At 55.1% G+C, this 69,104-nt stretch overlaps 1 protein-coding gene across 5 annotated transcripts; it reads left to right on the plus strand.

Moving 5' to 3' along the window:
* The first annotated feature begins 967 nt into the window (after positions 1 to 967).
* On the plus strand, positions 968 to 51,936 carry SRC (SRC proto-oncogene, non-receptor tyrosine kinase). 5 transcript variants are annotated; one of them, XM_082746305.1, is made up of 16 exons: positions 1,032 to 1,262; positions 18,599 to 18,667; positions 31,009 to 31,176; positions 32,035 to 32,292; positions 33,862 to 33,961; positions 34,941 to 34,958; positions 40,409 to 40,441; positions 41,295 to 41,393; positions 41,567 to 41,670; positions 43,515 to 43,664; positions 45,159 to 45,314; positions 47,124 to 47,303; positions 48,187 to 48,263; positions 48,980 to 49,133; positions 49,276 to 49,407; positions 49,698 to 51,936. In XM_082746305.1, exons 4-16 carry the CDS (start codon positions 32,043 to 32,045, stop codon positions 49,904 to 49,906), a joined length of 1,662 nt encoding a protein of 553 aa, XP_082602431.1. In that variant the 5' UTR covers positions 1,032 to 1,262; positions 18,599 to 18,667; positions 31,009 to 31,176; positions 32,035 to 32,042; the 3' UTR covers positions 49,907 to 51,936. The 5 variants fall into 5 exon arrangements, with proteins under 5 accessions (XP_082602434.1, XP_082602435.1, XP_082602432.1 ...); XM_082746306.1 differs by lacking the exon at positions 31,009 to 31,176 and having other exon boundaries at positions 1,011 to 1,262; XM_082746307.1 differs by lacking the exon at positions 40,409 to 40,441.
* Positions 51,937 to 69,104: the final 17,168 nt, after the last annotated feature.

A 69,104-nucleotide genomic window follows, 5' to 3' on the forward strand; every position in this document is an offset into this window, starting at 1 on the left:
CATTAAAACGAACACATGTCGGGGCACCTGGGTGGTTCAGCTGGCTAAGCATCTGACTCCAGTCATGACCTCAGGGTCCTGGGATTGAGCCCCGAATCTGGCTTCCCACTCAATGGTGAGTCTGCTTGTCCCTCTCCCTCTGCTCCTCCCCCTCTCTCTGCTCATGCTCTCTCCCTCTCTCTCAAATAATAAAATCTAAAAAAAAAAAAAAAAGAAAAAGAAAATAAACACATATCTGTTAAAATAAATGTTCCTCCTCCCCACTCTGTTCTTCCTTCACCAATCCTCAATCCTTACTTTGGGAAACAGGTCAAGGCCAGGGTCCAATGCTTGATTCTCAACTTACTTTTCTGTGCCTCAGTTTCTTCATGTGTAAAATGGGGATAATCATCAGTCTGCCCAGCCTAGGTGTTGTTAGGAATAGATCCTAGAGTCGACCTGAGCCATTAGCCTGGTGCCTGGCAAGGAGTGAGGGCTTCATTAGCGCTGACATTATTATTATTATTATTATTATTTTTTTTTTTTAAGATTTTATTTATTTATTTGACAGAGAGAGATCACAGTAGGAGAGAGGAAGGGAAGAGATCACAGAGAGAGGAAGGGAAGCAGGCACCCTGCTGAGCAGAGAGCCCGATGTGGGACTCGATCCCAGGACCCTGAGATCATGACCTGAGCGGAAGGCAGCGGCCTAACCCACTGAGCCACCCAGGCGCCCCTATTATTATTATTATTATTATTATTATTATCGGTAATTGCGAAAAGTGGATTTGGGGTAAACAGGGTGGGTGGGTTGGGGGCTGTTAGGGAGGGCATTTTGGCTTGAGGGTCTTTTGGGGTCCCACAGGGTGGGGCGCTCTCACGGGGCAGGGTGGGGGCAGGGTTTCTGTGCCTCCGCCCCCGGCCCTGCCCCTCCCGGACCCCCGGCTCCGGTGGGGTAGGGGGTCCCCATGTGGGTCTTTCCTAGGTCACCGGCGGGGAATACGTCCCCGCACGCTTCCTCGTTCCTCCTCCTCCCGGCGGCCTGCCGGGCCCCTCCTCCCTGCTCGCGCGCTCCCTCCCTCCTCTTCCCCTCCCCGGGCCGCCTCCTCCTCCTCCTCCTCCTCCCTTTCTCTCTCGATCTGTCTCTCCCGGCCCGGAATCCATTCCGGCCTGGGAGCCGGAGCGGCCAGGCCGCCGTCTGCCCGACCCCTGGCTGTCCGGCTGTCTGCCCCCGCCACCCCGTGCGTCTGTCTGCCGGTGCGCCCGCCTACCGACCGGCCCAGGTGAGCCCCCCCACCCCCCGCCCCTCCGCGGACCCCCGGTCCCGGCCGGCATGGGGGAGCCCCCGCCAGGGACCACCGTGGTGGCGGATCGCCGGGCCGCGGGGGGCTCCTGTCCACCCCTCCAACCTCCACCCCCGGGTCCGAGCCGCGATCCCGGAGCGCTGGGCTGGCGCACCGGGACCTGCCCGGCGCGGCCTTTTGTTGTGATGCCGCGGGGGGAGGGGGCTGGGGCGGGGGGCTCGGGGGTCCTGTCGGCGCGGGGACCACCTCCAGCTCACCCTGCTCCTGCGAGCCCCCTGAGAGCAGGAGCCAGGCCGAGCCCCCGGGCCAGGTCTAGGCCAAATCTGAAATCTGAGCCTGTCGGCGCCGCCTCTGGCCGCGGCTCCCGGGCCTGGCGCCCCCGGCCGGGGATGGGAGGTGGAGAGGGGGCGGGTAGGGTGGGCCTGGGGGCGCCGAGCCAGGGGCGCGGGGCCGGGGCACCAGGACCTCTCTATCCTACTGGGGCTTAGGGTAGGGCCTGGTGCCGCCGGTCTGCAAGGGACTGGGCCACACTGTTGGTCCCTGCTGCCCCCAGCCCCCCAGCCTCGCCCCTGGCAGGCCCAGCCTCTTGCCTGATCAGAAGTTGGCAAAAGTTTTGGGTTTTCTCCACCAGGTGGGGTCCATCTCTCTGCCTGGGCTTTGGCTGTGGGTGAGTTTGAGTGCCAACGGGGCCAACCACTTGCCCAGCTCTGTGTGGTCAGAGGACTGCCTACCCTCTCTGATCTTGGGGTCTGGATCAGTGGCAGGTCTGGATCAGTCCCCAGGGCTGCGACTCCTGGGGAAGGATGGGTGTGGACAGAAGAGGCTCACCTGTGGGGTATTAGGTCTGCCTCTGGTGCCTTCAGGCTGAGCGGACAGTGGGCAGAACAAGTGAGGCTTGGCCAGGTGGGGTCCCCAAGCTTCGGGACCTCCACAGTGGGGGCAGTGGTCCCTGGGTTACCTGTGGGGAGTCCAGGCCCAGCCACAGTGCCGCTGACATCAGATTTGGTTTCAAGAAGAGGCCAAGCTGGTCCTGTTCCTGACCCTCTTCTCAGCCCCCTGGCCAGGCAGACAAGACACTGAGACTTCTTGTCTCACTGGGTGACCTGGGCCAAGGGATGACCCCTCTGAGCCCCATATGTGGAATGGAGGAATCTACACGTGGGAACCTGGTATGTAGTAGATGCTCAATAAATGAGCACTTCACTGGATGAATTGCTTAAAGTGGGTGAGGCCGAGGGTGCAGGTCCTGTGGGACTCGTGTCCAGTAGAGGATGCATTGGTGTCCGGGAAGCCATCTCATCACCCCTTGAGAAGGAGACAGTTCCAGCACAGTCCTGCCGGCCAGCAGCTGTGTAGCCTCAAGCCCCTCACTGCTTCCTCAGGCCTCAGTCTTATTAAGTATAAAATAGGCCGAATGGAGAAACTGAGGCTCAGAGAGGAGAGGTGAGTTGACCAAGCTCATGCAATTTGACCCCAGAGCTTCAGAGACCCCAGTCTGGCTGCCCTTGTACCCCTCTCCAGTGTCCGGCGAGCAGGGCTTTCCCAGTCTGGGGCTGGGCCCTCAATAGTATTGGAAAAGACTGTCCTGATGGATGAGTGATTGCATGGAAGCCGTGAGGCCCTTTTGGTGGAGTGGTGATTTGGTGTGCCTTGGTGATGTGGTCTTTCCACACAGGGAAGTGATTTACAATGTGTCACCTCTCTCAGCTGACTGCCTGCTTAGACCCTCCTGGGTGGCCTCTGGGCTTTTATCCTGAAGGTGTCCCTGCCAGCGTTGCCCTCTCCTCTCTGAGCTGCTTATCTGTTCTTGCTCTTGAAAGCTAAATTTCAGGCCCTCCTCTTCCAGGAAGGCTCCCTGGCTTTGCCTCCTCTCCCCAGCCTCTTCCTGGAGCACGAACTCTCTCCAGCTCACAGCACTGTGCCTGCTTTGGCTTCTTCCCTGATTGTGACCTGGTGGGTAGGTGGGGGGATGTCTGGCTCCCCTAAGCCCCAGGAGCCAGGGAGTAGATGGTTCAGTGACCTTCTGACAACTACCCACTACGCCCCACCCCAAACCCCTAGTCCTCAGTTGACCCCATTTTCCCAAACGTGCTTATATGCAAATATCCATGACCCTGTATGAGCTTCTGCTGTATACTAGGAGCTTCTAACTCAGGCTGAGCAGTGTGGTGATGGGGTTAGTAGTGGGAGTTGTAGGAGGCATCAGTCAGGAGGCTTCCAGGAGGTGGTGCTCAGGGAGAGCAAGAAGTTTGCTCAACAAAGTGAGCCAAGTGTCTCTTCAGACACTTCCCAGGGCCTCTGGGGTTGTGGAGTGTGGTCAGTCTGGGTAGGTCCTTGCTGCGGAGTTGTGAACAGGTCCCTGGCCTCTCAGATATTTGAGTCTAGTGCGTGAGCCAAGTAGCAAACAAGTTGCCAAATAAATGAATATATAATCACAGATGCGATAAGGGCATAGAGAGAGAGGCGTGGGGTGCAGGGAATCTAGAAGGAAGTATGTACGAGCTGGCCAGGCATGGAGCTAGGGGGAAGGGCTTGCTAACCAGAGGGAACTGCATGTGCAAAGGCCCTGAGGTGGGGGAGTGTGTCTTGTTATTGAGAAACAATGGGAAGGCCTCTGAATCTAAGAGTGTGGAGAATTAAGGAAAGTGGGTGAAAGGTGAAGTGGGGGGTGTTATGGGGGTTGTTATCAGCAGGCCTGGACGATATGGGGCTGTGTGGGCCTTGGGGAGGAGTTTGACCTTCATCTTCACACAAGGGGCTAATTGGTGTCCCCTGTGTGAACAGAGCCATGCTGGAAGCAGTGGGAACGGAGCTGTTCAAGGCACCTGGTAGGAATAGATCTGTGGGCTGGACTCCAAGCATTCTGTGGGGGCCTAGATCAGGAGTCAAGAGGAGGAGGCATTTGAGGCTGGGCTTTGAAAGTGGAGTAGGAGTTTACTGGCAGGAAGGCAGGAGAGGGGGGCAGCCAGCTGTTGGGGTGGTGCATGCAGGGCGGCCGGAGGCTAGCAGTGAGGTGGGAAGCAGGCAGCTGGAGACCAGAGGTATGATAAGGGCTCAGGAGTCAAACGGGTCTGTGTTTGAATTCTGACTGTCTGTGCTTGTCATATATCTTTGGGTCATTCGCTGTAACTTTCTGAGACTTAACTTTCTTCATCTTGAAAATGGAGACAATAAATATCTCCCTATCAGCTGACAGTTAAATGAGGGCTGTACGGCCCCAGTGCATGGGGCCAGCAGGTGCTTAGGGAGGGGGACCTGCCTTGAATGGTATTCTACTGGGTGGCTCAGTGGGCCCAGTGGCTCTGGCCTCGTGGTCTCTGTGGTGAAGGCTTTAAGCAGATGAGCTCGTGGAGTCTGAGGGTGCTGGTCTAGGCGGGAATGGCCTGGGAAAGCCTCCCGTGTGTGGGAGATTTGAGTCCTGCTCACTCCTTTCTGTGCAAGGAGGCTCAGCTGGGGAGAGCACTACTGGTCTACCTCTGCCCAGCTTCTTGAAAAGCCTGCCTTAGGTGAGATCGATCCATTTTCTAGATATAAATACTAAGACCCTGCCTGGGTCGTGTGGCTCCCACACCTCTCTCTCCTCTTGGATCCCTACAGCCCTTTGCTCCTGCACCCCCTACCGCTCTTACCCTCTTATCTCCACAGCCGACCACCCTGGTTTCCACTCAAGCCACTGGGCAGGGCAGGGGTAGGGGTGCGGGTGCGGGTACTTCCTCTGGGGCGCCTCAGTTTCCTCATCTGTGAAGTGGGATAATATGAGTCATGGCTTCTAGGATGCCCCAAGGGGACTGAAATAAGGCATTTAGCCCACATTGACTAGATGAATAGGGGTGGGGAAGACCCAGACCTGACTCAAGTCCTTCCTCCTCTGGCAGTGGACAACGCCTTCCTGTGACTCAGTTTCTGAAGCTACAAAGTGGGCCTGGGGCTTACCTTTGATAAGGCCAAAGGGAGAGTGGGATGAGATCATATCTGCCTTTACCGGGGGGCTGGCCCTGTTTTACAATTCGGTGAAAAGCAGGCCCAGTGCATGCTTCCTTCCCTGGTGGTCAAGGCCCCGTTCCCACTGTATGTCCAGAGGAGCCTCGGCCTTGGCACACCTCCCCTGTGAAGATGGAATCTGCTCATTTCTCCCAGTGCCTCAAATCTACTGGATGCTCTGTAAATGGGACATCTTTCTCCCTCTCCTCCCTCGTGGGGGCTCAGCTAGTATTCAGTCTTAGGATGGCCCACGCCTGCGCTGCTGTGTTGAGAAGGCCTCTGAGGCCCAGTCTTGGCTTCCCGGGAAGGAGTGCTGTAAGGGATTTGTAATGTCTGCTATTGGCAGATGATTTGAGCATGTTGTACACACGCCATGGGTTTGTCATGCCTGGTCTGTTCTGACCTTCTCTTTTCACAGATGGGGGAATCGAGGCCAGAAAGACCCAGGACATATTATCCAAGCTGGGAGAAAAAGGCCTGTCTCCTATCTTTTGATCCAGGCCTCTCCGGACTCAGCCCCTTCCCACGGGACAGCCTGGGTGGGGCCGAGTCAAGGGGTAGATGAATGGGAAGGATTCCAGAGACCACGGCCAGAAGCCAAACCTCCCTGCTATAGGACCTTGAGCAAGTGACATCCTTCCAACCTGGGCCTCAGTCCCTCTCCTCCCAGCAGAACCACACAGGGGGTTCCAAAATAAAATGAGGAGTGTCTCCTACCCTGGTCCTCAGTTTCCTGCTCTGTGTGGGGAGGACTTTTCCCTCACTGAGGCTCTGCGGTGGGGATCCTAGGTGGCGCGGGGGGGGGGGGGGGTCCTCCAGGGCAAGCCTGATGGAGTCCTCTTTGAGCCCATGTGGGGCTGTTAGAGACTGTGGGGATGAGTCCTCTGGGTTCCCAGACCCGCTGGGCTGCGAGGCCGGCACAGGCTGACTCCTGGTGCTGGGGGTGGAGGTCGGGGTGGTGATGGTGTCTGGAAACTCAGCCTGCCTGTTCAGACCTGATTACCTTCCCTTGGACTGCCTTTTACTCCATCTGATGTGGGTGTCCTCATGTCATGCCCTGTCCAGCCAGGTCACAGCAGGGTGGCCCATTCCATCCTTTTTGCCCCAGCGTGGGGTGGGCACAACTTTTGTTCCCATTACACAGGAAAGGAAACTGAGGCTCAGAGGGGACAAGGGCTGGGGCCACCATCTCCCAGCACGGCCCAGACTTCTGGCTTCTGGGTGATTTGTAACATCTGATTCCCACTGAGTGGGCACCCAGCTTGCCTGAAGTCTTTCCCACGTATAGGGTTGGTGTGTTGCTGGGAGCAGGTGGTCCTGACTTTCTGGGCTTCTGGTTCTGGCTGATGGATCTCCATTCAGATCTGGAGTACTGGATCTTGCAGGAGCTCCCAGGTCCATGGATTGATCTCATGGGTACTCATTAGGTACTCATGGCATAAAGGGAGTAGACGTAGCAAAAGGCTTTTGGAGCCCATTGGTTCTGGGTTCAAATATTGACTCTGCGTTTGCTGGGTAGGATTGTTGGAAAACAACTGCTTGGGGCTTTAGTGTCCCTGTCTGTGACACGGGGATGACAGTGCCAGGGCCAGCTTCAACAAGGTGGTGTGAGGGTCAGCTGGGCTAATGTATGGCTGCTGTGGCTGAGTCTGCACACGGCGAGTGCTTCACGGTTCTGAACGTCTGTCAGGCAATTTCCTGACAAGGCGGGAATTCTGGATGGGAATTGTGGGCCAATTGATTGGGGGAATCCCCGGGGCTCCCACTGGTTGCTTGTGCCTGTGGCAGGCTTGTCCCATGGGGCGTGGCCGAGGGGAAGGTTAACGAGAAACAGACTTTTTTGTGTGACTGGGTGGATTGGAAGTCACCAGCGTCACCCAGCCTCGAGCCTGGCTCCTGCCTCTGCCCACCTGTGACTCACCCACCTGCGGCTGCACCCCCATTTCCCTTGTACTCAGGTGGCACTTTAGCCTTTCAGAGTGCTTGGCTCTCTCCCTGTGTGTCTGTCCAGCCTCTGTGCCTGGCCTCTGTGGGCCCACTGCCCAGTGGCCGTCCCTCTCAATACTTGTCTAAGTGGCTAAGATACCTCTGCTTCCGGAAAGTTCTTAGTGACCACCCTCTGTGCCCCAACCTGAGTCCATTCGTTCCTGCTCTGTGCTCTGCTGTCTCTTCTCTGCCTTCCCTCACGGCGCTGACACATTCTGCCCTAGATGGCAAGTCATGGGGTTCTTTTGCCTCAGCAGGAACCATCACTCTGGTACCGCCCTTGACAGTTTACTAAGCGCTTGCCACAGCCCCCTTTGAGCATCCCCGGCAGGGCCAGGAGGGAGGCAGAACCATCGTAATCCTCTTCATTTGGCAGATGAGGAAACTGAGGCCCCAAGTCAGGGTCACCCCGGCTGGTCTCTCTGTTTGCATGGATGGGACTAACCCCTCGCCCACCCCATGAACCCACCATCTGCCGAGGTGGGAGCCCCTCTCTCAGAGCCCCATGAAAGGATTTGGAGGTGCAGAGAGGTTAAGTGACTTGTCCGAGGTCACATGGCCTGCAGGGATGCAGAGCGGGGAGGGTTCCTTCTAGGACTCAGGGACAGGTTGTGCCCACGGTCCCATCCCTTCTGAGTGGAGAACGAGATGCAGCTGTGATCCTGAGAGAATGGTGACCGGCCCCTGGGGTTCCTTCAGAAGTCACTGGCGCCCTCAGCGCATGGTTGGGCCCTGGGTCTGTTCCCGAGAGTGCCTGCATCTGGTCCTCCCAGCATCCCGCAGGGGGGCCCTGGGTCTGTTCCCGAGAGTGCCTGCATCTGGTCCTCCCAGCATCCCGCAGGGCCGCCGTTCTGGCCCCCTCTCACCTGACTGAGGCTCGGACAAGCAAAGAGACTTGCTCAGGGTCACGCAGTTCACAAATTTGCACCCAGGACCCTGTGAACTCTACAGGCCAGCCCCGCCTCATCCAGGCCAAGCCCTCCTCTGCCTCCTGTCTGACCCCTGACTCTCCTACAGCCCTGCCCTGGCATTCCTCTCAGGGTGGCGAGGCCAGGAGACTGCTCTGGGAAGCTACCAGCCCCCAACCCCAGGGCTTCTCCTCTACCTCTGACTGCTGTCACCCACAAGCTGTGTGACTGTAGTGAGTCAGTTTACCTTTCTGCGTGTCAGCTTCCCTACCTGAAAAATGGGCCTAAGGACGTACGTCGTGGGCTTGTTCCAGGGATCAAGTGAGGTATGCATGCTGTTAGCAAAGCCAGGGCGTCGTACGCCCTCAACAAAGTTTAGCTGCTGTTTTCTTATCATTTGTATCAACTTGAAGAGGAAAGGGTTGACAGTCAGATGCTCCAGATAGGAAAACTGAGAATAAGAGAAAGGAAATAGCATCCACCAGGCCACAGAGAGATGTCAGGTTCCTGGGGGCAGATTCCACTTTCCAGATGGGGAAACTCTTCCCTCCCAGGACTCAGTTTTCTCATCTGTACAGTGGGTTTGTGCCTATCGTGGGGGGAGATAGTTTTGTCACGTCAAACCAGTGTGGTTTCTTAGTCAGCAGCCACCCTAGGGTGGGGTTTGGGGGACGTGAGGGCTCTGGTCTAGTCTGGTGGGGGCTGTTCCCTGTGCACTCTGTCCCTGAATTATGCAGAATTCTCAAGGCTGGGCCTGCCTAGGAGGCTGAACCAGGCTCGGCCAGGCCTTTCGGGGGCCCTGTGGCTACCGGCACCCGGGTCCTACCATGTCAGCTGGTCCACCTGCCGCCTCTGTTGTGTGCCCTGGACAAGTGGCTTCTCTTACTGAGCCTCAGTTTTTCATTGGTGACATGGGGGCAGACGTCTTTCTTCACTGGGCTCCTGGGAAGACTGGATAAGCTCATTTTCTTCCAGATTTCTGCCCACGCCAGGCTTAGAGAAAGGCCTCAGCTAGTGGTTATGGTTATGGCCATGGGCAGGACTCTGGTAAGAAGGGGGAACAGCATTCCAGGCAGAGGACCCAAGTGAGCAAAGGCTCAGAGTTAGGACAGTTTAGGGAACACCCTGCAGTTAGGGGAGGGTAAGTGGGACTGGACTGCCATCTTCCAGGAACTGGACTGACTCCTAGGGGAGGGGGCAGGGTGTCAGCAATGACTGTAGTGACCTTGACCTTCCTGCCCTCCAAACTTCAGATTTCCTTTCAGAGCCTTGGGAGCAGCCACCTGTTCTCCCCACCCCCCTCCCTACCAGGTGTTCCCGAAGGCCCTGGAACCAGATGAGCCACAGTTCTATTTGGGGACAATTCTGCTGTTCCCGTTTCTCTCCTGTGCCCTAGTTTTAGAAACGACGTGGGCTTGGTTACCAGTTGGCCATTTGCAGAAGGCACCCCCCACCACCACTCCGCCCATACCTTAGATCTGTGGAAAGCATGGCAAAATAGGCCTCATTACCGCCTCTGGGAGTTGTTCCTGGCCTCTGTCCCTGGGTTCTCTGGGTAGGGATTGGCAGCTGGACTCTTGATAACCCGCTGCTGGTGTCTGAGCCTTGTGCTGGGGTCTGGAGACCCCAAGGGTTGCACCCTGGGACCAGCCCATACAATGATCAGGGTCATTGCCGTACCACAGGGTGGGCACTGTAGGAACTGTGGCAGCCCATTACAAGGCCAGGAGGGCTTCCTAGAGGAGGTATCACCTTTAGTCTTAAAGGATGAGCAGGAGCTCACAAGGGAAAAAGTGGTGAGGGCATGCCAGAAAGAAGGGAGAGCCTGGGTGAAGATCTGGAGGTAGGAACTCCTCTGGTGGGTGCAGGCATAGCTTGGGAAGGTGGGGAGTGTCAGCTCATGTACAAGGTACATGACTAGACTAACCAGGCAAGACCTCAATACCTTGCCAGGCTTTGTTGAGGCCTCCTGCTGAAGGTGTGAAGGGAAGACATAGAGAGGGTCAGATCCGGCTCTTCAGTGCTCAGTTACTGTTGCCAAGTGAAGGTAGTCCAGGGAGGCTGGGGTTCCAGATAGGGATCAAGAACCCTTATCTGGGGCAGAAGGTAGAGGCTGGTTTGGGGCCTTGGAGGGAGCAGACCAGGGAGGACTTCCTGGAGGAAGCAGTGTATAACATACCTGAAAGGATGGGATAGTTCTCTGTGGGGAGATGGACCTTGAACCAAGGCCCGAAGGTGTGGGATGAGCAGCTCCTCTTGTTGGACCCCACGAAGTGGTGGGGTTTTGTCTTGAGAGGTGTTGGTGCCCGTCCATGGAGAGCCCTGAGCACCTGCTTGGGGAGTCTCCGTGCTGTCCCTGGGCCTGAGGAGAGGCTGCTGGGCACAACTGATTCATTTGGTGTTGTGGCTTTGGTGAGGTGGCCCTGGAGAGAAGGTGAGCACCGGCCAGACAAATGGCAGGTCTGGGATTGATGGGGGAGCAGCAAGGTGAGGGGTGGGGTCCTCAGCCCCTGCTCTGCCTGCCTGGACATCCTTTCCCTGCAGAAGCCCGCCTGGCAGGAAGTGGTGGAGACGTGTTGGGGCCTGGCTGGCCGATTCTGAAGGTGCCTGAGACATGGGTGGGGCGTGGGGCAAAGGGTTCTGGGTTCAGGGCCCAGCCTCCCTGCCTTGTTGGTAAACCTTGCCAGGGCAAAGGTCTCCCCACTTGGGTGCAGGGCTAGGCATCGTTGTCCATTTCTGCCTCCAGAAAGGCCCCTCCCCCCTCTTGAACCCAGAGTGTCTGTACTCTAGATGAGGTGGGTTAAGAACCGTGGTTGAAGATTCTGGTGCCAGATGGCCATGGGTTTGAAACCCAGCTTTGTTCTCTGTGGGCCAGGAGACCTTGGCAAAGTATCTTTGCCATTCTGAGCCTCAGTTTCCCCATCCGCAAAATGGGGGTCACCCTAGAGTCTCCTAGGGCTGAATGAGATTTCAGAGGGCTGCGCCCAGCACCGTGCCTGCCCCTGGGGTCTGGCTTTCGCCCCTGGTCTGGCTGACCAGGGTGGTGGGACCTGCTGGGCGGCGGAGGGGTGGTTTCTGGTCTGCCTGGGCTCAGCAGAGGCACTGAAGACAAAGCCCCTTTGTGGTGGGGCAGATGGAGCCTGGGAGCCCCCCTCTAAGGGCCACCCGCCCCTCCTCCTCATCCAGTTCCCCCGGGGGAAGGAGCTTCCTCAGACAGAGAAGATGGGAAATGAAAGTCGCGCTGTGCAGGAGGAAAGGCTGGGCTGGCTGCAGCTGCAGAGGCCAGAGCCTGGCTGGTGAGCTCGGGCGGATCTGTCCCTTCTCTGGGCCACCTTCTCAGGGGCCTGGGCATCCTTGGCAAGTCCCAAGCCCCCTGTGTGTGCCCTGTTCACTTATCCATCCATCCACCTATCCATCTGTCTATCCATCCGTCCATCCATCCATCCGTCTGTCCGTCCGTCCAGCCATCTCTCTGTCCATCCATCCACCCACCCACCCATCCATCCACCTATCCATCTGTCTATCCATCCGTCCACCCATCCATCCGTCTGTCCGTCCAGCCATCTCTCTGTCCATCCATCCATCCATCCATCCATCCATCCATCCATCCATCCGTCTATCCATTTGTCCATCCATCCACCCGTTCAGTAATTACCAGATATCCACCCCATGCTAGGTCCTGTGCTTTCGGCTAGTGTCCACTCTGGCCAGGTGGTAGCCACGCATCCCAGCTGGTGACTGTTTCGCCCGTTCCACGTGCTGTAGACATTGAGCTGTGACAGGAGTGGTCCCTGTTCCCCTCAGCTGGGCGTTCTCGCCGTGAGCTGTGTCATCAGAGCTGCGGGCCGTGCTAGGAAGGAGAAGTTGAAGGTCTTCGCCTGGGCTGGGGGAGGTCAAGAGAGGCCTTGTGTGAGGAGGTAGCTTTTGAAATGAGACTCAGAGAGAGGGCAGAGCTGGTTGGGTGTGTTGCCATTTAAACAGGTGGCCAGGAAAGGCCCTCTGAGCCCGTGACGTCTGAGTAAATCACCTGAAGCAAGTGAAGGAGGGAGGTAAGGACGGGTCTGGGGACTGCGTGCTCTGGGCAGAGGGAGCAGCGGGGGCAAAGGCCCGAGTGAGCATGTGCCCCGGGTTCTCAGGGAAAGGGGAAACAGTGGACAGTGTGAGCAGATCAGAAGGGGGTGGGCCTGGGAGAGTCCTCTGTAGGCCATGGGAGGTCCCTGGGAGGACTTTGTCCTTTGTGTTGTTGGGGCTGTGAAGCGGGAGCGGTGGTTAAGACTGACATTCCAGAAAGGCTCTCTGCCCCCAGTTGGCCAGCTTGGAGGAGGAGACTGGGCCGGGACTAGGGGGGTGGCCATGGTGAGAGGAAGTGGCTTCAGGATGTGTTTGTGGGTGGACCAACAGGACTCGGAACTGGGTTGCATGGGGGCAGGGGCCGTTGTCTCTCCTTTCTTGGGCTGCTGGTGATGAGGGCCTGAGTCCCTGTCACAGACAACTGTGGTTTCTGGTTTATGATCGTTTTCTCTCCCCAGCCCATCTGGAGGCACAAATTCCCAGTGCCTCCTTCACCGTGTCCTGAGGGCTGGACTGAGCCGTCCAGTTCCTACACATGAGGTGAAATGGTCAAGACCCTGCCCATTTTACAGATAAGAAAACTGAGGCTCAAAGTGGTATACCCACTGCCTGAGTTACACAGCCAGGCAGGGTTGGCGCTTGCCCTCTCAGGACTCCATGGATCTGTGGATCTGAGGACTATGGATCCTGCCTCCCCAGTTCCAGCTCCAGATTTCTGGGGGTACCGAGATTTCTTTCCTGCCCTGAGCTACCTTGGGGAGAGGGAGGCTGCTCAGTGTGACCTCCGGCGTGGGGTCAGGAGCCTGGGCTCTCCCTGGCCACGTGACCTGGACCTCGGTTTCCTCTGCTGGGGGTCCCTAGCTCCTAGCGGTGCTGGGAGGACCAGATAAAGCAAGGCGTGTCAAGTACCAGGCCTGGTGGTAGGCATAGAGTAAACATGAAGTGATCAGCAGGTAGTTTTATTGTTGTTTCTGTGGGGAGTAAGGAAGGACGTGTGTACGTCTGGCCTCCGGCTACGTCCACCCACAGTGCAGGGCTTTGGGGCAGACCTGCGGTTGCCCGGTGGTGTCTTCTAGGTGACTCCACACCAGAGGATTGAGGGTTCCCCTGGTCCCTAGGGAAGCTGGCCATGAAGCAGCTGGGGACAGAGTGGGGTTTTACACCGGGTGGCCTGCTGCCTCGGCCCTCTCCCGCGCCACTCACTTCCTGGTCTTGCCCTTCCCTGTAGGGCTTCTAGGCTGTGGGCAGGTGGAGGCAGGTCCTAGCGGGAAGGGATCCTGCCCTCTGCAGGGCGGGGCAGGGCCTGGAGTCGGGAAAGAGGGCCCCTTCCTGCCCAGGAAGAAACCCGAGAGCGGCAGGGGCTGGAATGGTTCTGTCTCTGTGGGGCTGGGGTTAGTGGGAGCTCCAGGGTCCACTTAGCCTTTGCCTTCCCTGGGCTGCGGGTCCTGCCCCCAGCAGCATCCCTGCACCCCTCGGCTGGTGCCAGCCCGAGCCTGCAGCCCCCGCTCCGCCCCGGCTGCACTGGCGGAGCCGGTTTGAGGCTTGCCAGCCCCGAGCGTGTCTGTTCCACGAGCACGGGACCAGACATGTTGCGGCAGTCCTGGCCCATGGATGGTCCCTGGCTTCCCCTTCCTTCGCTCCTTGCTCACTCAGCAAACATCCCCTGGTCCCCGTTCTGTGCCTGGACCCCGTTCTATGCCTGGGCCCGTGCTGAGTGGGGCTGGGGGCCTGGAGTTGTCTCTGGCTTGCCCACTGCCCTGTGTAGGTCAGGGAGGTCAGAAGCCCGGCCACAGGGAACCCTCAGGTGGTGGCAGGAGATGGGGCTGGTTGGGGTGTAGGCTGTGGGGCAGGACAGACCCAGGACTGAGGCCTGTACCTCTCCATTGTCCCAGGCCCCAGGTGGGACCCATCCATCCTTCCCTCCCTCCCCCTGGCTCTTCCTCTCCCCTTCCCTTCATCCCTCCCTCCTTGTACTAGAGTTTGTGAAGGGTCAAGGGGGGCAGGTCGGGAAGCCCTGGGGGAGGGGTTACATGGTTGCGAGTTGAGGGTAGGGCCGAGGGGTAGGGAGGAGGGAGAAAGCAGTGGGCCTCCATCCTGCGAGCTGCAGGGAGAAGCTTTAAGGCCCATCTTGCCCATCATCAGCCTCAGGCTCAGAGGCTCCCCCGCTCAGGTCTGACAGAGGCATCATTTTATGGGTTAAGTAAAGGGAGAGCTGGACGTCCCAAAGCCACGCCTCTGGTGGTGGGGGGGCACCTGTGTGTGGGCCTCGCGGTTGGGGGAGGGGATGGAGCTCAGAGCTGACTGTGTGGAGGGGACCAGGCCACCAGGTGCTCCTGCCCACTCGTGTCCCTTGCGGAGTTCCTGCCTGGGTGTGGGCAGCGAGGAGGGGGCACTCTGTGTTCCCAGAGCAGAGAAGCAGAGCTGCTGGCAGGGATTCATGAGCACTGTGAGCCCCTGAGTGCAGTGGGCAGAGGCTGCCGGCTGGCAGTTGTCCCCCTAAGGCCCGTCCGCCAGTCGGGGTGGGGCAGTTGGCAGCCCGGAGGGGTTGACCTTGGAGAAGCCCGGAGAGAACAAAACTTGAAGTCTCAATGGCACGGGGTGACGGTGGGGTTGGGAGTGGTATCTGCTAAGGAAGCCTTGGCACGCCAGGGCGTCTGTCCAGGTCCAGACACCGGGCCTCAAGATGGGGTGTGACTTATCTGAGATCACAAAGCGATTCTGACTGAAGACTTTCACCCTCCCCGTGCCCACACCCTCGGTCAGGGGCCACACTCGCTTGGCTCTGTGACGCCGGTCTGGGCGCCCCTTGCCCCAAGCCTAAGCTCTTGGTCTGTGAAGGGGGACGTCTCACAGAGGCTCCCTAGCATGGGGACTGTGGCCTGCTGGCCTGTGGGCTGCCCTGCTCACCTGCTGGCCTGGCTGCCCGGCCTAGGCTCTAGGGTAGAAGCCAGAGTAGGGTTGAGGGGGAACCTTACCAGCCCCAAGATGCTCCCATGGGCAGGAGGACCCAGCAGCAGCTTTCCAGTGACTGATCTCTTAGGCCTTTGATAGGGGGGATGGTGGGAAGTGGACATGGGAACACTGGAGCCACCCACTGTGTGCCTGTCTTTTTGCCCATTTTGCTGCTAGGGAGACTGAAGCTACGTACTGAACACTGACTGGCTCCCTTCCTTTCTTTTAATGACCCCACCTTTAGGCCTTTGCCCAAGCAGGCCCTTCTGCCTGGATCATACTTCCTCTGCCTCTTTTCACACACTGCCCAGCCTTTGGACCTCAGCTGTGATGTCCCTTCCTCAGGGAAGTCCACCATGGTTTAGGATCCTTCTTGTCCCTCCAGCCTGCTGGAACTGGAGGTTACTGTGGTCTGATAGGATCACTGTGTGATGAAAACTCACTAACCTTACCTGCCCCATCATATACCCTCAGGGGCCTGAGAAAACTTTGATGGTCTCCCCTCTCAGTTTTTCAGACCTTTCTGATCTAAATTGCCAGACTTATCTCTCTCAGGGCCTGCTTCAGACCTCTTCAGGCCTGGCCCAGACACCAGCAGTGACCCAGTTAAGCCGGGACCCACGCAGTCCAGACCTCTCACGCAATGACCCCCTGTACATCTGGCCCTCCTGCCTCAGGATCTTGGCACATGTTGTGCCAACCCTCCTAGACTGCCCTTCCCATGCTTCCTTATAGGTTCTGTGGAGGCAGGATGGTCTTTGGTATCGCCTGGATCTGTGTTGGCATCTGGGTTTCCACTTCCTGGCTTGGCAGCTTCCTGGAGACTTGACGTCCTCACGTGTAACATGAGTGTGGCCATGGCTCAGTTCAGGGCTTTTGGGAACATTTGAAGGGATAGTGTGAACCTTGGGTGGGAGGATGGGGGAGGGGAACGTGGCCATCAGCATGCCCCATTCCACCCCTCCAGCCTGCACTGGATCAGTTGATGGCACTGAGTTCTGCTGAGGGAGCCAAGGGGGCCCTAGATCCTACCAAGAAGAGCCCAGTCAAGGCTCCTTCCTCGGGGCCTTCCCTGTAGGCAGAAGCTCCGAGATGGAGGGACTTGTCAGTGAGCTGCTAAGAGATTTTCGTCCCATCGTTTAATTGGTGTGTGTCCGTTTTCTCATTTATAAATGGGATAATGAGAACGGTACCCAGTAGGTCCTAAATAAGTACTAGCTTTTCCTACTGTCATTGTATGTATCCCCCTAGTCTGCAGCCGGGGCCTTTTCATATTCCAAACCACCTGTGGGAACACACCCGTGTTTGATAGGTGATTCTTTCGCGAATATGAAAGGAAAGAAGGACTCAGGTGAAGACCCCTGCCCGCGGGGAGCTTCCGTTCAGGTGTAGGAGGACGGAAGGGAGCCTGGAACGGGAGGCAGCCCCCATTCGTGAAATGCGAGCGTTGGACTGACACCCTCGCCACGTCCCTCCGGCCTCCTCTGTGGACAGGGCGGTGCTGGTGGCACCTTCCCCGCAGGGCTGTTGTGAGGAGGGACGGGGTGGGGGGTCAGGTGGGGACCCGGCCTCAGAGGTTCAGAAGGGTCCCATGTTCACTCCATATGTGGCCACTCCATACATCAGCCACTCCCCCTGTCCTGGCCTCCCATTTCCCTGTATGGACAGTGGACTGGCCGTGGAGCCCTGCTTAGTCCCCAGTGTACGGACTCCCTGCCGGAGGCCAGCTGGGACCAGTGGCCTTGGACAGAAGGGCTGATGGCGGCCTAGGGCCCGGAGACCCAGGATCCCCAGAGGACCCACTTCTATCTTGGATGGTGGCCGGGGCACCTGACTTGGTTTCTCTGAGCCTCCATCTGTCCCCTCCCCTGCAAGACAGGGCTGATTGCCCCTGCGTAGCTGGGTCCTGATGAGACCCAAGGAACTAAGCAATAATGGAAGTGATCACGTTCTCAACAGTGACATCCCCTTTTATGAAGCGTGGCCTGTGCGCTCCGGGCTCTGCGTCGGTTAGCTCATTTGCCTTTGCAGCTGCCTGGGGATGACCATGGGCATCTCCGTGGTACCAAAGGAGGCTTTGGTTAATTTATCCAGGGTCCGCCTGTGGGCTGTGGTGGAGGGCCCCCTTTACCCTATGTGGTAGCCCGCCTGTCTCGGGTAGGTGCCTGATAGTGTCTTTCCCGTCCCTCTCTCTAGAGACAGGACTGATGGCTGCCGATGGGCTGTTCACTTCCCCACCACCTCCTCCCCCTCCACCCCAACACATTCCTGATACAACCTTCACCGCCCATTCTTCCCCACCCCTGCTTGGGTTGCTGTTATCAGGAGACATTCCTGGAGTGGCTGAAGAGCTCCCAGCTTGGGTGCTTCTGAGAGGGGTTGTGACCACTGATACTGGTCCTGTTGTTGGCTCCCTTGGAGGTGGGTCCTTGAGACATGAGGTCACAGAACTCCGACGGTTCAAGTCCACTTTTGGCTGCTGCGTCTTATGGGCTCTGTGACCTTCGGCAAGCACCATGACCTCCATATGCTTCAATTTTCTCATCTACCAAACAGGTCTGGCCACACAGGGCTGCTGTGAGCTCATCAGGCTTCATGCTCGAAATGCCGTTCTTATTATGATGTCTGACACACAGGAGTCTCTCTGCTCATCAACTGGCCGTTGTTGTCATCCGAGAACCAACTGTCTCTCCTTTCGTGGGCCCTCCAGTTTAGATGGTATCTGTCCACCTTCTGAGGGGTGCACATCAGAAGGACCCCCTGCGGGCATTTTCTTCTCCAGGCCTGTGGGGTGAGGGAGAGGGTGGAGGTCTTTTCAGAAGTTGAGATCCTGCTGTGTGATCTTAGGCCACCCCTGTCCTTCTCTGAGCCTCCTTTTCCTGGTCTGCTCTTTGAGCAGTAGGATGTGCGGTTCTGCCCCAGTCCCTCCTTGTCCCCATCACTATAACGCCTCCCTTGGAAGGTTTAGCTCCTTCGCTTTTGTCTGTCTTTCTCACCACAGTGGTCAGCGTCTAGCAGATGCTCAGCTAAGCTTAGTGGAAGGAACCAACGAAAGTGCAATTGAGTGAATACCCAGGTCTTTCCTATCTCCAGGTCTTCGAGTGCACGGCTCCCTTGGCCCAGGAACATTGTTCCCAGTCATCTCTGCTTGTGGAACTCCTTCTCATTCTTGAAGTCCTTCTCAAATGCTGCCTCTCTCAGTCCGAGAGGATGGCCAGTGCTCTGCACGTGTGGTCCGAGGCCCCCTGCTGCCACCTGGTACCGTCCACCTTGGTGTAGAGGGTGACCTATTAATAAACAATAAGGACCGTGCCCCGAATGGGCACCAGGCACAGCAGAGAGCCCTGTGCATGGGCTGTCTTATTTGTCCCTTCGCAACAACCTTGAAGGCTGATACGATTATCCCTCTCTTTGCAGAACATAAGCTCAGAGAAGCGAGGGGACTTTGCCAGCTATGAGAGAGAGAGCACCAGGATTCGAGACCAGGTAAGCCTGTGGTTTTTCCTGAAAGGAAAAGAAAAAGCACACACACACACACACACCCACACACACACACAGTAAAAAAAAAAAAAAAATTCAAAGTTCAAAGGAAGACAGGGAAAAACCTTTCTTGGACCCAGGTCTCCTTGCCAGAGACAACCATTGGGAGGGGTTCTGGTGTGTCCTTTCAGGGAGATGGAGAGGTGTGAATAAACGTGTAACACACACATACACACACGTAGCCTGTGGTATTACTTTTTTCTTGACGGCATACATTGGGGATTTTTGGGTGCTGCTTTCTTTTTTATGGTTGCTTAGTCTTCGTTGTGTGGTTGAAGACCATGCTTTATTTAATTCGTGAAGAATACTTTGGTTGTTTCCAGTCTCTTCTTACAGACAGTTCAGTGATGGAGACCCTCAGTCATACACTTAGTATCCATGTGGGACGATTCCTTGAGGATTGATCCTAAAATGTGGGGTGAGAGGGTGTATGCAGTCATAATTTTTTTTTTTTTAAGATTTTAATTATTTATTTATTTGACAGGCAGAGATTACAAGTAGGCAGAGAAGCAGGCAGAGAGAGAGAGAGGGAAGCAGGCTCCCCAATGAGCAGAGAACCCGATGTGGGACTCGATCCCAGGACCCTGAGATCATGACCCGAGCCGAAGGCAGCGGCTTAACCCACTGAGCCACCCAGGCGCCCTGCAGTCATAATTTTGATGGCGATTGTTAGATGGTCCTTCCGGTGGGTTGTGTTGATGCCCACCCCCATCCCCTGGTCTTTCTTCCCTCTCACCAGGTGGGTTGCTGTAGAATTTTGGGGTCTTTGGCAATCTAATAGTTGAACAGTGGCCCTCTGCTGTAGTGTTTTGTCTTTAAATATCACAGCTTTACTGAGATATAACTCACATATCAAACAATTCAAACATTTAAAATGTACTGTTTAATGGTTTTTGGTATACTCACAGAGTTGTGTAACTATCACCACAATCAATTTTAGAACATTTTCATCACCCCAGAAAGAAGCTGTGTTTCCATTAGTCACTCCCCACTCCCCCTCAGATGTTCCTCCTCTAGCTCCAGGCAACAACCAATCTTTCTGTTTCTATAGATTTGCCGATTCTGGACCTTTTCTATAAATGTGGTCTTTTGTGTCTAGCTTCTTTCACTTAGCATCATGTTTTTAAGGTTCATCCGTGTCATAGCATGTTATCAGTACCTCATTCCTTTTTCTTGCCAAATAATATTCCATTGTCTGGATATAGTGGCCACATTTTATTTGTCCATTCGTCAGCTGCTGCACATATGGTGGTTTCCATTTTTTGACTATTACGAATAATGATGTTATAAATATTTGCGTACAGGTTTTTATGTGAAGGTTTTCTTTTCTCTTGGGTGCATACCTAGAGCAGACCTTCTGAATCATAATGGTAACTCTATGTTTAATCTTTTGAGGAAATACCAGGCTGTTTTCCAAAGTAGCAACACCACTGTACATTCCCATCAGCCACGTTTCCAACAACTTCCAGTTATCTTTTTAATTATAGCCTTCCTACTGGGTGTGAAGGGGTAGCTCATTGTGGTTTTGATTTGCATCTCTTTTATGACTAATAACGTTGAACATCTTTTATATAGTTATTGCCCATTTGTAGTTCCCCTTTGGAGAATCAGATCCTTTGCCCATTTTTTAAAATTATGTCATGTGTCTTTTTGTTGTTGAGTTGTAAGTGTTCTTTATATATCCTAGGTATAGATCCCTCATCACAGATAAGATTTGCAAGTATTTTCTCCCATTCTGTGAATTCTTTTTACCTCCTTGATGGTGTCCTTTGGACACAAAGCTTTTTAATTTTGGTGGCATCCAGTTTATCCATTTTTTCTTTTGTTGCTAATGCTCGGGGTATCATATCTAGGAAATACAAGGCCATGAAACGTATACATAGATTTTCTTATAAGATTTTTTTTCAGCTTTACTTTGCGTATTTAGGTTCATGATCCATTTTGAGTTAATTTTTGGTGAAGGCTTCCACATTTTGCTTGTGCATATCCTGTGTTTCCTGCACCATTTGTTGAAAAAGACTGTATTTTCTCTGTTGTGTGGTGTCGGCACTCTTGCCAAAACTCAATTCCCTATAAATGTGAGGGTTTATTTCTGTCCCTCAATTCTCTCCCATGGATTTATACATCTGTCTTCATGCTAGTACCATGGTGTTATTGACTGATTGATTTGACTGATTGATTGTAATCTCTACCCCCAACGTGGGGCCCTAACACACCATGAGAGATCAAGAGTTGTGTGCTCTGCCATCTGAGTCAGCCTGGTGTCCCCATGGTGTCTTGATTACTGGAGCTTCACCCCAACTTTTGAAATTGAGAGGAATGAGCCCTTAAGCTTTGTTTCTCTTTTTCAAGATTGTTTTTGCTATTCTGGGTCCCTTGACCTTCCATATGAATTTTAGGATCAGTTTGTCAATTTTTGCCAAGAAGATAGATGGGATTTCGATAGGGATTATGTTGAGTCAGTAGATGAATTTGGGGAATATTGCCACTGTAACTGTGTTTAGACTTCTAGTCCATGAACGTGGGATGTCTTTCCACTTATTTAAATTTTCTTTAATTTCTTTCAACAGTTTTTGAAGTTTTTTAGAGTGTAAATTTTGTACTTCTTTGGTTACTCTTATTCCTAAGTGTTCCTTTGATATTGTAGATTGTTCTCTTAATTTTATTTTTGGATTATTCATTGCTAGTGTTTAGAAATATAATTTATTTGTTATATATTGATCTTATACCTTGCAACCTTGCTGAACTTGTTTATTCTGATAATTTTTTATAGGAATCCTTAGGAATTTCTGTATACAAGATCATGTCTTCTGCAAACAGAGATAGCTATACTTCTTCCTTTCTAATCTGGTTGCCTTTTATTTCATCTTCTTCTCTATTGCCCTGCCTGGGCAGTGTTAGTACAGTGTTAAAGAGAAGTTGTAGGAGTGGACATCCTTATGTTATTCCTGATCTTAGGGGGAAGGCATTCAGCAATTCACCTTTAAGTATGATGTTAGAGAGAGTTTTTTGCAGAAGCCCTTAATCAGATTAAGGAAATTCCAGGGAATTTGTTGAGTGTTTTTATCATGAAAGAGTGTTGGATTTTATTAAATACCTTTTCTGCATCTATTGAGATTATTGTGTTTTTTGTCCTTTATTCTATTTGGTATGGCATATTACATTAATTAGTTTTTAGGCATTTAAACCAACGTTGTATTCTGGTCATGATGTATAATTCTTTTTATGTGTTGATGAATCCAGTTTTTTAGTATTTTGTTAAAATAGTATTTTGTTAAAAGACTTTTATATCTTATATTCATAAGAGATAGCAGTCTGTAGTTGTCTCCCCCCCTTTTTTTTTATATGATGTCTTTGTCTGGTTTTGGTAATAGGGTGCTGTTCCTAGTAAAGACTTGGTATATTAATTCTTCTTTAACTGTTTGGTAGAATTCACCAGTGAACCCATCTGGGCCTGGGTCTTTATTTGTAAGATGTTTTAAGATTATTCATTCAATCTCTTTACTTGTTTTAGCTTTATTCAGATTTCCTATTTCTTCTTAATTTTGGTAGTTTGGTAGTTTGTGTTTTTTTAGGAGTTTGTCCCTTTCATCTGAATTATCTTATTTGTTGGAGTAGTTATAGCATGCCCTTATAACTTTCTTTATTTCCATAAGGTTTATAGTATTGTTCTCTCTTTTGTTTCTGATTTTAGTAATTTGAGTCTTCTCTCTGATTTTCTTGTTCAGTGAAGCTAAAGATTTGTCAATTTTGTCAATTTTTTTTTAAAGGATTTTATTTATTTATTTGACAGACAGAGATCACAAGTAGGCAGAGAGGCAGGCAGAAAGGGCGGGGGGAAGCAGGCTCCCTGCTGAGCAGAGAGCCTGATGTGAGGCTCAATCTCATAACCCTGGGATCATGACCTGAGCTGAAGGCAGAGACTTTAACCTACTGAGCCACGAAGGCGCCCCATTTTTGTCGATCTTTTTAAAGAACCAACCTTTAGTTTTGTTGATTTTCTCTGTTGTTTTTTTATTTTCTATGCCCTTAATTTCTTTTCTTTTTCTTTTCTTTTTTTTTAAATATTTTTTTTGTTTTTTAATAAACATATAATGTATTATTAGCCCCAGGGGTACAGGTCTGTGAATCACCAGGTTTACATACTTCACCACACTCACCATAGCACAAACCCTCCCCAATGTCCATAACCCCACCACCCTCTCCCTAGGGCCCACCCCCCTCCCCCAGACCCCCGGCAACCCTCAGTTTATTTTGTGAGATTAAGAGTCTCTTATCGTTTGTCTCCCTCCCGATCCCATCTTGTTTCGTTTATTCTTTCCCTACGCCCCAAACCCCCAATGTTGCATCACCACTTCCTCTTATCAGGGAGATCATATGATAGTTGTCTTTCTCCAATTGACTTATATCGCTAAGCATAACACCCTCAGTTCTATACACGTCGTCGCAAATTATGCCCTTAATTTCTGCCCTAATCTTTATTTCCCTCCTTTTACTTGCTTTAGGGTTAATTTGCTTTTCTTTTGCTATTGTGTGAAGGTGGAAGGTTAGGTTATTGGTTTGCAATCTTTCCTCTTTTTCATTTATTTTTTCTTTCTTCTTCTTTAAAATAGGCAATTATAGCTATAAGTTAAGCTTTAAGTTCTACTTTTACTACATCCCATACATTTTGATATGTTGTGTCTTCATCTTCATTCACCTCAAAGCATTTTCTATTGTTTTGATGATTTTGATTCATTGGTTATTGAGGAGTGTGTTAATTTTTACATATTTGTAATTCCTGTTATTGATTTCTTAATTAATCATATTTTGGTTGGAAACATACTTTTTATGATTTCACCCCTTTTGAATTTATTAAGGCTTAATGACTTAGAATATGGTCTGTCTCAGGGAATGTTCCGTGTGCCATTTGCCCTTGAGAAGAATGTGTATTCTGCTGTGGTTGGGGAAATTGTGTACTTTTAATTTGCATAATCTTATAAGTGAGGTGAGTGTCTTGTCATATGTTGAAGAGCCATTTCATTTGCTATAGACTATTATTACTTTTTCTTATTTTGTGGAGTTTATTATATATAAAGGGGATAACCCTTGTCTCTCATATGAGTGACACATATTTTTCTTAGTTTGTTTCTTGCCTTTTGCATTTGTTTATATTTATTGAGCCCTGCAGACATTTTAGATTTTTATGTAGATAGATATATCATTTTAAGAACGATTTTTAGGTTTTGTCCTGTATTAAGAAATGTGTTCCCGATTTTGAGATTAGAAAATTTATTCTCTGTCCCCCTTTCTAAGCTTTTTGGTTTTATTTTTGTGTGTTTTAAATCTGATTGATCTGGAATTTATAGGGATATGGAGTAGGTTTAAAACCCAACTTTGTTTCCCAATGGCAGGTCATTGATCTAAGCTCGATCTTAAAAATAATCTACCATTTTTTGCACCAGCATGAAATGCCACTTTCGTTATGTGTTAAATCCCTGTAGGTTTTGGGAAATTTTTGGACCCCCCCCCATTCTGTTGCATTGATTTTCCTGTTTTTGTGCTGATAGGACAGAGCTTTTTTTTTTTTTTTTAAATTTTATTTATTTATTTGACAGACAGAGAGAGAGAGAGAGATGGCAAGAGAGGGAACACAAGCAGAGGAGTGGGAGAGGGAGAAGCAGGCTTCCCATAGAGCAGGGAGCCCAATGTGGGGCTCTAACCCAGGACCCTGGGATCATGACCTGAGCTGAAGGCTCAGATGCCCACCCAGATGCCCCGACGCAGTTTTAATTACAGTAATTTTCACTACCTGGTCGGGCTGTTTCCCCGCCATTACTGTTTTTAGGATTTTTCTGGCTACATTTACTTTTAGTTGTAACTTTAAAATTGATATACCTAGATTAAAAAAAAAAAAACCCTGTTGGGGTTTTTATTGGGATCACATTCAACTGTGAGATAAATTTAGGACGAATCGATATTTTCATAATGCTAAGCTTTCTTTGATTTTCTTTTCTTTTTTAAAAGAGATTTTATTTGTTAATTTATTTGAGAGAGAGTGAGCGTACGAGTGTGAGGTGGGAGAGGGGCCGTGGGAGACGGTGGGGGGCGGTGTGGAGAATCCTCTAGCAGAGCCTGATGCTCTGATGCGGGCTTGATTTCATGATCCTGAGATCATGACCTGAGCTAAAATCAAGACTACCTTGCTTTTATTTTCTGATTGCTGCTGGTGTATAGATACATTGTTGATTTGGCGGTGTTAACTTTTAATTTCCTTCCACTTTACTTAATTTGCTCTTTGCTTCATAGTTGTGCAGCAGATTCTCTTAGATTTCTCAGGCCTGCGCTGATAACATCTGCAAATGATGATCCTTGTCTTCTCTTTTCTAATTTCATTTTATTACTTCCATTTCTTATTCTTAGCTCACTGGATTGGCAAGGATCTCAGAGCAAGGTTAACTAGTGGGCATGCTCGTCTTTCTTGGACTTTTTCCCCGTGAAGTGGCTTTTCTAGGCCTGGGCTCCTAATGAACCCCAACAGATAGTCCCTCCACGGCTGTGCACTGAGCTTGGCACGTAGTAGGAATCTGGGAAGCCTTTGCCTCATTGCAAGAGTGATTACAAAAGATCAAGGATCTGGGGTGCCTGGGTGCCTCAGTCAGTTGAGCGTCTGACTCTTAATTTTGGTCTAGGTCCTGATCTCAGGTTTGTAAGATTGAGCTGCATCTGGGGCTCTGTGCTCAGGGTGGAGTCTGCTTGTCCCTCTCCCTCTGCTCCTCCCCTCGCTCAAGTGCACGTTCTCTCTCTAAAATAAATATGTAAATAAAACCTTTAAAAAAAAAAAGAGCAAGGATCTAAAAAAGGTCTTGCACAGTAATGATGATGGTAGCTAATATTTATGGAGCACTTCCTATCTGCTAGGCCCTCTATAAGTATTATCTCTATGTTTTCTTTCTTTCTTTTTTTTTTTTTTAAGATTTTTAAAATTTACTTGACAGAGAAAGAGATCACAAGTAGGCAGAGAGGCAGGCAGAGAGAGTGGGGGAAGCAGGCTCCCTGCTGGGCAGAGAGCCTGTTGTGGGGCTTGATTCCAGGACCCTAGGATCATGACCTGAGCTGAAGGCAGAGGCTTTAACCCACTGAGCCACCCAGGTGCCCCACCTCTATGTTTTTCTTACAATAAGACTAGTTATGTGGGAACAATTACACTGATTCCCATTTTTGAGAAGGGGTAGACTGAGGCCCCTTGGGGCTGCCTGGCTAGAAATTGGCAAGCTGGACTTGAACCTGGCATTCTAGCTCTAAGCCTGGAGTTTTGTGATGCTTCTGTTTTCCTGGAAGGTCCAGAGTTATGGTCAGTGATGTCAGAGGTTGGCCTCTGAGCCCTGTGTTGCTTCTGTGTGGGGGAGGCGGAGCTGGTGGAGTGGTGGGTGCACCTGGCAATGGGGGCTGTCTGCATGGTGGGGGGTGTCCCCCAGAGGTGCCTTCTGATGCCACTCTTCTAGACCTCGAGCGTCCCAGCCCTGGTACACTCACTTGCTGTGTGGCCTCAGGAAAGGTTTGGCTTCTCTGAACCGTGGTTCCATCTGTTAAGTGGGCACAGTTACAGTCCCTACTTCCTTGTGCTGTCAGGACACTCACGTAAAGTTCTCAGCTCTATGCTTGGCATTCAAGGCCTTGACACCTAACACCTATCTCCTCTTATTCCCTGCCAGGTTACTAATGACAGAAAACACCGCTGTGAGCTGTTTCTTAAGCACTTGTTCTGTGCCTGGCACATGGCCTCTCTCGTTTGAGTCTCTGATGTTAGGTGTACTATCATCCCCATTGTAAAGATAAGGAAGCTGAGGCGCAAAGTGACTTGCTCAAGATTTTGCTAGTAAGCAGTGGAGGCAGGATTTGAACCCAGGCCTGACTGGATTCCTTACTCTCAAGTCCTAATCCCCCGGCCTCCCTCTGCCCTTAGAAGAAGTGGAGGTGATTCTCTTCAGAGTAGGGGAGGAAGGGGCGGGTATGCTGGGAGCGAACAGCAGTTTATTGTCCACACTCCTCTGGATGTTGTAAGGGTCTGTTTGCCTGGGGAGGGGGCACGGGCAGGTCAGGAGGGAAGGGAGAGTATGGTGCCCCCCAGCGGAGGGGTCATGGGAGAGCACAACAGCACCAACTGCAGGGCCTGGTGGACCCCGGAGAGCAGTTTGGGCCTCGTCCAGAGGGGAGTCATGGGAAGCTCTTCAGTGTGTGTGTGTGTGTGTGTGTGTGTGTGTGTGTGTGTGTGTCTGATTAAAAAACAATTCTTGACAATGTCAATTCTAAATGTCACATGATATGATATAAAGTAAAAAAGGCATTTTCCTCTCCCTGTCCCATACCTTTTGGATGAAATACTGTGAATTGGAATCCTTCCAGAATTTTCTCTGCACTTTGGACAGTAGACACACATGCTCTCGCAACCACACATACACACGCACATGCCAGCTTCCTTTCTAGAACCACAGTAACTCATGCCTACTCCACGCCAGCACAGCACTAAGCCCATGGTAAGCACCAGCTTGTTTAGTCCTCTGACTGACGCTGGGACGTAGGGATTGTTGTTGTCCCCCCTTTTCCAGTTGAGGAAACAAGTCCTGAGAGGCCCAGAGGACATTCAGCACTGGCTGATTTCTTCCTCTGGCGACGCTGTGCTCCGGCTCCGGCTGGTTAGCTGTGTGACTGTCCCCGCGGTGCACAGGCGTCATTTGCTCACCCGGCCCCCCTCTCATGAGCACATAGACCATTTCCGGTTTTCCGTGGAGCGCGCCAAACAGAGGAGGCCCCCGTTGTCCACGTGGTTTACAGAGATGCCCCTGGCTGCAGGAGGCTGGGTGCACCTGCTGGCCGGACTCCAGTGTCCAGGCCCTGGAAGACACGTGCCCCGCCCAGGGGACCAGTGTGGGACTGGGGGAGGGAGATGTTTGAGGAAGACTTGGGGACTTGGGAGAACCAGCACGGAGATGGTGACACGGGCCGTGGGGCTAGAGCTGCAGCCTTATGGGGAGACGCCAAGTCAGTTGGGGACCCCTGGAGCGTGAAGGGCTGGGGTGGTGCGGGGGAAGTGCTGCTGGCCGGCTGGGGGCTGCGGTCGGGAGCCTGAGGTTAGGAGTGGCTCCCTGGAGGAAAGGGGCCTCCTTCCTCTGGGAACCTCAGGCACCCCAGCGTGGAGGCCTCACCACTTCCCCTGGACCTGCCAAGGGTCTATCTGTACCTCAGAGTGTGCAAGTGGCGGAAGAGATGTGGGGATTGGTTCTTCTCCAATAGGCAAGTCATGGTGACTTGGAGTTTGGGCCCCAGAACCAAAAGGCCAGGAGACAGGGTCCTGCCTTAAGAAAGGAGCCTGGGGGCGCCTGGGTGGCTCAGTGGGTTAAAGCTTCTGCCTTTGGCTTGGGTTGTGATCCCAGGGTCCTGGGATTGAGCCCCGTATCGGGCTCTCTGCTCAGCGGGGAGCCTGCTTCCCTTCCTCTCTCTCTGCCTGCCTCTCTGCCTGCTTGTGGTCTCTGTCTGTCAAATAAATAAATAAAATATTAAAAAAAAAAAAAAAGGAGCCTGGGGTCTGAGAGGGTGGTCTCTCCCGAGGTCACACAGCACAGCAGCAGCCCTGCAAGGACTAGATGCCACCTGAAATATGCCTGTCCTTCCTTGAGGACACTCTGCTTTGTCAAAGCTGGAACTTCTGGCTTTTTCCAGGAGAACAGGCTGGGCTGTTCTCCCATGCTTCATCCGCCAAGGGCATCTGGCTAGTTTCACGGGAGAGATGTCCTGAGGGCGAGGTAGGCCCACAAGTCCCCTCAGCAGACCCCATGAGCAGCCCCTGATTCCTGCCTGCCCAGTGTGTTTCCTTGTCCCCTCTCACCCTCGAGGGATGACCTCTCACAAGTTCTTCAAACTCCCTGTGCCTTAGTCTGCACATGGGTAAAACAAGAACACAGCTAGTATCTACCTTCTAGGTTATCATGAGAATCGGACGAATGAGGATTTGTAGACTGCTTGGAGCAAGGCCTCGCCCAGGTCCAGGCCCTGGGAGTGTTTGAATATCCAGGAGTGATACTTGGTGTCCACAGTGTGGCATTGTAGGAACAAAGCAGGAGGCAAATCGTATCTGTGCTCATTTCGTCTTTTGTCTGGTCTGCAGATATTTCCAGAACAATTAGTAGATGCCAGGACCGTCCTGGACCCTGGGGAGGTGGAGGTGGGTATGACCCAGGCCTGCCTCCAGGGAGCATGGGCAAGGGCACTAGATGGAGCCCTGTTTTGTTTACCATCATACAATCCCATGATGCCCAGCTGCTTGTCTTCCGGAGCAGGGCCAGCAACATGCCGCTCTGTCCTGAGTGTGTTCCGTATGCCTTCCTCGCTGGTTCTCCCAGCAGCCCTGTGGCATGTGCACTGCTGTTCTCCCCAACTGACAGAGGAGGAAACTGATGCACAGGGTCCCATGCTGGGGTGGCAGGGCCAGGATTCAAACACTCTGGTACTGTAGCTCTTAACCACCACATGCCTGCCTCTCCACAAACACGTGTTACTTAGATAATCAGATTTAACCACAAAGACCAAAAACAAACAGAACAGAAACCCCACAAACTGAAAAGCGTTGCAACCGGAGACCAGGCCAAAAGCTGGGTCTTTAAAAGCTCTCTCATATTTTTTCTGGGTCTTAAAAGCTCTCTCATACTTTTTCTGAGTGCCCTACTGGGAGTGGTATTGGTCAGTGTAAGAGTTTGGGACCAAGAGCTGTCTTTTTTCCCTCAACCCCTCCCAAGAGGGAACATGCATTTTCTAGGTGCTGGGTGGGGGCAGTTCTCAAGGTCCAGGCCTGGCTCTCCCTCTTTTGCCATAGCACACCAACCAATGACTCTGTCTCCTTTCCTTGATTACCTCCAGTGACAGGGGGCTTACCCTTCATCATTTAGTTCATTCTAAAGAAAGTTCAGGCTCCTAGAGAGTTCTATCACTTAAAAACTTTTGAAAATTATAACTAAAAAATATACTCTTTATTTGCTCTGAGAGTCCCACAAACAAGTGTTCTGCTAGTGCATGTGTCCTTGGACACAAGGCCTGGCCAGTTCACCTTTGTGTCCCTCTGTTAACTGGCATATCACCTGCTGCATGGTCAGGGCTGTGAATGCTGTACCAGGGAGCCATTGGGTAGGGGATGCCGTGGTTGGGGCCCAGCTTTCATCAAGCCTGGGGCTGCGGGAAACTGGGTCAGTAGGACCCATGGGACATGGGCTATATGAGTGCTCATATGACCCCTGTGGATTGGGTTGCCATAGAAATTGGTCTTTGTCCCCAGGCCTGTTTGCCAGTCCCTCAGGAGGCCCTGGTGATCCCTGGGGCTGTTGAGCAGGTCTCCTCCTGGCCTCTCCAGCCCCACATTCTCAGAGTTGGATGGTCCCCGGGGAGCAGGCTGGCTGTGCCCACATTGTGCAGCCTGGAAGCCTGAGGCATGGGGGGTACAGGAACTGGCTAAGGTTCCCGTAGGGAGGAGATCTTGCAGACCTGGGCTCGGTGCTCAGGGCCAGTGATCTTGCCTAAGGCCTCAACCAGTCAAGAGCACTTGCCTGGGGTATCTGGGTGGCTCAGTGGGTTAAATCCTATGCCCTCGACTCAGGTCCTGATCCCAGGGTCCTGGGATTGAGCTCTGCTCAGCAGGGAGCCTGCTTCCCTTCCTCTGTCTCTGCCTGCCTTTCTGCCTAACTCTCTGCCTACTTGTGGTCTCTGTCTGTCAAATAAATAAATAAAATCTTAAAAAAAAAAAAAAAAGAGTACTTTTCCCCACCCACGGTTTCCCAGAGGAAATTCTGGACTCATTCCAGGGCCTCCAACATTTCTTGGAGAATATTCCAAACCCACCTTGCCGGTATGTCCGGAACTACACAGTAGCAGTCATAGCTGATGTGGTAGGGTGACTTGCCTCAATCACTTATGAGGCACCCAGATGACCCTATCATTTCCAGATGAAGAAATAGGGCACAGAGAGGTTAAGTCATTTGCCTGAGGTCACACAGCCAATTAGGGGTAAAGGTGGGATCTGAGTTTGGGGAGTCTGGCCCCAGAGCCCACCCTTAACCACCGTGTCATACCCTGCCTTCTCATGTTCATAACAGGCTTTGGGAGGGTTGAAGGAAGAGAAGGTCTGAGAAGTTCTTAGCATTGGAACTTTTGGAGTCAGAGCCTGATAAAGTGTGATCCAAGAGTCAGAGCCATGGAGATTTCTCTTTCTAATCATATCCGCACAACAGCCCTGAGAAGTCTGCTTTATCCTTGTTTTGCAGATGAAGACGTTGAGGCCCAAAGAGGGGAAGTGAGTTGCTTAGGGTCACATAACGGGGAGAAGTGGAGCAGGGCCTCTAGTCCAAGACCTCTGACTCCACACCTGGTGTTCTTGCTGAGCCCTCAGGCTGCTTCCCAGATCCTCTGGGACAGCCGCTGCCGTCCACCAGGTGAGGCAATGATGCATCAGAGCTGCAAGATGAGGGAGGAGGGAGGGGTGGTCTTGATGGTTGGGAAGACCCTGGCCAGGCCCACTGGGAATTGGGGCCAACCAGGATCTATGGATTGGGAAGTAGGAGGCAAAAGGGGGTGGCACGGCGGTGGGCACCACTGAAGAGTTTTCAGTTTGCTTTTTTTTGAGCCACGTGTTACCAAGGAGAGGTACAAAAGTCAGGGGGACTTAGGCCAGAAAGGATTTGGGGAACACTTCCCAAGGAGGTGACTTTTGAGCTGAGAACTGAAGGAGGCATGAGTTATTCTAGTGAAGTGGTCACGGAACAGCATTCAGGCAGAGGGAACAGCATGTGCAAAGGCCCCATGGCTGGGGTGAGCCCCCAAACATCTCTCCTTCTTCCAGCTTCCGGCTGTATCCCTGCCTTGGTTGCAGCTTTTAGCACCTTTCACCCTGGCGTGAAACCATTTCAGTCAGTCGTGTGTTTGCTCGGCAAACTCTCAGTGAACCCTCTCCCATGTGTTGTGTGCATGGGAGATAGACATGACTCAGATACTATCCTGGCCCATGACGGACAGAAACTGACTCGGGGGGAGGTGGGGGAGGTTAGGGCTTCTGATTATGAGTCATTTCTGCTGTGCTTGGCCATGTACCAAGGAAGCCATTTATGGGTTCCATCTCTATCCCCACTTTACAGATTAAGAAACTGAGGCTCTGAAAGTCTAACTTACCCAAAGAAGCCAGTACCCTTCTTTGGGCCTCAGTGTCCTCATCTGTAGAATGGGTAGGGGAGTGGAGACTGTCTAAAGGGCCCAGGCCCAGCGTTCTTCACCCCAACATGCTTTCTCCTCTCCAGCCAGGACCATGGGCAGCAACAAGAGCAAGCCCAAGGATGCCAGCCAACGGCGCCGCAGCCTGGAGCCCGCTGAGAACACCCACGGTGGCGGCGGGGGCGCCTTCCCCACCTCACAGACACCCAGCAAGCCAGCCTCCGCTGATGGACACCGAGGCCCCAGTACGGCCTTCCCCTCCGCAGCTGCTGAGCCCAAGCTGTTTGGGGGCTTCAACTCCTCAGACACAGTCACCTCCCCGCAGAGGGCGGGGCCGCTGGCTGGTCAGTGGGCCTTGGGAGTGTGGGCGCCTGTGGGCGGGGCCTTTCCGGGCTGCTGCTTCTCTCAATGAAGGGGAAGAGTCTGTGGGTTTCTTGGGTTTGGGGACTGTTGGGGGTTTCCTGGAGGTTGTGGGTGGGAAAGGGCTTTAGAAACTGGAAAGTGTGGTGCACATCCATTGTCTTTGAGGTCGAATCTGGAGTAGAATATAAAGGGGTCTAGAGATATGGGACTTTAGTGGGGGAACTGAGGCCCAGAGGTTCAGGGGGCTGTTTGCCCAGGGCAGCGTGGGGACTGGGTCTGAGGCTTTGCTTTTTGCTTTTGTCAGCCCAGAGATGGGTCAGGTGAGAAGGCCTTGGGTGGCAGAGGGGGCAGGGAAGACTAGGTAGGAGTTCTTGGTCCCTGGTGGGGGTGGCAGGGGCGGCCTAACTCAGTGATGCGCCTCTGCGCCCTCTGCTGGCGCTTCAGGGGTATGGCAGCCCCAGGCAAGGGATGCTTAAAGATGACGATGCGGTCCCAGAGATGGACAAAGAGTCATACACAGTCAGCAACTCCTGAGATTCCTATGCAGACACTTAAACAAGCTGGGCTGGAGACACCATCATAGATACTCACAGACACACCGTGTATCTAGAGACCCACTTCGGGACACTTGGCGGGGCGCAGACACACAACTATGCAGACATAAGCAAATAGAAACACACATGCACAATAACCCCATACTCCCAGATCAAGACACACACAGGGTGCAGACACAGGCTCAGCTAGCCACACCGTCCCTGACACCTAGAAGTTCCCAATGAATACACTTGCAGTGAGAACATACACGTGCACAGACACAGGGTCACTCACGGATGCCTTAGACACAGACACATCCCCGAGTGAGACAGACAGACCCACAAGCACACCCATTCCTTCGTGGTGCCCCTTCTGCATGCTGGGGACATGGCAGTATGCAGATCATGGGGGAGAAAAACAGAGCAAGGCTTGGAAAATGAGTAGGGTGTTCGAAGGTGGGGCTGCTGGGAAGGAGCCAAAAGGGCAGGGAGGGGTTTGGGGGGAGGTGTGTGGGGTGAAGGTTGTGGCTAAAATGGGGGACAGAGACGGGCTCTTGGAGGGGATAGTACCTGGAGCCAAGATCCCCCCAGATACATTGAGACACCCAGTCACATGGAGAAACAGAATAACCCAGCCAGGGGCAGACTCCTTTATTCACTGGTTCATTCATTCACCCATGGTTGCTTCTTGAGCACCTACTGTGTGCCAGGCTCTGGGAACAACACAAAGGGGCCTGTGATTGGGGGCTGCAGAGACTGCAAGGAAGCTGGGCACTCCCCTGAAGCCGACACTTAGGATCAACCTAGAGCCCACTGGGGACATTCACGTGTGAAGAGATACACACACATTCTGTGTGCCCCCACGGGGGTTCCCAGACACATGCGCACGGGCGGACACGCTGCAGGCCCAACCCCTGGAAGGGTGACTGCGCCTCTGGGCTGGGCTGTGGTGGTTGTGGGAGACCCTCCTGTCCAGCCCTCTCAGGCCGTTCTGACACATCCCACCCGTCTCTGCAGGTGGAGTGACCACCTTTGTGGCCCTCTATGACTATGAGTCTCGGACAGAGACCGACTTGTCCTTCAAGAAAGGGGAGCGGCTCCAGATTGTCAACAACACGTAAGTGACCCCCTTCCCCGCCTCCCCTTGGGACTCTATCCCCTGGACCTAGTCTTGGGCCGGAGCCACTTCTGAGCATCCCAGAGCCAGGGGCAGCGTGATGGGCAGTGGGCCTGGCTAGTGTCAGGGCTGGCCGAGGTCCAGGGAACCATCCTGGGCTGATGGGAGATGAGACAGGTAGTGCTGGTCAGAGCTCCCAGGGCAAAGGATCCAGGCTCAGTAACTCAATACAGCATAGCGTCCCAGACTTAAAGAGGGGCATACAGTCAGGGCAGGACGGGGCCCAGGACCCAGGACTGCAGAAAACAGAGCCTCAAGCTGGAGGCTGTGCCCTCAGTGGTGCCCTCTTTAGGGACCTGGGGTTGGAGGGCCTGGACAGGCTGGTTGAGCAGGAGTCTCTAGCTGTAGGGGGTGAGGCCCAGATTGGGAGGGGGCAGGGACTGCATACTGGGCGCTCAGCGTGAAGGGGTTATAACGGGGCATCGGGATGAGACGGTGGGATGGAGTGTGGACGTCCGGTTCACCTCCAGAGACTCCACCCTTGGGGTGGGACATCCTAGGGCCAGGCCGGCTCTGGGGCCCCTGTGGGCAGGGGAGCAGAGGCAGTGGTGAGGGAACTTGTGAGGCGTGGGTAGGGCTCTAGCCACAGGGTGGGGGTCAATCCTCTCCCTTTTCCCCTCTCCTTTCCCTGTCAGGAGCATACTGGGGTTGGAGTGCAATGCCTGTCTTGCGGGGGTACAGGCTCTGGGCCATGTGTCCAGTGGGGAGGGGTGGGGAGCAGCACAGTGAGGCAGGGTCGCTCCTGCAGGCACTGCCAGTTTAGGGGGCAGAGCTCAGCACCTGCTGCATTCCTGCCCTTGGCAGGGCCTTGTGTACCCCCACATCCCATTGGACCCCCCCCAATTCCTGGCTCCTGCTTGCTCCCTCCAGCCCCCTCTCAGCTTCTCCCTCTCTCTGCTTCTCTCTCGCTGGCCCTTAGGAGGAAGGTGGATGTCAGGTGTGTACACATTTCATAGGCGGCGGGCTGGGATCGGGGGGCTTCGCTGGTCGGGGGGGGTGGTGGTGCTGCTGTCTGCATGTGTCTCCACTGCATGTTCCTGCCTGCGGATTCTGGCTGCCCGGGCTGGCCCCCTCCAGCTTCCCCAGCTGAGGCCCTCCTTCCAGCCAGTGTGACCAGATCCTGACCTTGACCCTGGGCTGAGGCTGGGGAGGGTCTTGCCATCCTCCTGTCACTCCCTGCATCATGCCTCCTCCCCATCCACCTTCCTGCTAGCCTGCCCACTCTCCATCCTGCCGAGTCGGCCTGCGCTGAGGGCCAGCTGCATGCAGGGTCCGGTGCTGGCCCGGTGAGGTCTGTGGGGAGAAGGGACCTTCCCAGAGCCCGCCTGGCTCGGGGAGGTTGGTGCCCAGCTCCAGTCCAGACCCAGTGACAGGCGGAGGGCAGGGCCAGGGTCTGCTCGGGCATATGGTCCCTGCTATGTGCCCCCCACTGTAGCGGGGACTGCAGGGACTAGAAGGTTCAAGCAAGTCCTCGAAGGAAAGACAGTGATGGTCTGTGGCTGGTAGAAGTGGTGGAATGCAGTCCCTCTCAGAAAGGCAGCTTGTGGGAGGGTGTGGGGCTGGGAGGGGTGGGATACCCTTAGGCGTGTGGAAAGGCCAGAAGGTGCTAGGGATAGCGTAGACTTGGTCCTTTAGCATCCTCAAAGGCCTGGCTAACAAGGCTGGACATCAGCAGCTCTGAGTGTGTCTTGCTCATTCATGCCTCCGACTCTTGTGCATGCTGTTCCCTCTGCCTGAAACACCTTTCTCCCGTCTCTGCCTGGCAAACTCCTATTCATCCTTCAAGATCCAGCTCCGGATGGCCTTCTCTGTGAGGCAAAAGGGAAAAGAGGTGCCAGGTGCTGTGCCAGGCGTTTCTACCCATGTCCTTGTATTTACTCCTCGATGCAATCCTGCCAGGGCTCTGGTGACGGGGGAGGGGCTGTCTCCATTTTGCAAGTGAGGAAACTGAGGCTCAGAGATGTGAAGGCCCTTGACCAAGGTCACACAGCTAGCAGGTGGCAAAGCCGGGATGGGAACTTGGGTAGCAGCTCTCTCCCCATCTTTCCGCCCCTCGTGTGTTGGAGTCCTGGTGCTCCTTGGTGCCCGGGCAGTTCCAGCAGTTTGCATCGGCCTCCCCAAGACTGGGAGCTCCTGGGGGGCTGCTCTCAGGTCTGTCACCTTCGTGGGTTCCCAGATCACCTGTTGCTCAGCACCGTGGGGGCTGCCTCCCTGGACTTGACGAGCAAGATGACGACTAGGATTCATCCCCCATTTCCTGTGCCCCGTGTGCCAGCCTGGTGTCGTGGGTTCCCTGGAAACTCTGATTTGCTTTCTTTTGTGCAGGAGGAAACTGAGGCCCCGGGAGGTGAGGTGACTTGTTCGAGGTCGCACAGTTGGTGGTGGCAGAGCTGGGAGGAGCGGGCAGGTCCTCCTACCCACGGCCCTTGAAGAAGGGGCTCCTTAGCAGCCCAAGGACCCTGGGAGGGGGGGAGGAAAGGGCCCTGCAGGGGTGTCTGCTTCCGGGGAATCTCTCCCCGCAGTGATGGGAAGGGCACTTCAGGCTGGGGCCACAGCTTGAGCAACCAGGGTATGGTGGGGGGAAGGCTCTGGAAGCTTTGGTTCTGCCTCTTTCACCTAGAGCCAGAGGGCTGTCCTCTCCTGTCCTTTGGTGCTTTCCCGCCCTTCTTTCTGCTTTCCAAGTAGGGCTGAGGGTGTTGGGCCAGGCCTGGGGCCACAAGTGGTTGAGTCCTGTCCGTGGGAAGTCCTTGCATGGTAGTGAGGCGCCGTGACAGGAGAGGGGGACCGGTGCTCAGCCACCCCTTTGCCTGAGAAGTCAAGTGGTGGTGGGGTTGGGACAACAGAGGAAGGGGAGGGATGGGGAGCCTTTAGTGACAGATGAATCACCCAGATTTGAGGTGTTCAGGCCTCATAGCCACCCAGGCACTATGCTGCATGTCCTTCCCCCATTGTTGCCCAGCGCCCATGGTTTATTCCCACTCTTGCCACCAGCGCTGCCCGGCCCGGTCTGAGTGAGGGACTTCCTGAGGCTGGCCAGTGGCTAGACTGGCTGTTGGGGACAGGAGAGCTTAAGGACTAGTCTGCCTGTCATTAGGGTTTGGCCAAGGCTTACTGGGCCTGGGTCCTCACAGTAGCCAGCCTAGGGACCCTGCTCCCTGGATCTTAACGCCTAATGGCCCTGGGTCGCAGAATCCCACGTGCTATGTGGCCTGGATCGGAGGAAGCCCACGGGGGTCTGACGTCTGACTGTACCGGACCCCCAGCACTGGTGTCTGAGTCTCTAGGAGTCGGGGCCCTTCAGGTTCCGACTCTGGGTTGTTCCCTAAACTGCCGTTTCCTCCGACCCAGACTCCAGCAGCTTCTTTGGGGGAGTCATCCAGCAGGCTCCGATGTCTCCCCCCTTCTTCTGGGCACTCCAGTTCCACTTCCCACCCTGAGGCAGGGGATAGGTTTTCATCCTCCCCACACAGCCTCCCCTGGCCTCAGCCTGCCGCCGCCCTGCTGACCATGGGCCCGGGCCTCAGGGAGCCCTGGCTTGCCCACAGTCCCCAAAGTGCTTGTCTGATCAGTCCCAACAACCCAAGGGAGTTAAATGTAAGTGTCCAAACCAGAGTAACTTCCCAGGTTCTGAAGCTGCCATACCCCCGATCCACACGCCAGCCTGGCTGGCTGAAGGATTAGGGTCTGAAAAGAAGATCCTGAGGCTCAGAGAGGTGAGGTCGGTTGTCTGAGGTCACACAGCTAGTGAACAGTAGCTGGGAGCTAAAACTGTAGCTGGAGGACCCCGATCCAGTACTTTTCTGCCAGCCACCTGTGGCAGGAAATGTGTTTTATTTCCTTCCTTCCCTTCTTCCAGTCCGTCTGATAAGGACCAGGACCCCGGGGAAGGCACTGCCTGTAGTAAGTCTGCTCAGCCTGATAGATTACTTCCAATTGTGGGCTCAGGTTGGTGTCCCTGCGGGACTGGCCCCATTTGGGAAGCTGTGGGGCCCTTCGTGTGGGACCCAAGGCGGGCTTGAGCCTCCCAGACCACTGACATAGGAAGATGTGTCTGCACAGGCTCCATTTCACAGGGAAGCCTAGATGACAACCACACTAATGACCCTCGTTGACCCGAAGCCCAGCTCGAGGCTGACGTATTTATACGCTTTGTCTGCAAGGGAGATTCTGCGGCTATTATTCTCTCTTTATAGACGAGGACATTAAGACCCAGAGAAGGTAGGGTCCTTGCCCAAAGTCAAACAGCAAATCCTTAGTGGAGATGGGGACGGAGCGGGTTTGGTTTTTTATTTATTTATTTAATTAGTTAAATTTGCTGCTTCGGTTTTTAAAAACATTTCGGAGAGTGGGGAGGGGTGCCACAGAGACACGGATTTCACTGTTTTTCTTTTTAAAGCCAAATCAAGATACTATCAGCTCATGTATGTTGAGCCCTTACTGTGTGCCAGACCCTGTGCTGATATTTTATATCCTTGGAGGGAGGCGTTGAGTGTCTCCATCCTATAGGTGAGGAAATGGAGGCACGGCCAAGGTCACATAGCTTGTAGGGGGTGAACAGGATGGTGCCCAGCATGGTCTGACTCTTGGAGCTCAAGCTCTTAGACGCCTCTCACGCTGGGGCCAGGTCAGAGTTGGACCTTGGGTCCGTTGTGAGATCGTGCTGCACCTCACCCTGCCTTGTGAGCTAAATAAAACCCCAAGCCTGGACTTGAAACCCCAAACTCATGTGGGCTGATGTCAGCTGGAGGATCTGCTGGCTGGGGTTGAAGTCTGGGTAATGCCAGCAAGATTGACCCTGCCTGCCTCGCCTCTTGATTGTGCTTGGCTGGCCTCTGTGCCCCTTGTTCCTTGTCGGCCTGCCAATCCGAGGGCATGGATGGAGGCTCCCTAGAGGCTGGCCACTTTGCAGACTTTGGCTTAGTCAATCTGTCTCGTTTGGTAGCCTCTGACCTAGACCTTGGCCCAGTTTCCTGCCCCAGCCCTGCTGCCTCCTCCTCTTCTAGCTTCCCCTGGCTCTCCTGAGGGTCTCTGAGCTTCTGAGTGGCCTGGGGAAGCTGCAGGTGTCCCGGGAGGCCTGCTGTGTGCCTGGCTGTGGGCACTCGGGGACCTAGTTCTCACCCTTGCCCTGCCACTGATTTGCTGTGTGGCTTTCGGCAAATCCCTACCCCTCTCTATGCTTTATTTTCTCATTGGTGAAATGAAGGCTTTGACTGGAAGATCTCAGCTATTCCCTGCGACTTGAGTTCTTGCTTTGTAGCTTTGGGCAAGTCTTTGCCCAACTCTGTGCCCCAGTTTCCCCACAAAGAAAGTATTAGGTTACTCCAGCCTGGGTGCTGGGTGGCTTTGGGCTGGTCCCTTGACATCTCTGAGACACAGTTACCTCATCTGGGGGCTGAAGCCTGCCTTCCTCACAGGGTGGCCTTGAGAATCACATGGGGCAGACATATGTGGACACCCCTGGGTGTTTGTACAACAGGGAGATGGCTGGTTGTCCTGGGCTTCCAATGCCACCTCTCTCCAGAGCCTCCCCTCCAGCAGAGACCACCATGTGAGCTCGTGCCCCTGTCTGAGCGTGCGTGCAGCAATTAACACGGCTGAGTGTTCCTCATGGCCCTGGTCACACTCCCTTTGCTGTCCGGAAGGCACCCTCAACCCTCTGCTTCAGCCTCGAGCCATCCCCACTGAGCCCCCAGGTCTTGGTGCTCACCTGTACTCTGACAGGTCTTTGGAGAGCTCTCCTAGCCTGCTTTCTCCTTGCCTCGACTTCTCAATCTTCATAATGGGCTGAAGACTATGACAGAGGCAGCTCAGAAGAACCAGGAGCCAGGGATCCGGGTTCAAGTCCAGACTATGCAACTGTGGGCAAGGACCTCTTCCTCTGGGCCTTGGCAGTGAGGAAGGGGGAGCATATCCCATTGGCTATGTGTCTTCTCAGGGTCATGGTCATGGTGAGGTCCAACGGCAGCCTTGGAGCGAGAAGCTCCGCAGGCTCTCAGGTCCCGCCGTACCCTGTAGAGGAAGGTTCCTTCTGACCTGGGAGTCAGGATCCTGGGCCTGGCTGTGTGACCTTGAGCAGAGGCCTTTGCTTCTCTGGCCTGTCTTCCCATCTGCACGGTGGGAATGGAAGGGGGCTGAGCCCTATTCCCCACTGGCAGCCTTTCCCGTTGGCCTCCCCTCACTCACTCCCTCTGGACCCGTCCCTGTCCCCTTTGGTTGCTTTTGGATGTGAGGCCTCTGTGGCTGCCCCGCCTTGTCCCCGGTCTGCTCTCCTGCTCTCTTCCTTACTCTTTCTGCCTCTCTCTCTCACCACCCCCATCTCTGCCTCTTCTTTCCTATTGGGCTCTCGCTTTCTCCTCTCTCCTCTGTGTCTCTGGACCCCCGCTCCAGCCAGACCTGGTTCACATTCAGATGGCTGCAAAGGTACTTTGCCCCCTCCCCACTCCCACCCAGGCCCAGGGGACCCGACCCTTGTGGGGAGCTCCTCTGCCCCTGTCCCCATCTCCTCCTCGTGGGACAATTAGTGTAGAAGTGCCCTGGGCATTGGGGCTCTGCCACCTCAGCCCCTCTGACATGACTCTGTGTGACTCTGGGCAAGCCCCAGCCCCCTTTGGCCTCAGTTTCCCCTGTAGACAGGTAGGCTGCAGGGGGAGGCCTGTAGCTTTCAGCCGAGGAGCCCCTTAGGGATGGCCAGCGGTTTGTGACAAAAGGCAAGCATTGTTCTAGTTGATGGGGTTAGCGCCTGGATTGTCACCAGTCCCCCAAAGGGCCATCCCCTACCTCCACCCAGGTCTCATCTGCTTCCAAATCTCAGGGCTTGGGAAGGCTTTGAAGATCTGACTTGATATCTGTCTTAGGCAGGAATCATCTCTCCTGTTACAACTTGCTTGCTTCCCAGAGACAGGGAGCTCCCTCCTTCATTCCCGAGACAGCTCCTGGCATCTGGAGACGGCTTGTTCTAGCTGAAGGGAAGCAAATTACTTCCCATCCCAGGACTCTGCCCCTGTGAATTTAGGTCTCAGGCTGACCTTGGTCAGTCCTGCTATAGTCCTGGACGAAGTCCGTCTGAGTCAGCTTGGGCCAAGAGGCATCTGGGCTGGGGAGAGAAAGAATCCCAGGCTTGGCCTGGAAGCACGAGAGCTCAAGCTGGCCCTGCAGCTCCCAGTGCCTCACTTGGCCTTGGGGACCCCCAGCACAGCACCTGTGAAGACTGTAGCATTGCGGCCCCCCACTGATGGCTCCTTCTCCTCTGCTCCTTCCCTTTCCCCCTCCTTAGAGAGGGAGATTGGTGGCTGGCCCACTCGCTCAGCACGGGACAGACGGGTTACATCCCCAGCAACTATGTGGCGCCCTCCGACTCTATCCAGGCTGAAGAGTGAGTATGCAACCTGGACTCCTGCCCGCCCCCCATCTGCTGGTTGGGAGCTTCTCTCCCGGGCTGCAGTGGGTGGTCTGGTTGCCTTGGGCCCCAGTCACATCCTATAGAAAGGCGCAGTCGGGCTATGGAAGCCAAAGTCACCAACGCCGCCTTCCTTCCCCCTGCCCCAGGTGGTACTTTGGCAAGATCACCAGACGGGAGTCAGAGCGGTTACTGCTCAATGCGGAGAACCCAAGAGGGACCTTCCTGGTGCGAGAAAGTGAGACCACGAAAGGTAGGAACGCTCCTGCTGGCCACTGGGAATGGAGTCTTTTGTGGGTTTTTTGAGCTGGGTATTGTGGAGTGAATAGGAGGTTGGTACCTGGAGTAGAGTAGGAAGAGCCCTCCAGGAGGAGAAAGTGGCAGGAGAGGCAGGGAGCTACAGCTGAGGAACACTGAGCTAGCTGGGGGTGGCCAGAGATGCGGCAAACGATGATACTTAGCCTATGTGGCCTCAGTTTCCTCAGATGACGTATGGGTGCAGGTTGTCGAGGGGCCTGAGGGTCCTGCAGCAAAAGACTTGTTCCCTGGGTGGGTGCTGATGAAGTAGGCCCCTCTTGGTCTCCTTCTCCAGAGGCTTCTAGAGCTGGACTAGGTTCTAGGAGCCGGCTTTGACCTTCCGTGGCAGTCCGGGTCCCTGTTCCCCTTCTGTCCCTCCCCCAGCCAGAGAACACGGGTCACCCTCTTTCTCTTTAGCCCCTTGGCCAATGGGTTGCTTGTGACCCAGCTGCGTGGAAACAAAGCTGGGCCACGTCGTGTGGGCTTAGGGTTCCGTGGGACATGGGAAGCAGGGCCTCCTGCTACGTGTGTGCACATGTGAGCAGCTGTGTGGCCGTGCAGGCCATGTGTGAGTCCATGTGTGTGTGCATGTGGAGGGGGATTTGTCTGGGTGCTGTTGTGTGGGAATGGATTGTTGTGGGTTTGCCTTTGTGCCTGGGGGCCTGGGGAGTGTGTCCCTGCATGAGCGTGGGGCCGCTGGGTGTGGGCATGCCTGTGTGTGTGCACAGACACACGTGGGCAGGACTTGCCTTTCAGCTCAGGCCACGGGCATCCATGTGTACGTGGCCTGGGCCATCTGTTAGTTATGGTTGCCCGATGCAGGCTCTAGAGACCTGGTTGCTGTCTTGTGTGCATGACTTGCTGGGTGACCTGAAGCAAGCTGCTTTCCCTCTCTGGTCTCATTTTCCCCTTTTTTATACTGGAGATGGTAAGCTGCACCTGTGCATTACCCAGAGCGCCATGGGCTGTGGGGAGCTGTACCCCACCTTCGGGAATGGGCTTTCTCTGGCTGTTGAAGACTCAATCCCAGGGCTCTCTTGGACTCTGGTTAACAGAGGCTCCTAGCCAGGCCTGCTAGGCAGGAGGAAAATTTCCCAGCCAAAAGCTTTTCCAGGCTCAAGAGAGGCAGGGAGGGGGTCACCAGGGATGGCCCCTCAGCCTTGGTAGCATGTAGGTTACACCTAGTGTGTGGCTTCCTGCCCATGCCACAGCCTCAGCCAACCACCTGCTCCTGCCTGAGCCTGGGGTCCAGGAAGGTGTGGGGCCCAGAGTTCTCCCATGGGAGGGGAAGCAGGTAAGCCAGGGACACACAGCCACTAGGGCCTACTGGCACATAGTAGGTGCTCAATAAATGTAGGCTCCTGGCAAACAATTATTGAGCACCTACTATGTGCCTGGCCCTCTCACATGTGGTCTCAGATCTTCCTGGCATCCGAGGGAGTCGCCCTGTTGTGCAGAGGAGGAAACTGAGCCCCAGAGCGGGCAGGTGACTTGTACAGGTCACACAGTTGGGATATACATTCAGTCTTGGAGGTCTTGCCAGGGTCAGGAATGCCTGGGGAGGGTCTCTGATCAGGGCCCCTTGGCTCACTGGGTCTCGCCTTGATGGTTGCCCCGGGGCTGGGTGCTCAGAGAGAGGGCAGGCCAGACCTGGCTTGGCCCGGGGCTGGGGCTGCCGCTCTGGCCTCCCAGTCCTCCAGTGCTGGGCAGGCCCAGAAGGGCACTTGGTCCTGTGGCCTGGAGGGGTGGTGGGGGTGCTGGGCGTGGGGGTCACTGCTCCTCTCTGTCACCGCCCCACAGGAGCCTACTGCCTCTCCGTGTCTGATTTCGACAACGCCAAGGGCCTCAACGTGAAGCACTACAAGATCCGCAAGCTGGACAGCGGCGGCTTCTACATCACCTCCCGCACCCAGTTCAACAGTCTGCAGCAGCTGGTGGCCTACTACTCCAGTGAGGGCCAGGCGGGCAGGCGCTGGGCTGGGGGCTCCACCTTCCACGCAGGGTCTGGGGGTGGGGGTGGTGCTTTGGGGCCAAGAAGGCCACGGAGCTTCTATAATCCTGAGAGTGTGGGGCTCCTTCTCCCCACCCCGCCCCTCCTTTTTCTTTCTTCCTCCCCCTCCGCTCCTCCTCCTTTTTTTTCCTCCTCTTTCCTCCCCATCCCCTCCCCCCACCATGCCCACCCTCCTCTTTTCTCCTCCTTTGCAGCTGGCTGGGGAGGGGGACGCTGCCTAGAGGGGAGCAGGGCAGGGAGGGGGCTTAGGCTGGTGTTGGTTCTCTCTGCAGCCCTAAGACCGGTCTGAACCGGTTACTGGGAGAGGAGGTGGTGGCTAGCCAGGGCTGCCGCTGAGGGAGGGAGCGCGGGAGGCAGGTGAGGGAGCCAGGGCGAGGGATCCCAGTATGTGTACACACACACACACACACACGCACGCACACGCACGCACACACGCACACACAGGTGCAGGTCGTGGGGGCGGGCATACGTGCTGTATCTAGACCTTCAGGACTTCCCTGGGGGCCCTGAAGGTCAAGGGTCAGTGTGTCCTCATATGGGCGGGTCTCTGTGAGTCCCCACGTGGCTGTGGCCGTGGCCTCCATGTGCAGGTATGGCCTATCTCGAGAACACCAGTGACTCCCCATCCCGGGCCACCTCCTTCTCTGTCCACTGGGCCTCCTGACACCCTCCCCCACCTGGCACCCCTCTGCCTCCTTGGCTGTCATTGCACGGTTCATTCTGAACACTGGTCCTGACAGCAAAACCTTCCCGAGGTTACCTGGGAATCTCAGGATAAAGACCCCCACGTGGCTTCTGAGGCTGTGGGTGCTCTAGGCCTGGCCGGCCTCCCTGCCTTCCCCAGGGCCCCTTGCTCCCATTCACTCCTTTGCAGCCCCTCCGGCCTCCTTCCTGTTCGTGCAAACTAGAGGCTTGTTCCTCTCTCGGGGCCTTAGCACGTGCACGAGGGGGTGTGCCCTCTGCTTGGAGTGGCCCCTAGTCAACCACTCACTTGCCTGCAGCTCCAAGCTCAGGTGCCACTTCCTCCAGGAAGCCTTCCAAGACTCCACCCAGCCCACCTGCTGTTGCACACACGGCTTTCCTCCATCGCACTTGTGGCCCTGGGAGATGATGAAGGGAAGCTGGGCTCCTCCTTCACTGGGAGCTCCCTGAGGGCAGGATTCCCCTGGACTTGTCCCCCACTGTGTCCTTGGTGCTCACTGAGGTGACCACCCCTTAAAGTCTGATTAATGAATAAGTGAATAACTCTGGGAGCAGAAGTGCGAGGCAGTGTGAGGGGATGGTGACACCCAGGTGTGGATGCTTGGCCTCGAGGGCAGCCCACGTGTGCCCAGAGCCTGCGTGCATCCCCTGTGTATGTCACACACCGTGGGACAGAGAGGCCCCAAAGCAGATGCCTGGCCTGAACTCTACCTCCCTTCCTCTGTCTTCAGAACATGCTGACGGCCTGTGCCACCGCCTCACCACCGTGTGCCCCACGTCCAAGCCCCAGACTCAGGGCCTGGCCAAGGATGCCTGGGAGATCCCTCGGGAGTCCCTACGGCTGGAGGTCAAGCTGGGCCAGGGCTGTTTTGGAGAGGTGTGGATGGGTAAGACCTTGCCCCTGCCCCCCAGAAGAAGCCATGGTTCTCTTGGGAGGGGGGGGGGGCTTTGGTGTCCCCAGCAGAGAACCAGCCGGATGTCCATCCCACGGGACAGCTCGAGGCCCCCCTGCTTTACCACCACGAGTCTCTGTTGTCCCTACTGAACACTGGGCTCTCTTTTACATGTGGAGCTCCCCCATCCCTCTGCAGACCGTGGCACCTGTTTGCCAAGAGCTGCTCGCGGCTGGACATCACGATTCCCCGAAGACGCTGTGTGGTCTGGGCCAGCTGGCTCCACTCTGTGTCTGTCTTCCTCAGTGTGAAATGGGGGTGGGGATAAGAGAATCCACCGTGGGGTGTGAGTGAACGCTGCCCCCCGCCCCATGCATCCACACGTTAGCACTTAGCCATGGGAAGAGATGCCTCTGCTCACAGAGGGAGGGCTTGGAAGCCCAGGGTCTGGCATGTTCTGGGCCTGTTAACGCTCTCCTGTCTAACCCTGGAGAAATGGCAAACTGTCTTTTGAAAGCAAACACCATGAAGCCCTGACAAAACCCAGGCCGCCTTCTGCTGTCTGGTTCCTGCTGACGCGGAGGGATCGGGGAGGCTGGTGTGAGGTAGGCCTGATGCGTAGGAGCCTGTGGCTTCTGCCGTGGAATCACCGTGTGCCAGTCTCGTAAGCCACTGCATGCACTTGGCGTGCACTTGGCATCAATGTTCCTCCCTTTGGGGAAGAGCAGAGAGGGCTGCTGGGTGGAAGGCCCTACAGGGACCAAGGCCTGCAGGCTGGAGGTCAGGCCAAGTCAGGAAAGGGGAGGTGCTGGCTTTGAGCTGGGGAGAGGGGAGAGGGATGTTCCAGGGGCTGGAAAAATGCATTCCTGGCCCGTGTGTGTGGTAGCAGCAGGCCAACTCAGGGAGAGCCAGGTACAGATCCCCAGACTTCCTGTGCTGCAAGGACCCTAGAGCTAGGCCAGGGCCCCAGCCCTCGGGTGGAGGCCCAGAGACTGGGAGGAGTGGGTCTTGGGCCACTCATCAAAGCACCTTGGGTCCAGTTGGCACAAGAACTCGGATTCAACACGCTGGGCTAGCACACGGCTTCCCCTCAAGCCTCACAGTTTGAAAACCGTGATAATAATCAAATGACAAGTGTAGCTCTTATTTACGGAGCCCTCATGGCGGGCTGGGCCCAGTGCCTAGAATCTCACTTAATTCTCAAACAGCCCCCCAGGGAGACACTCTAACATCCAAATTTCCCAGGCAAGGAAACAGGCCCGGAGGAGGGAAAGGACCGCCCCATGGTCTCACGGCTATCGGGAGGCAGAGCTCGGAGTCAGACCCTGGCTGGTCTGACCTCTAAGCCCTCGTGGGCCTGGTCCAGGCCAGGCCTTACTTTTTGAGAGTGTGGCTCAAGACATGTTCTCCTTGTAGTGGCTTTGTTCTGAGGCCGGCTCTGCCTCCCCTCCCCAGCCCCATTCATGTGCTCACTCCCGACTCACCTTCCGCACGCTGCCTGGAAGGAACGTGGTCTCTCAGGAGACAGTGGTGGAGTTAGAGCCATGATCTTCCATCTGTCAGGCACGTGTGTGGCTTTTGGGGACACTTCCACTGACAGCAGCCCCAACAACAGCTCAGCGACTGCTGTTTCTTGATCGTGTACCAGAGACTCCTCTCATCCTTGTAATAGCCTCCTGTGGAGTGTCTCGCGGGCCTCGGCTGGACTGGTCACATGGCTAGGCAGGCCCCTCTGGGGCCCCATGGGATGGAATTAGGGATACCTTCACTGAGGCAGCCTGCTGCACCCCTTGCCCCCCATAGGGACCTGGAACGGAACCACCAGAGTGGCCATCAAAACCCTGAAGCCAGGCACGATGTCTCCAGAGGCCTTCCTGCAGGAGGCCCAGGTCATGAAGAAACTGAGGCACGAGAAGCTCGTGCAGCTGTACGCTGTGGTGTCCGAGGAGCCCATCTACATCGTCACGGAGTACATGAGCAAGGGTAAGGCCCGGGCGACCGGCACAAAGATGCATGGGGCAGCCCCTTGCCAGACGGAGCGGGGGGGGACACGCGCTTCCCATGCCCCCAGATCTAGGGTGTACGTTTTAAAAGGTGGAATGCAGTAGAACCAATTTCTCACGCCAATGGTTGCCTTTCTCATTTCATTTTGTTTTTTATGATTTCCCACAATGTACTTCGTCTCCTCCCCTTGGCTGGTTTTCCAACGCCACCTGCCGCTCTGCGGCTGAAAGAGAAGTCCTCCAGCCATCCAAGCTGGGCCACATCTAGGTCAAGGTCCTGGCTTGACCTGTACTTAATTTTTAAATTAATTCAATTGTTCAAAATTTGCCCTTTGGAGGCATAATTTACAAATGATAAAATACACCATGTTAAGGGTCCAGTTCCATGAGTTTTAACAAACGGACCCTCCAGGGATCCCTTACCATACTCGAGTTCCAGGAGCTCTCTGTTGCCGCGTGCAGACAGTGGCCTCCAGCCCTAGAGCCAGGCAATAACTCGTGCCCTCTGCCATCATAGGTTTGTTTATTCTAGAACTTCACCTTGCTATCTTTTATATCCGAGGTTTGTCCTTGTCCCATGTATCCGTAGTCTGTCCCTTTTTTAATTGCTGGGTAGTAATATCCGTGGTGGGGACGGACCACAGTTTCTGTTCTCCCGGAGACATTTGGTTGTTTCCTGTCCCGCTTTGCCTGCTGAGTGACAGATGCTGAGGGAAACTTTATTCAGAGGTGGGTTTGCCTGAAATGAGCGCTGCTTACACGGAGGCTGGCCTGCCCCTGGAGGACAGGATCCGGGAGTCCATGCTTCCTGGCTCTGGGAGGGCAGGGCGGGGGCTAGTTAGTGCTGCTTCCTCTCTGTCCAGGGAGCCTGCTGGACTTTCTCAAGGGGGAGACAGGCAAGTACCTGCGGCTGCCGCAGCTGGTGGACATGGCTGCTCAGGTGAGTCAGCCCCCCCCACCTCCCACAGCCTCAGTTCCGCTCACCTCTGCCGCTGCTGCCTCTTGAGCGCCCCCTCCAGGCGGCATGCTTTGACTGCCCGCCCAGCACCCCCCCAACCCCCCCCCCCCCCCCCCCCCCCCCCCCCCGCGCCGACCCACCACATTTATCCCTGGGCAAGGAAAGAGCCCTTCGCTGGGTATCAGAGGTCAGCAACATGCTGTGGGACCTCAGGCCTCAGTTTTCTTCTCTGTAAAGGTTACTCAGTCACTCAACAAACATGCGTTAGTACTTGCTTGCTGTAGGTGGTGCTCAACAGTCATTCCTTCATTAATCCTTCTCCCAATCAGGGGAGGTGGGGATGGCTGTCTCTCCATTTAACATGTGAAAACAGGCTCGGCGAGGGGACTGGGGACAGCAGACACGGCCTGGCACTCCTCTATATCTGTGGGGCCTCTGGGGCTTCTTTTTTACAGTTGCCCTGCTTCCAGGCTGGATCTTGTCCGTGTTTCCCCTTTGCCCTTGCCCTTTGTCCTGCATTTCCTCTTTCTGCCGCGCGCTGGTCCTGCCTCTTGTGCCAGCGGTGTTTATTGGAAGCTGACTTCCCTAGTCAGAAGACTGGGAAGGATAGGGTGACCCAGCGGGGTGGGGCGGGCAGGGGGGCGGGATGCAGGGGTGGGGATGGTCCCTGAGCTGGGCTTCTGGCGTTCTGCCTGCAGATCGCCTCAGGCATGGCCTATGTGGAACGGATGAACTACGTCCACCGGGACCTCCGTGCTGCCAACATCTTGGTTGGAGAGAACCTCGTGTGCAAAGTGGCTGACTTCGGGCTGGCTCGGCTCATCGAGGACAACGAATACACAGCCCGACAAGGTGCGCAGGGTCCGGGTCGGGGCCATCTGGCCTTCTCTGAGCCTGTTTCTGCATCTGTCCAGCAGGGGATGGAAGTGGTATCTCCTGGCAGCGCTGTCCCGAGGTTCTCCTGAGCCTCCCCTGACCTTTCTCCCTCCCGCAGGTGCCAAATTCCCCATCAAGTGGACGGCTCCAGAAGCGGCCCTCTACGGCCGGTTCACCATCAAGTCGGATGTGTGGTCCTTTGGGATCCTGCTGACGGAACTCACGACAAAGGGTCGGGTGCCCTACCCTGGTAAGAGGGCTCCCCGTGCCCTATCTTTGATCCCTGAATCCCCTCTGCCCTGGTGACCTTGGGCAAGCCATACCCTTTCCCAGGCCTGTTTCCTCATCTGTATAACAAAGAGGTTGAGCATCTGATCTTAGGAGCTCTCTGGTCGGGGCTCTCAGCCTCGGGGAGGGGAGTTACCCATGGTCACCCTCCCCCATCCTGGGCGAGAGGCCCTCTCTGTCGTCCTCATCCTCCTGCCCCTACCCGACTTTCCTCACTGGAGCCCGTCCCCTCACGCCTCCCCCCTCCCACAGGGATGGTCAACCGAGAGGTGCTGGACCAGGTTGAGCGGGGCTACCGGATGCCCTGCCCACCTGAGTGTCCCGAGTCCCTGCACGACCTCATGTGCCAGTGCTGGCGGAAGGAGCCGGAGGAACGGCCCACCTTCGAGTATCTGCAGGCCTTCCTGGAGGACTACTTCACGTCCACCGAGCCCCAGTACCAGCCCGGAGAGAACCTATAGGGGGGCAGGCTGCAGGGCCAGACGGGCTTTTCGGCTTGGATCCTGGGCTGGGGGGGCCCCTGATGTCAGGTCTTGCCTCCCCTCTGCCTGCCCACGTTGATCCCCTCTGTGGGGCTGACTCGCCAGTGATGAGGCCCCTCCCTCTTTTGTGGCACAGAAGGGTTTGGGACCCGGGGCAGCCCTGGGTACAGGGTCCAAGGCTGGCACGGTGACTGCGTCCAGGCTCCTGTGCCAGCCACCTGCATCCTTCCAGCCTTCCCTCGTGGGGCTCTGTGCAGCTCAGCGGGAGGAAGCGGGAGAAGGACAGGCTGAGGACACCTTTTCCCAGCCTCAGCCTGCTCCTCGCGTGGGCCCCTTCCCACTTCCATGTGCCCCCAGGTCTGCCTCCAGAGCTGGCCGAAGAGCCTTTCCAAAGAGGAGCGGCAGGCCCCGGCCCTCGGCCTGCCTGTCACCCTGCCCCTTGCCGTCCTTTTCAGAAACACCTGTTGGTGGAAGCTGCTGGGTCCAGACTCCTCTGCCGTGGCTCCCAGGCTGGGCAGCTGAAGTGTAGCTTGGCTTCATGCTGGTGGGGAGCATAGGCACCCCCCTCGAGTCCTGTTCTTAGACCCGAGGGACCCTTAGAGATCAACAATTCCTTGTCCTCACAGTACCCATAGGGAGACAGTCCAGAGAGGGGATGTGATTTGCCCAAAACCACAGAGCAGTTCAGGGTTGAGGTGGGTTTGGAACCCGGTGCTCCCTGTCTTCCTCAGGAACCAACAAGATTGTTCTTGGACAGACTGGGGCAGCCCAGGGGACCAGGGGCCCAAGGCTGCTGCCACCACCCGCCTAGCAGGCCTGTCGTGCAGGGAGGGAGTGGAGACAGACAGAGGGCGGAGCTAGGAAAGAGGGCTGTTGAGGCAGGAGTCAGGCAGCAGATGTCAATCAGAACGTGGGTGGATTTTCATCCTTGGAGCTAGCCAGCCATGAAAGAGAGTGAGCTCTCGGGATCTGGAGGCAATCAAACAGAAATAGAAGATCCAAGTGGTTGGGAGGCCGTGGCCTCAGGAGAGAACCCCTAGTCTTCCTTCCCCTGGTGTGTCCTGTGTCATTTCAATGCCTGACGCCTGCTCTCCTCCCTAAGGGGGGCACCCCATAACTCATGAGTAGGGAAAGGAGTGCCTAACGAGAGGGGGAGCATCTGCTGCCAGGCCCCAGACCTGGCTGTGGGACTGTGGGTGGCCCTTGCATCCTCTTTGGGCTGCAGTGTCTGTCTTCCTGGGAGGCTGTGGGCCCTGCACCTGCTCTTCTCCGGACCCCTGTGGCCTGGCATCAGCTGGTGAGCCCAGCCGGGGGCATCTAGAGGCGCACTGGCCCTCGCTTTGGTGTTTGGCCTTGGGGTATGTGGTGGCTTCTCCCTGGGCCTCAGTGTGCCCATCTTAAAAATGGGTGGCTGACGGTTTGTGGGCCTGCTGCCCAGGGCCCCTACGTACGTGTATGTGTGTTGTGTGTGTGCACGTGTGTGTTCCTCCATGTGTGTCCATATTTAACATGTAAAAACGCTCCCCTGCTCTGTTTCCCTGGACGTGTTGTGCCTCTCCCCCCCACAGCCCCCCCACCATAGCAATAACACCCCTGCTGCCGGGGGTTCTCGAGCCAGGCGGGCCCCGCCAGCAGGGAAGGAGGCCATGTGGGGCCTGCCCATGAAATTTCAACTTTTCCTTTCATCCATGTTTATGACGCAAGTCTGCTGTCTGTCCCGGTCAAATCTGGGCTCGCTTACCCCGGTGCATTCTCAAGCCCCCTTCCAGCTGCCCGGGGCCCTTTGTATAAGGTGTCCTAATACTGTTCTTCTTCTTCTTCTTTTTTTAAAAATAAACAGTGTTTTGTAGATTTCAGATGACTATGCAGAGGCCTAGGGGACCCCCCCCCAGCGCTGGGTGGGGCCTGGGGGTCCCACATTTCACGGCCCAGGCTTGGGGGGGGAGGGGGGATCCAGAATTGGTTGTAAATACTTTGCATATTGTCTGATTAAACACAAACAGACCTCAGAGTTTGACCAGTGGTTTATTGAGCATCTACCGTGTGCTGCAGAGTGAGCGGGACGGGATGTGAGGCCTGACTGTGGTCAGAGGAGCCTTTGTTCAGGCCCCACTGGTGGCTAGAGGACTCCAGGCCAGGGGGAGACACGATCAGGCTGGAGACAGCCACTTTGGAATGTGGCTGCTGTGTGTACGTATCTGCACCTGGCGGAAGGCTGGCTTTTGTGTGAGCCACGAAGCCAGGACTCCCAGAGCATGAGCAGTTCAGGTCGCAGATGTCCTGGGTGTGTGGTGGCAGTTAGCACCCTGGGGGCCTGGTGGGACGGTCGGGCCAGTGTGGGGTTGTGGGTGTGTTTAAGGGGTCATGTGTCTGGGTTTGCTGTGTGTTCCCCCAGAGTGCTGGGCTGGGGTGGGGCTGGAGCCACAAAATTCCTGGGCCCTCTAGAAAAATCCAAAGACCTTTCCTCTCCTCCCCTTTCCCCCCACCCAAAGGGACCCAACTGGGTAGTTCTGTGCAACAACCTACATGAAGAAATTTCTTTTACATCAGATCACACATGCATCTGTGTGTCACCTCTGGCCATAATAATGGTCTAATTAAAAGCAAATTTCAAAATTCGGACATGTCTCTCTGCAGTAGAATTTTCACAAGCCAAATCCCCTGGTACCCAGGTCAGTACGGACACCCAGAGACACCATGGGTGTGTACACTCTTGGAACATGAATGTTGGTGGCTTGTGTCTTCTGCTTGCTCCTGGGAGTGTGTGCCTAGGACGTGTATGCCTTCATGTTCATGAGGTTGTGTGCATGGGTTCGTTTATTCATGCACGACTGTGTGGGTGTGTGTGGGCATGTGTGCAGGTCTTCTGTGAGTCTGGGCTCCCAGGACTGTGTGTCTCGTGGAGTCAACCTTTTGTTCACATGGGTATGTGACTGGGAGATTGGGCATCTGTTTGCCCAGGGCTGTGTGTGTCTGTATGCACACCTGTCTGGGTGTCTGGTAGCCTGCAGGCTCCTGGGGTGAGCATGGACCTGGGTATCCACGGGGTATGAAGCCCATGTTTCTGTTTTCTCCAGCGGTGTGTGTATTACGTGAACACAATCCAGGAAATTGGTGCTTCAGCTCCGGGCTCCTGGGGACTGGACCCCGAAGTGTACAGCTGGTTCTGTGGGCACGGAGGGCACAGACAGCACTGGTCACTGGGAGGGCCCATGTGGGCAGGAGTGGGCCCATGTGGGCAGGGGTGGGCAGGGGCTGTGCTTAGGAAGGCACCAGCAGGCCAGGGATGTGTCTCAGCCCCAGTAGGGACAGGGACAAAGCACTCACCACATAGAGTAGGTGGAGAGGGCACTTGCACAGTGCTGGGGAGTGGTCAGGACCCCCCCAATTTGCAGGGTGTGGGGGAAGTCGGAGCCTCTTTTCTCTGTACCTCTCTCTCTCGCTCTGCGTTTCTCTGCGTGTGTCTCCCTCTGTGTCTCTCTGTCTCCATCTCTTTCCTCTGTCTGCCTCTCCAGCTCTCTATGGCTGTCTGGCCCTTGCTCTCAGTCTCAACACTTTTTTCTTTGTTTCTTTCTATTCTCTTGCCTACTCACCCCCTTCCCCCACTTCTCTATAGTTTCCAGTGCAGCTGTGTGTGCTTCTGATTTTGTCTCTGTTTCTATATGTGTCTCTCCGTTTTGGGCCGTTGCTGGTTTCTCTTCTTCTCTGTTTCTGGCCGCTGTCTATTTCTCCAGTTTCTCTGTGTCTCTGTCGCACAGATTTTCTTCCTTATCAATCTCTCCAGCTTCTGATTCTTCCTCAGGTGCTCCCACACCTCCATGCTTTTGCCCATGGAGAATGCCCTTTCTTTTCTCTCTGCAACCTGGCAAACTCCTATTCATCCTTCAAAACAATCTCAGAAGCCACAGACCACCTGCTGGAGCTTTCTCAACCCCCTGGACCTTGCAAGGGTTGTTGAACCAGTTCACGAAGCTCACCGACTAGAACAAGAGCTGAAGGACTGGGGAAGATGGTCTCACATGGATGGTGTCCGGTCAGAGAAGGGAGGAAGGAAAGCCTCTCTCCCTCCCACCCCTGGTCTCCGGCTCCTTCTCTGATTTTGACTCCCTCCTCTGGGCTTCTGTCCAGTTTGCTTTTGCTCAACTCATCGTGAGAGAGACAGAATGGAGAGGTCAGAGGTGTGCAGTCCACTGGGACCACTGTCTCACAGCCCCGCTGCCTGCTCCTCCCACAGCACTGTCCAGATTCAAGCCCATTCCAGGGACCGGGGACCCTGGAACCCCCTGTCCTCTCCACCTTCCCTTCCTGATTTCGCTGGTTTTTCTCTGAAAAAAAAAAAATTTAATAATCTGAGAGAGAGAGATTGAGAGAAGGAGAGGGAGAAGGGGCAGAGGGAGAAGAAGACTCCCTGTGGAGCAGGAAGCCTGACGTGGAACTCGATCCCGATCCCAGGCCCCCGAGATCATGACCTGAGCTGAAGGCAAATGCTTAACTGACTGAGCCCCCCAGGCGCCTTCAGTGGTTTACCCCTTACTCTGTATACATTTTCTTCTTGGAGGAAAATTAGATATTTTCCCTCATGAAAAAAATAATACATAATCCTCATCACAAGGTAGGAAAGATACAGAGAAGCCCCCACGAAAACACCATAATTGCTGCCCCCACCCCATCCCCTTCCCCCTAGAGAGGGCGGGGCATGTGTCTGTGTGTGTGTGTCCATCGGGTCTGTAATCTGTTCTCTGCCCATTGGTCCCCGTGTCCCCTTCTCTCTCTCAGAATGTGTCTGTCTGTCTGTGCTCTGGCTTGTGGTCACTGGTTCTTGCTGTGGGTTACTGGCCCATTCGGTCAGACATTCATGTGGAAAGCTCGGAGTGAAGATCTGTCCTGGGCCTGTGTGGCCGCGGCCCATGTGGCCGTGGCCCCTGCGGAGATGTGAGTCCCTGCGCCCGCCCGCGTCTCTGTGCAGGCCCTCTGTGCCGGTGTGTCTTTCTCCGCCCCTCCCTGCCTCTGCTCCCCGGGGTTTCACCAGCCTCCTTTCCACTGCTGCACTTCCAGTGCGTGCAGTGTGTGTGTGTATGTGTGGGGCAGGGGTGTGTGGGGGGCACGTGCACGCCCCTGCTCCCTGCTGCCTCCCGGCTGTGGCTCTCTTCGCTCATCCTCTGCTGCTTTCATCTCCTCTCCACCTCCTGAAATTCTGACCAGACCCTGTGCTGAAGGCATGTGCACACACACACACACACACACACACACCTGTGCACACACCTGTGCACACACATGTGCACACACACACACACACACACACACACCCATGAGGCCTATTGTCTGCATTTGCTCTCATCTCATCTTTTCCCATTTTTCTCCCACGGGCTCCAAGAAGCTGTGGTTTGCAGAGAGACAGAGATGAACAGAGACAGAGAGAAACACAGAGACAGAGATGGGAACAGCTGGGGAAGGAGGTCTGGGTCGGGGGTGGATGGAGCTCTGTCCATCTGTCTGTCACTCCTCTAGCCCTCGGTGTCCCCAGTCCTTCCTACCCGAGGGCTCGTCCCACCCAGTGCCCAGACCTGTGCCGGCCTCCGAGGGTGACCCATGGGGTCCTGGGTCTGTGTCTCTCCGTGTAGCTCTACCTGTGTGTCCATCTGTCTGTCATCTGTCTGCTTCTGCTCCCTCCCAAGCCTCCCCCTTGCGGTGGTCTCATTAGATGTTCATCTTTTGCTTTGTCGCACCCTCAGGGGGTCATGAGTTTGAGTCCCATGTTGGGTGCAGGGTTTACTTAAAGAAATTGGAGCTAAAAGATTATTTGTCTTCTGATTTGAAGAGCAATTAATTTTTTTTTGTGGGTCCCTAAAAGTACTGTGGGCTGTGGGCTTCCTGAGCATCTCCTCTGTGCCTGGCCTTGGTAAATGCTGTTTCCGGCAGGCCCTTGTCCACTTTGCCTCCTACCCTCTTGGCAATTCCTGCTCCATTCCGCCCCCTGTGGTTTGCCCTTGACTTCAGTGGAGTGTCCCCCCACCCCACGCTGTCTCTGTCTCTGTCTGTCCAGCTCTCTCTTGCTCTAGCAGCTTTGTCCCTTTCTCTGGGGTCCCCCCACTAGTTCATTCATCCCCCCAATAAACATGGGGTCCTGTTGTCTGTCCCTCTGGCCTTCTGCCTTCCTCGCTGGGAAGCAGGCTGGACATGGCACTTCCTGTCTGGGACCGATGAGCAGGCACAGCAGATGGTCCCGGGAGAGGAGGGATGGGGTCCTGCGTGTGAACAGAGGGCCCAGGGGTTCCCCAAGGAGGCAGGGCTGAGCAAGGCCTGAGGGTGAGGAGCAACAGGTGAGGGAGGCGACAAAGGCCAGGAGGTGGGGGCCAGCAGAGCCAGGGTGGGATGGCCACCGAGTCACCACATCTTCTCAGTCCTGGGGCTGGGACGGTGTGTGAAAAAGCCCAAGAGGGAGACAGACAGACATCCAGATGGACACTGGGAGAGGGAGAGAAAGGCCCATGGAAGTCTCCTGCTTTTTGTGTGTTTATCTCCCATTTTTCTCCTTCCCTTTTAACTCGGGGGCTTATCTGAGTCTTGTCTTTTCTCTGAGCTTCCTACATTTGTCCGTGTGCACACACATGTGGTATGTGTATGGTGTGTATGTGGAAAATGTGTGGTGTGTGTGGTGTAGCACATGTGGGGTGTACATAACATTCGTGTGGCATGTATGTAGAATAGTGTGTGTGGTACATGTGGCATGTGTGAGGGGTGGTGTGTGGCATGTGTGAGGGACAGTGTGTGAAGGGTAGTGGTGTGTGTGCGTGAGGGGTGGTGTGTGAGGGTAGTGGTGTGTGTGTGTGAGAGGAGGTGGTGTGTGAGGGATGTTGTGTGGGGGGTGATATATGTGGTGTGTGTGAGAGGGAAGGTGTGTGAGGGGTAGTGTTGTGTGTGTGGTGTGTGTGAGGGATGGTGTGTGAGGGGTAGTGGTGTGTTGTGTGTGTGGTGTGCGTGCGGTGTGTGTGAGGGATGGTGTGTGAGGGGTAGTAGAGTGTGTGGTGTGTGTGTGGTGTGTGTGAGAAGGGGTGCTGTGTGGTGTGCATGAGGGACAGTGTGTAAGGGGTAGTGATGTGTGTGTGTGTGTGAGAAGGGGTGCTGTTTGGTGTGTGAGGGATGGTATGTGAGTGGTAGTAGTGTGGTGTGTGGTGTGTGTGAGGGACGGTGTGTGAGGTGGAGTGGCTGTGTGGTGTGTGTTTGTGATGTGCATGAGGGGTGGTGTGTGAAGGGGAGTGGTGTGTGTGGTGTATGTGGTGTGTGTGTGTGTGTGTGTGTGTGTGTGTGTGATGTGTGGTGTGTGGTGTGTGTGAGGAAGGGTGCTGTGTGTGGCATATGGCCCCCCCGACTCCCTCGCTGTTGCCTGAATCCAGCACGGGCTCTACCTCACATGCATTCAGACATTTCATTCATTCGGATATAAAATCCTCATTTAAGCCGCTCCAAGAGGCGGCCCAGGGGGGCTCGGGTGCATCTCTCTCCTCCTCAGTCGATCTTTCTCTTCATCCTCCTTCCTTCAGTCTCCTTCTCAGTCTTCTCTTTCCCAGCTCCTCCCTCAGGGCCGTCGCACAGCCTGGTTTGAGACCTCTGTGTCCTGCTTGTGTTTGTGTCTGTCTGTCGCCTCCCCCTCCCCCTCTGGGTCTTTCTCCCTCTCTTTGTCTGTCTTTCTTTGTCCGTCTGTCTGCCTCTGAGCTTTAGAGTGATTCTGCATTCCCCAGCAGGAGGTAGGCTTTCCCATCCAGATGTGACCACACAGCCACGTGTGTGTGTGTGTGTGTGTGTGTGTGTGTGTGTGTGTGTGGCTGTGTCCCGCAATAGGCTCTCCCCTCATTTACTCATCCTGCAACACTTGTTCGGAGCCGGAGCCTCGCAGGCTTAGGTCGCATCTGTGTGGCCCAGTCGGGGGTCCCTGAGCCTGCTCCCCTCCTCCCCGCCCTGCAGGCTTGCTGGCTTTCCAGGCTGGGCAGCTGCTGCCCCTTCAGCACTTGGACGGTCATTGCCATCCGCCCGGGCGGGGGGGGGGGGGGGAGGTCCTCCTCCTCGGCTCTTCCTAGAACACTCATCATGAGACCGCTGTTCCTGCCCAGCTGTGTGTGTGTGTGTGTGTGTGTGTGTGACAGATTTCCTCTCACCCTCTTGCTCTCTACTTACTCCCCATCCCCGCTCCGGCTCCATCTGGATTTTCTGTCTCTCTCCCACATCCCCAAACTCTCTTTTTCTCCTTCCACGTCCATCTCTGAGGCTCTGTCCAGCATTTGTTTTCACTCTGCGGATAAGCATACGGTGATCTGTCTGTGTATCCATCCGTCCGTCCGTGTGTCTGGGAGTTAGTTCGAGGCCCTTTTCTTAACCCCCCTTGCTGGGCCCCCTGTTGTCTTCCCCTGCACACCGCTGAGCCATCGCGGCCCCGCATCAGCCTCCATCGCCCCCCTGCCCTTCTGTGTGAGCTCCCGAGCCCCTCGCCAACACCCCCCCACACACACACCTTGCACCCCTTGAGGCTTATCCCAGCCTCAGCACCATCCCCACCCCTGGCCCCACATGTCTGTGGCACCGCCCCGAGCAGGTCACCCTGGCCCGGCCATGCCACGGGGGTAGACACTTGCTCCAGGAGACTCCACCCTTGGTGCCCCTAGCTCGGGGGCCAGTGTTAGTGATTTCCTTCCTGCCCGGGGGGGACCCCCACCTCATTCAAGTCTTTCCTGGAGTCTCCCACCCTTTCCATATGAGGGTCCAGACGTCAGTGTTCCTTGGTCACATTACCTTTTTATGTCCCTTTTCATCAGACTTTGTCAGGGTTTGCTCCTACCTGGGCATTGTTGTGTGTGTGTCTCTGTTCCTCACTCCCTGTCTGACACACACCTCTTTCCTTCCCTCTCTTATCCTTTCTCTCAGTAAAAATTAAATAAAACAACTTACATACCACACAATGCACAAACCTTTTCACAAATGAAAAACCTCAGTGAATTTTACATGTGTCTACACCTGTGGATCCAGATGTCCCAGTGCCCAACAGCCTCCTTCTCCCATGACTGCCACCCCCCCACCCCGTCCTATTTGTCCTGTTTTTAGTTACTGTTTACTAGGGCGCGGGCGCGGGGCGGGGGGGGGGGGGGGGGGGGGGGGGAGGTGCGGTTCTCACCGGGTAACATTCTGACTGTCTGAGAACTTCCCTAGTTTTGCTTCCCTTCCCAGAGTTCCTCATCTTTGTTCTTTCCCTCAGCAATTGTTTGTGCCTCTTAAGACAGGGCTGTGTGTCTTCCGCCCTCCCTCTCTCCCGCTCCCCCTGCTTTGTCTCTAAACCATTATTGAATTCGGCTTCCATTCTGTGCGTCACTACAGGAGTGTGTGTGTGTGTGTGTGTGTGTGTGTGTGTCCCCACTCACCCACCGCCTCCCCCTCGCTCACTGCTTCCCCCACCTCTGCCGCTCCTCTCCTGCTCCTGGGGGCTCCATCTAGATTTTTCCAGGTGAGCCTGGCTCTATTTGTCTCTCTCTCTCTCCTCCTTTCTTCCTTCACTGTCTCCCAGCGGTGGCTGAGAGCTGGCTGGTGCTGGGGGAGGGGGTGGGTCCACCCCAGCTCTGGCCTCACCCTTGCCTCCTGCCCCTCACTTCTCCCCAGCCCCCTTTGCAAATTCTCTTTGCCCGCAGTCCACCCATTGCCGCTGGGTCTCTAGCCGGGATCTTGGAGCTAAGCCCCTGACCTGTCCACACTCGGGGTCCATCTCTCCCAGGGCAGAACCGCCTCCTGCAGGCCCCGTCCTTCTCCTCCCCTTCCCGTCCCAGGGCTGTCTTCATGTCAGCACTTCACTACCCTCCCCTTCCCCGTCCAGCCCCCAAACGGCTCCCACGGCGACCTCTCCCACCTGCCAGCAAACCCGGGTCCTGCCTCTGCAGACCTTGGTGACTCTGCACCCCCGTGCTCTCCCCCTACCTCCCAGATGGCTCTTTCTCTGTGTCTTGCCCTCCCTTCCCGCCCCAGCCTGCTGACCTCACTCACTCACTCTGGACCTCACTCTGGTCCCTTTGCGGGACCAACCCCAGGGGGCAGATCCTCCTATATACTAGCCTCCAGGACATTCCATAGGCACCACAGTCTACCCAGCACCCAGGTCCACCCCAGGCCTTGTCCTCGCTCCCTTTTCCCCTCCTTGCCTCCTTCCTGTTCACATGGTCCCCCAAATGGGCCTTGCCCCATTCCTTCCTCTCCATTCCAGCACCCTGCCTTCACCTGGGTTCTGTTGCCTCCCCTGGGCTATGCTCCAGTGTCCTCACTGGCTTCTCTGCCCCTGCCACCTGTGGCCATGACCTAGCCTGCACTTGGCCTCCCAGAGTGACCTTTAGACATCATGCAAATTAGGTCATGTGTTCAGTCAACAAACAGTGACTGTGCCCCCACAGTGGGGCAGGCCTCAGGGTCAAAGCCTCTGCCCCTGCCACCTGTGGCCATGACCTAGCCTGCACTTGGCCTCCCAGAGTGACCTTCAGACATCATGCAAATTCGGTCATGTGTTCAGTCAACAAATAGTGACTGTGCCCCCACAGTGGGGCAGGCCTCAGGGTCAAAGCCTCTGCGTGGCCTGGTATCCTAGCGTGGCAAGGGGACCCAGAGCTGGGAGGCGGGGAGCCAGGGGTGCGGCACATGGCCATTGCTACTCTTTCTCATGTTCATCTCTCTTCTACCAACTTCCCTTTCCTTCTGTCTCGCCCTTCTGGCAGTCCTTCCCCCCGAACTGTGTCCAGTGTCAGAGAATGTCTTTCCGTCTGTCTCAGAGGGAGGGTCTTTACATCTCTGTTCATGTCAGGCTTTTTGAGGTCTGCCTGGTCACCTGTCCCCATGCACCAGGGTGTGTGAGGAGCTGCGCTTCCTGTGTGTGTGTGTGTGTGTGTGTATGCGCGCGCGCGCGCGCGCGTGTGTGTGTGTGTGTGTGTTGGCCAGTCCCGTCCATGTTCAGTGAGGAGCGTGCAGGGATGTCTGTCTGTGTGTCAGGGAGGGTTCCTCTGGCCACATCTCCCTGTGTTGTGAGGATTGCTGTGTCTCTTGTTGTGTCTCCCCGAGGGTAGGGGTCTGTCTGGGTGATTTCATCCATGTGTCCTCTCTCTGGGGGCTCTGGAGATGCCACGGGCTTCCTGTCTGTCCAGTTGGCCACAGATCCCGCTGCCCTTCTATCTACCTCACGGCTCCCATCCCCCCCTTTCTTCTCTACACCACCCCCTCTCCTGGGGGCTTTGTCGGGGCTGCACGTCACCGTCTGTGTCTGGCCGCCTTGCAAGCCTGCAAGCAGGCGGCGTGCGTCACACCTCGTGCTGAGCCCTGGGTGCCACCGCTGTCCCCTTATGCGTCATCTTGGAGCCCCTGGCTGTGTGGGGGCCTCGCCTCGCTGCTCAGCTCCCCTGGTTCCCCTCCCCCGCCCCCAGCCCTCTGTCTGACCCTTCCCTGAGCTTTCTTCCCCTTCCTTCTTGTGGCAGCTCTGCATCTGTGTGCGGGCATCTATCTGAAGTTCCCTGCTCTCACTTCCTGCGGGAGGGTGGGGTTGGGAGCCTGACATGACTCCCTTTGTCCTTTCTACCTCCTGTCCTCACTAGGGTCCACCTCCCTCAAGGGCATGTCTCTGTAGAACCAAATCAAAACCACTCCCCTCCACGTATGGGAAGACCTTTTGGCTCCCCTTCTGCCTTCCCTCCTCACCCCATGCTGCTCCAGCCTCCCTGCCCTTGTCTTCCCCTAAATGTAACACACTGCTTCTGCCTCAGGGCATTTGCACTTGCTGTCCCTGCTGCCTAGAAGGCTCTTTCTTGAGATCTGTATGCTTGCTTATGCCCTTCAGTTCTCTGTTCCAAAGTCCCCTCTTCAGAGAGGCCTTCCCGGACCACTTGGTCTAAAACAGCATCCCCCATGACTCTCTGACCCTGCCGAGCTCTATTTGTCTTTAGAGCGCTTCTTGCTGCTGGGTGTCATCCTATATATATATATATTGGCTTATCTTCGGTCCTTCCTGCTAGGATGCTGTGTGCCTCAGGAGGGCAGGGAGAGTCTTTCTGTTCGGTGCTGTGTCTCCAGCTCCTAGAACACTGTCCTGCAAGCAGAAGGCATTCACGTTTGATGACTGAGGGACCAATCGAATTTCTAAGCCCTGTCTGGCCCGAATGCAGCAAAGTGCCTTTCCCTGTTCACCCCATTTCTTAGTTCCAGCCTGGCTTTCCCAGTCTGACCTTGGCTAACTAGTTCCAGCAGCCTGCCCTTGGTGGCTCAGACACCAGCCTCCTCCCAGTCTCCCCATCTCGGGTTTCCCCCCATTCTCCTGGCAAGGCGGCATGGATGGTATATTCCCACCTCCAAAAAGTGGTCAAGTGCCCCCCCACAACCTCCTCTACAGTCTCCAGCTTCAAAGTCCCCCCCCCCCCCCCCCCGGCTCGGCCATACCTCCCCCCCCCCGCCTTCACGCCTCTACACCTTTGTACCCGCTGGTCTTTCCACCTAGAAATCCCTTCCTGAGCATCTGCTTAGGAATTCCTACTTTTTAAAAAATGAAACATTTTTTTTTTATCGAGGTTGAATTCGTACAACAAAATTAACCATTTTAGTGAACAGTTAAGTGGCATTTAGTGTGTCTCCCATGTTACACAACCTTTGTCTAGTTCCAAAACCTTTCTTTCTTGCCCCCAAATCAAGTCCCATACCCATTAAACAGTTATTCCCTATTTCTCCTCCCCCTTCCTGTCCCTGGCAACCGTGGATCTGCTTTCTGCTCTGTGGATTATCTATTCTGGATAGTTCATATAAAAGGAGTCAGAGAAAATGTGACCTTTTGAGTCTGGCTTCTTTCACCGAGCGTTAAGTTTTTTGAGGTTCACCCACACTGTGGCACATATCAAGACCTCATTCCTTTTTTTATGGATGAAGAATAATGCATGGTACAATTGGTCCGCTATGGCTTTTGAGTCTCAAAGGGTCCCCTGTCAAAGGCCAGCCTCTCCCTTCTCTGGTCCTCATGTTCCTGGGATAATCTAGGCTATCCTGGACTGGCGGCATGCCTTCTCTATCTGTGGCTTCTGGAAGGAAGGGGCTTCCAGAAAAACTCCTGCCCTACTGTGTACTGGTCCAGGCTCTGGGTCACCCTGGCTCCGGCTGGCCCTCGGGGCGAGCAGGTGCGGGAGGGACTCGTGGATGAGGAAAAGAAGGGACGGCAGAGCGGCCGTGGAGCCTGGCCCCTGAGCCCCTGCTCTCCCTTGTCTTCCCCTCTTGCTCTGAAAGCCCGAGGCCCCAGTTTCTTCTCAGCCTGTGTGAGGGCATCTTCTGTCCGTCTGATTGTCTGTCATCCCTCCTTCTCTGGAGCACTAGCAGACTTTGAGCATCCGATGTTTTCCCGCGCGTGTCTGTCTCCCTGTGCTGCGCGCGCACACTCTCCTCTTGTTCTAGGTCCGTCTGTCTGTGCATCCGACTGCCCCCCGCCCCCACTGCAGTCTTGCTTTCTCCCTGCTCTAGCCCCAGGAGTCATTGTCATTCCCTGTGTGTGTATGAGACACATGCACGCGCACACATACACCCCCGCCCCTCCAGAATGAGAGAGGGGGTGAGAGAGAGCCCCCCGCAGAGCCCCTCTCTGCTGGCTTCTCGCTTTTGTGCTCAGTCTGTGAGTGGGTCTGTGAGTCACTGGCTTTTATCCCTCTGTTCAGTCAATACCCGTGGGCTGCTGGGCTGCGCGCCCCCTGCAAGTGTGTAGGGAGGGGGCAGGGAGGGAGGGAGAGGGAGTGTCTCTTCCCCTCCTTCTGCCCTCTCTCCTCTCTAACGCAGCACTGACATCTGTGCTGGCGCCCAGGTCTCAGGCACTTGGCCTTGCCAGCTCTGTCTTTGACTCTCTGGGGTCTATCCTTTCCTCTTCCCCCACACTCACTTGATCCCTGGCTCCTTCTGTCCCCACTGCGCCTCTCCGCCTCTCCGTCTCTCGGTTCCCCTGCTCTCTCCCTCTTTCTCCGTCTCTGGGCCTCCCTCTCCTTCCTCCTTGATTTTTCCAGATGTGCCCATGTCTGACTCTGTCTCACGCCACGTGTCTCCCTCCCTCCCTCCTCTCAGGCTCTGTCCTCACCTCTTCCTCCTGGTCTCTGGCGCACGCGTGTGTGTATGCGTGTGCGCTCACGTGTACGTGCCCGCCATCCGTGTGCCTTCCCATCTGGGCCTCTTCCCACCCCCTCTGCCTGCTCCAAATCTGCTGGGGCTCCCGGGGGCACTGCCTGGGAGTCTTATCTTCCCACCTGTACCCTCTCCCCAGCCGTCACCTCCCCCTCCTCACACCCTCGTGTTTGCCATGAATCTAAACTCATGTTCTCCTTCTGAGACCTGGTCCCCAGGGCTTCCATGCTGGGGACCTTCCTCATTCCTCCTCTGCTCCCCACACCCATAGAAAACCTTCATGCAGATGTTGTCCCCTAAGCAGCTCTCAGCCGACTCCTCTCTCTGCCCCATCTCTCCCTGGGCTGCCTTGTGGTCTCCCTGTTTCTGTTGCCATCAGGGAGCAGGAACACCCTCCACCTCTAGATCTTAAACACTGTGCAACAAAGCCAGCTTCCAGGCCCTGCCTGTTCCTGCAGCCTCCTCCCGTACTCTCTCTCTCTCATTCTCTCTCCCTCTTGCCTCACTTTTCCCCTTGTGCTCAAGATTGCCCTCTGCCTGGTCAGCTGGCCCACCTTTACGCCACGACTTCTTCCTCCCCCCGAGCCCTGCTTTGAGTTCCTGGGCCCTGGAACCCTTTTCTGGGAGACCCTTCCCCTGCCCACTCTCTGGGTCAGCCCAGTCGCAGCAGTACAGTGGACTTGAGGGGACCAACTGAACCCTGGGAGCACCGCCAGGCTCCTCCAGGGGTGTGTTCTCCCTGCGGGAGCTTGGATGTGTGGGGATTTGGGGCTCAGTACCTCAGTGTACCCACTTCCCCCCACCCCTGCCCCGCCTCCCTGCTCCCCTCCTCCTGTTTCCCCACAGGTTCAGGCTGTGTGTGTGTGTGTGTGTGTGTGTGTGTGTGCACGCGCACCTCATCACCTTTCCCTGCTCCCCCTCTCTAGCTTCATCTCTGCTCGCTCTCTGTCCAATTTTTCTTTCTTTTCATTTTCTTTCAAGGCACATGTTTTTTTTTTTTCCTGATCTCGAAGGTAACGCATTCATCTTCATGATAGAGAGTTTAGAAAATACAGAGAAGCACCGGAAGAACAATAGAAGTCCCATTTCCCAGGAGAAGGGGCTGCTGGGTGCATACTGGGAGTGGACCCAGGGTAGGGTTGTACCCTGGACACCTCACCCCGGATGTGTGCCTGTCCCTTGCAGGCCCTCCACTGCCCCTCTTCTCTGCCTCGCACTTGGTTCTTGCCTGCGGCTGGCACACCCTGGTCTGTCTCTGTGCCCCTCGCAGCCTGTCCCGCTGCCCTGCCCTGCCCTGGGGATTCCATCCACACTCACTTTCATTCATTCATAAAACTCATTCTGCAGACTGGGGAGTGTGTGTCTATGGGAGAGGGTGCCCCTTCCACTGCCCGGGTCTCTGAATTTTGTCCCCACTCTGTGAGCTCCTTGGGCTGCCTGTTGGGAGTGTGTCCATGGGTCTGATTCCCCAGATGTCCATCAGGCTGTCTGTCTGTTGCCACTTCCCTCTCTCTGCAGCCTTTTTTTTTTTTTTTAAGATTTTATTTATTTATTTGACAGAGAGAGATCACACATAGGCAGAGAGAGAGGAGGAAGCAGGCTCCCTGCTGAGCAGAGAGCCCAATGCGGGACTCGATCCCAGGACCCTGAGATCATGACCCGAGCCAAAGGCAGCGGCTTAACCCACTGAGCCACCCAGGCGCCCCTCTCTGCAGCCTTTTTGAATTGCTGCCTTGCTGTGGCCCCATCCCGTGTGTGTGTGTGTGTGTGTGTGTGTGTGTGTGTGTGTATACATGCGCACATACGTGTGCCTCCCTCCATGCAGTTTTTGCCTTGCTGGCTTCCTCGCTGGCTTCTTCCCAGTTTGCTCTCCCTCTGTCTCTGTTGGTCACTCTCATTCATAAGTTCTTTTGCTCATTCAAAAAACAGAGCATCATTTAAAAAAAAAGGTGTCTGTCAGGAACACAAATTGCGCTATTACCTTTGTAATAAGAGAAACGCATTCAAGTTAGAACCACAACCACCGTAAGAATGAGGGTATAGGACGCCCATTGTTAACATCTAGGCTGAGTCACGCCCTGGGCTTGATCTGCGTGTGACTGTTTGTTCGTCCGTCTCTAGTCTTCCTGGTCCGCTTGTTCTTTCTTTTCTTCTCTAGCCTTTACCTTGGAGATTTCTGGAATTTCACTCTGGCTGCTCCCGCTGTGAGCAGAAAGAATGGGTTTTGTGTGTGTGTGTGTGTGTGTGTGTGTGTGTGTGTGTGAGTGTGTGTACATGTACCTGTGTAGGTTGTGACCGAGCAAGAGCCTGTGTGCGGGCGCGTGAGCAAGAGTGTGTGTAAGTGTATGAGCGTGCGTGTTTGCTCACTCCCCTCCCCCACGCCTTGGCTGCCTCTGTAGTTCTGACAGCCTTTGTTCCCCGTCTTTGGACATTTTCTTTCTTTTAGAAATGACATTTATTGTTTTCCTTTGGTTCCAGAAGTAATACATGTTCACTGCAGAAAAGGTGGAAAATACCAAAAAAGAACGTGCAGAATGAAATAAAAATTCCCTGTAATCTCACCTCCCAGAGAGAAAGAAACCACTGCTAATTTTGAGGGTCTTTTTTACATGTGCCTGGGAACCTTTTCTCACTGTGTATGTCTTTCTCTGCACTCTATTTCACCGTATTCTCACTCATTCATTCCTTCAAAAGCATCTGGGCCCCGCCCCCCCCACTTAGGACACCCCCATGTGTCTTTGTAAGCCCAGCAGAACAGTTGGGATGTCTTTGCCTGGGAAGGTCTGTCTGTCTGACAGTCTGCCTTTCTGTCTTCCTCCCTACTTTTCTCTTGGGCTTTATCAGATGTGTGTGTGTGCGTGTGTGTGTGTGAGTGTGTGAGAGAGAGAAAGAGAGAGCGCTAGACAGAGAAAGTGAGCAGAAAGAAATGGGGTGGAGGAGAGACAGAAAGAGAGCCCATGCCCCCTCCCCTCTCTGAGTTGTCTCTGTCCTGCTGTGGACGCAGGACCCCCTGTGATGGGGGGCCTGCTTGTGCCCTTCTGTTCCTTTTCTTGCCTGTCTTTTTGTTCTCTAGTTCCCTAAGAATGAAGAAGAGCTAGAGGCCTGGGTTGGGGAGGGGTTAGAGTAATGCAGGTGGGGGGCACAGCTTCCTCGAGCGAGGGGAAGCTGGAACCTGGGCGGTTTTTCTGGAAGGTCTCCTTGGGCCGCCTGCGAGACGAAGGTGGAGAGGAGCGGGGCCTGGGCAAGGAGGGCCTGCCTCTTGTTCCCCCCTTGTAAGGGCTGGGAAGTGGGACATGGCTCCTGGGAGCAGGAGTGGGGCAGCCTGGACCCTCGCAGCCTCTCCCCAAGGCCCAGGCTGCTTCCCTCTGAGAACAAAGCTGTCTCCCTCCAAGTGCGCCTGCCTCGAGGGCTCTCATCTCCATTCCTGCTCTGTCTCTGTTTCTCAGGGAACACAGTAGAGAAGCCTCTGGACTTCGGTGCCTGACACCTGGTTCCCATCTTACTATGGCCCTCGGAATAGTGACCTCCTCGGAGCTCGAGTGTCCTCGACAGAAGAATGGGGATAATTCGAGTTTTGAGGCTCAAATGCAAATGTTCATGTAAAGAATGCTTAGCACAGAGCTGGACCTGCAGGAAGGGCTCCCAACTCGCTGGCCAGTTCTGGCTGCCTCTGAGCTGCCCTCCCCTCTTCTGCCTGAATCACAGATCCTGTTCACATGCCTCTCCCTCTCTCTTCCCCACCTCCTCTTCCACACACAACTTCTTTCCCAGCTCCAGGCTCGCACTGGACCTGGATGAGCACATGTGTGTGTGCACAGCTGCTGATGTTTCCAGGAGTCCCAGGGCGGGCTCTGGCCTAGCTCCTTCCCAGTCCTTGCTTCAGGGACCCCACTACTCCCCTCTGAGTAACCATCTGGGGTCTCCCCAGGCCAGTACCAGTCACATGCTGTCAGCCCCCAGCAGGGGCCCCTACTTGCCTCTTGCCTTCCAACACCTGCTCTTGGCTTTCACGGCTTCCTGCCAATTCTGTCCCCAGAACCACTCCCTGAAATACCTCCCCCACCCCCAACCCCTCCCCTGGCCCAGCCTTGGCCTTGGCACAGCACAGACTTTCGGACTTTCGTAGGCCCCCTCCACTAGCCTGCGGTGACTTGGATGACGTCCCCGGGGGCTGGGGCGTGCTGGGAGCAGGGGGCAGAGGCAGTGCTCACAGCCTCTGAAGCTTGTCTTTTACAGGGGAGCATGTGGCAGAGGCTGAGGGTGTGGATCCCAGAGCCTGGTGAATGGGAGGTCACTGCTTCCCATGGGAGCCTTGCTCCTGATGCCTCAGTTTCCTCAAGTCTGAGACAGAGGCAGGAGGAGGACTGAAAAATGCAAACGGGCGCTTCGATGAGGGCCTGGCGTGTAGCTGGCACTCCGTGGGCATGTGGTCCCACTGAACCGTGGTTGTTCATGTCACTGTCTCTCTCCTCAGGACCTGGGGGTCCTGATCCATGACGTAGCGGGAGATCCCTGGCTAGCATTTGACTGAGTGACTCAGAAAGACTTGGAGAGAAGGGCTGACCCAGGCAGAGACAGACAGACAGATGGACAGAGTTGTGAATGCATATGTGGGCACACGTATAGCAGACACACAGCAGGACCAGCCATTCGGTTGGGAGACACATTGAATTCAAGTCCAGAGAAGGCTGTGAGGAAGAGAAAACAAAAGTTGGGGAGTGGGTGGGAGCAAGACCTTCAGGAGGCGGTCCAGGAACCACACGGGGGCTCACAAGGAGCCCGCGGTGCTGAGGGCGTTTAGTCTGTGCAATCTAGAACCGCAGAGACAGAGAGACATACATACAGAGATAGAGGCAGAAAGGAAGACAGAGGTAGAGAAGGAGAGAATCAAAGAGTATCAGTGATCCCGGGAGAAGCAGAGAGACACAGAGGTGTAGAGCTCTAAAGACAGAGAGACAGAGACACACAGAGAAGAGAGAAAAAGAGAGTCAGGGAGCGTGCTGTCAATGCCAGAGACAGGGAGATG

The sequence above is a fragment of the Mustela nivalis genome (assembly GCF_964662115.1).
Source record: "Mustela nivalis genome assembly, chromosome: 8".
Classification (NCBI taxonomy): domain Eukaryota; kingdom Metazoa; phylum Chordata; class Mammalia; order Carnivora; family Mustelidae; genus Mustela; species Mustela nivalis.

What these genes read in the sequence shown, in the direction of transcription:
- SRC (XM_082746306.1), top strand. Translation starts at nt 32,043, where the DNA reads ATGGGCAGCAACAAGAGCAAGCCCAAGGATGCCAGCCAACGGCGCCGC. An exon ending in TGGTGGACATGGCTGCTCAG is followed by an intron (nt 48,264 to 48,979) that starts GTGAGTCAGCCC and finishes TTCTGCCTGCAG; the next exon opens with ATCGCCTCAGGCATGGCCTA. An exon ending in GGGTCGGGTGCCCTACCCTG is followed by an intron (nt 49,408 to 49,697) that starts GTAAGAGGGCTC and finishes CCCCTCCCACAG; the next exon opens with GGATGGTCAACCGAGAGGTG.